Source organism: Mirounga leonina, unplaced genomic scaffold, assembly GCF_011800145.1.
Source record: "Mirounga leonina isolate KUSES-001 unplaced genomic scaffold, KU_Mleo_1.0 Mir_115, whole genome shotgun sequence".
In the NCBI taxonomy this organism is placed as follows: domain Eukaryota; kingdom Metazoa; phylum Chordata; class Mammalia; order Carnivora; family Phocidae; genus Mirounga; species Mirounga leonina.
Window position 1 is genome coordinate 12,947,758 of NW_023270268.1, and position 72,089 is coordinate 13,019,846.

The 72,089-nt window shown below is 39.5% G+C and overlaps 1 long non-coding RNA gene across 1 annotated transcript; it reads left to right on the forward strand.

Annotated features, from left to right (window-relative positions):
- Window positions 1–22,132: 22,132 nt before the first annotated feature.
- On the forward strand, window positions 22,133–46,315 carry LOC118002669. Its single transcript, XR_004677084.1, has 3 exons — window positions 22,133–23,188; window positions 38,786–38,865; window positions 45,377–46,315. It is a non-coding gene; the product is annotated as an uncharacterized LOC118002669 (long non-coding RNA).
- The last annotated feature ends 25,774 nt before the right edge of the window (window positions 46,316–72,089 follow it).

The window sequence follows — 72,089 nt, forward strand, 5'->3', positions numbered from 1 at the left end:
TACCAGGTGTTAAGCATTTTATTCGGTTCTCTTATTCAATCATCACAAGTCTAGAAGGAAAACACTTTTATAACCCCCAGTTTACGAGGGAAAACTGAATTTAGTGAAGTTAATCTGATCACAATCTTTCCGCTAGTATGTAGGGATTCAAAATTTGAACAAAATAGCACTGCTCAGTCTAGACCAGCACTGTCCAGTAAAAATAGAATGGGAACCACACATGTGATTTTATATCTTCTAGGAGCCACATTTAAAAAGTAAAAAGAAATAAGTGAAATTAATTTAATTTTAATAGTATATCTTATTTAATCCAGTATGACCAAAATGCTATAATTTTAATATGAAACCTTTATAAAATATTAATGAGATATTTTGTATTCATTTTTTTCATATTAAATCCTTGAAATCCACTGTGTTTTTACATTTACTATACAGTACATCTCAATTCAGAGTAGCCATATTTCAAGGATAATGGAGAATGTAAGTCCTGCTTCTCAAAGAGTGTTCCATGGACCCACAGCATACTATTACTCACAAGCTTGTTAGAAATGCGGGCTCTCAGACTAATGCCATTTCTACCAAATCAGAATCTTCCTTCTCATGAGATGTGCAGGAAAATCATGTGCATGTGAAAATTTGATAAGAACAGCTCAAGAGCCCGTGCTTTTCACTATTTTACTGCTACTGGTCCAAGATGCTCATTTGTTGCCTCACTGCACAAATAGGTATTGAATATCTCCGACGTGGCTATTCTGCAAGGTAACATGGATGGTGGTGTTACATTGTGATAAGTGCATTGGCTTAGGGATAAGGTAGATCACTAGCTGTAATATCTTATGATTGTGCACAACTTTTTAACCACAATAAGCCTTAATGTCCACATCTGTAACATGGAGATGACATTGACATTGGTTGCCTATTAAGTATCACTCTTCTCTTCTTTGGTTACAGGCCTGGACATTGTCTCCAGGAATAAATGTGTTCCTCAGTCTCCTTGTAACTAAGTTCTCACCAATAAGATTTTAGCCTAAGTGTTCCTTCTAACTTCTGAAAAGATTCTTTAAAGTTTCTGACACAATTGAGAATTAGATCCCCTTTCCCTTCTTTTCTCTTTCCTTCTGGAAAATGAACATAATACCTGGAACTCTAGCAGCCATACTGAACCATGGGCTGATCTTGAGAATGGAAGGCACACACGAGGATGGTAAAGCAGAAAGATAAAATGCTCCCAGATTCCTGGCATCCATGCATACACACCTAATTGCCTTCTTTGTATTTCTTTTCTGTGTTGACAGGTAAAATACGTTAATATATGTATACCACCCTAATAGGCAGTAAACATTTTCTTATAGATGTGAGAGACATGGTACTGGTCTTCAAGGAGCTCAAAATAGAGAGTGGACAATAAAGTAAATAAAAATTAACAATAAACATTTATTTGGCATGCCATGAACTATTTCTTGCCTCGGGCATGCACACATAAGTGCCTATCTAGTGGCCTACTAAAATCTGTAATAGTATAATATTGTCACTAACGCTAAGTATGTCTATGTCTAGATAAGACTCCTTCCTCGAATGAGCGATGAGATGTTGCCAGTAGCAGGGATGCTTCTTAGTTAAATCTGTCTCTATTAAATTGCTTTAATGTTCTTATGTGGTGTCCACAACCTTAACAACATTGCCAAGATAGTAAGATTTTGGAATCCCGTACTCTGGATTGCTTCTGGTCATTTAGGAGGAACTATATCTATTTTTTATGATCACTGGCCATAGAAGAAGGAAGCAGAGATTTTATTTAGGTACACTTATCATCCAGTTGTTCATTTTGAGGTGAAGGATATCGTGGGCGTGAATTCTTAGAGTACGTGCTGGGATATGACATAGAAAACAGGATCTGTCTACCTCATAAAGTCTCAGAAGTATTAGGAGAGAGAAATACATATAAGTATTTCAGGGGTAAAAAGTATGTGTGTGCAGTTTTAGAATATATATTCAAAATATGTGAAAGAAGATGCAGTGCCCCCCGAACACTTTCCTAATATAAAATACAAAATATCTTCTTGATGGAGAGTCAGAAAAGACACACTGATTTCGAAACAAGAATATAGTCCTTTTAGAAGGCCATACCATAGGATTTGAAGGGGGAGGTCTGAGATTTTTTAATTGAGGAAATAGGTTAAAACAGTTGAAGTATTGGGGCGCCTGGGTGGCTCAGTTGGTTAAGCGACTGCCTTCGGCTCAGGTCATGATCCTGGAGTCCCGGGATCGAGTCCCGCATCGGGCTCCCTGCTCGGCAGGGAGTCTGCTTCTCCCTCTCCCGCTCCCCGCTCTTGTGCTCTCTCTCTCTCTCTCACTCTCTCTCTCTCAAATAAATAAATAAATAAAATCTTTAAAAAAAAAAAAAACAGTTGAAGTATTGATCAAGATGTTTTGTAGCTTCAAAAATGATAAAAAATAAGTAGCGCCCAAGAATCAACCCCGTATTGATGCTGGCAGTTTGGGAGTAGAGTATAAACATGTGGAGTTACACACCTTCAGGGGGCGCCATGCACAGCATAGTCTGGGAGGAATGGTGCCTCCAGGAATGATACAGTACCAGTCAGCACCATGCAGGTGCCCAGGGACCTTAGATGTCTCTCTTCAATACGCAGACTGAGAACACAAAGAAGGAACAGTTTTCGTATGTGAGACTGAGTTTCTTTCAGCTGTAAAATGAGAATAAGAAAACTTACCTCTCAAGGCTCCTCCAGGTTGTTCTATAGAGATGAAGGCTTTTAAGAACAGCAACGTGCCCTCAACCTGGAGGTAACAGCATTCATAAGATGATGATGTGACTTGGTCATTGAAAAGGAGAGCACTAAAGAGACACTGGGGTTACTGAAGGGAGGGCAGGTCCCGCGTCGTGTGGGGTGAGTTGTGACCCAGAGTTAAGACAAGGAAATGTCTCCACCCACATCCCCAGATCCCTTTTACTCAGCATCCTTGCTCCCAATGGGGGTTCCTACAGCTCCCTTCTGAGGATGCCCCTTAGGCTAATGGTGTCATCTTTCCACTTTGCATGGAAATTTGGAGGTGCTTAGGAGAGGATAATCTCTAGGGAAGACCCCCCACCCTAGGATTGACTCTTGCAGTTGTATGAAAGCCTACCTCTCCTGCCTTGAGGCCAGCCAGTGGTGTTCTGTAACTTGGTCTCCAGAGTTCTTGCAGGCTTAGGTTGAGGCTGAGGCTCTTCCTATCCCTGTCCTGCTTCCTCCTGCCCTTACCTTTTTTCTCCTAGAAGCTCCCTTAATAAGCCACTACACATAGTGCATGTCTCAAAGGCTGCATCTAGAGAACTTGATTGAACACAAACATCCACCAAGGAGAGGCATGTTTAGAATGGGCCCTGGGGTGATATGATGATGACAGAATGTTCCCACTTGCTAAGAATCCAATGTTGGAGATCTCTGGATAAGTGGATGTCAATTTCAAAAGCGAGCCCATTCTGCCACAAAACCAGGATGGTCCCATAAAATTTGATTCATTTTTAGGTTACTGATTTAGGGATTCTATATAAAGTTACAGGCTAGAAAGAAAAGCTAATCGCTTACACAATCCAGATGTCACCTGGAGCCTGCTGCACAGGAAAATTAGGTTGAACTTGGTTTGAACCCCAAGTCCAAGTCCTGAGAAAGTGAAGCCCGGCCAGCCGTCTCTGCAGGAGTCAGGCCCCACTTCCACGTGCTTCTCGTCTTTTCCTTTCACCCACATCATTCCCTCTTCCTGCTGATAATTTCAGCACTCTCAGTGGCTTTTGAATTATTGGAGAAAATGGAGTCACAGACTTTGTAGAATACCTCGTAAATAAACACAACCATAGCAGAGATCTTGCAGACTAAAAAAAAAGAAAGAAAAAGAAAAAAGGGAAGAAAAAGGCTGCCTAGAATAGAATATGAGCAGAGAGCTAATAGCACCTCTTGGGTGAGAGCAGACGTGGTATCTGTTTGTTCTGCACACAGCTTTGTTTTATCTACGAATATTTGCAAGTTGAAAGTTACTAAGTAGAGGGACATATTTTAGGTAAAAATGAAGAATTCCAGACCAAGGGCATAAGTGCATTCTATATATCATATAGATGTATATAGATACAGATATGAAGGAAATATTCCAAAATATAAAGGTGGCTCTAACTTTTAAGGTGATGAATGATTTCAAATGCTTTCCTTTTTATTGAGGTAGAGCATATAGTAAACTGTGTCACTTAATTCATATATTTTTTTTAAGATTTTATTTATTTATTCAACAGAGAGAGTGAGAGAGTACATGCAGGGAGGAGTAGTAGAGGGAGAGAGAGAAGCAGGCCTCCCGCCAAGCAGGGAGCCCGACGCAGGGCTCGATCCCAAGACCCTGAGATCATGACCTGAGCCGAAGGCAGACACCCAACCATCTGAGCCACCCAGGCGCCCCACTTAATTCATATTTTAAACATGTATTCTCCATGTCACCATTATCCAGATCAAGATATAAAACATGTTGAGCAACCCAGAAGTTTCCATTGTGTCTCTTTTCGTCAATACCACCTCCTACATTCCTCTACACCCCTGAGAGGGCTACTCTCTGATTTTTATCATATTAGGCAATGTTTTACCTCGATATACTCGTGTTCACATTTTCAGGATTTTCTATAGTGAACATGGATTGCTTTAATAATTATTGCTTAAAGAAAAGTCGACAAAAAGATAGTTTATCTAACAGTCTAGGTGTCTCGTATTAATGAAGAAGGTGATTTCTAGAAATTCCAAAGTACAGGCCACTAGCAAGGAGAAGCATAGGACAGTAGGATATATTTGCCAGTGGGGTAAAGGGAGCAGAAGGGGATTCATAGCAAGAGGGGTCCAGTTGTCGAAGGAGGCATGAATTTAGCTCCTGTGCTTTTGCTGTGAGGAGGACTGTGATCCATGGTCTCATCACTCATCACTCTTACAGAACTTTCACTTTCTAAGCAGTAAAATGGGATTACAGGTTTTAAGAATCTGACTCTCACTGATGTAATTCAGACCCATGTATTTCCAGACCATCGTTATTCAATTGAAGAGTTTGATGTTCCTGAGGAGAGGCAAATTATTGCCCCTGAAGAGCTTTGCTGGCAGAAAGGAGCACATCACTGCTAGGGTGGTTCACTAATTATTTTCAAGTCTGTGCTAGAGTCTAAAGCAGCCAGACTGAGAGAATCTTCATTACATCTGTAAAGCCCTTCAATTTGGAAGGGGATCTGGTGATGAGGAAGTAACTATCTTGCCACAATTGAAAATATTCTTCAAAGCACCTTCTCTTGAAGGTTTCAAAGTTGTGAAGAATTTCTTAGACTCTGCGGTAAGATTTTTTAAAAATTGCCTTTTGCTGTCCTACCACCATTTTCGAACTTCTGACAGTTCTTAAATAGGAGTTTTTGTGCTGGTTCCTGGGGGCATTTTATATTAAGATCATTCATTTGTCCCTGCATTTTAGGGACAGAAGAGGAGAAGTATGGTTTCTGGGATAGCAAGAAAACAAATTATTTAGTAAGTCCCATATTAGCACCTTGGCCTTGGAAATTACATATCGTAGCTTGAAATTTAGTGTCACCTTTTTAATATGATGTGAAACAATATTTGAAAGTGAGAATAAACAAGAAATTTGGAGTCAAGCAAGGCCCCATTCAAATCACATGGAAAATTATCTCAGACAAATTGCATTTAGTCAGCACCTAAGCCTAACAGATTTATTTTTTTCATCTGTAAATCAGAAATAATTCAATTTTCTCACAGAATTATTGTGGGGATTAAATTAAAAAAAAAAACAGAAAAAATCTAAAGCATCAAATAGACATTCTAGAAATGTCGATTTCATTTCTCTCTACCTTTAATGAAATAACCTAAGGAAGCGATATCCAAGGAAGTAGAAGAGTAATAAATTGAGGAACAGATATTTTTTATTTAGGCACAATGGGTTATCAAAAATCATGGATCTTCCACATACTTGCTGTGCAACCTTGGACAGGTTACTTACCATCTCTGATCTATGGTATCCTCATTTAGAAAAAAAGATAGGGATTAATTACTAATTTTGTAGGTTAAGAGAATTAAGTAGTAAGAACGCCTATAAAGTTCTTAGCCAATGCCTCACACTTAGGAAAAAAATCAATAAAAAGCAGTTTTTGTTATTTAGACTAGACTTTAGCTGCTATGACATTATTCACACAAGTGGGGAGGGGATACTAATATTTTCATATTACATTAAATGAAACTTCTTATACAGAAATATGATGATTTCTCTAAATCTGAGAACATTTCTTAAGGATGGTGCTAGAACCTGAGACACAGTATTCAAAACCCTTGCTCAGTGTTTACCTCATTGACTCCTTGGAATTACATTTCCTTCTTTTTTGTTTGTGTTTGTGGGTTTTTTTGTTTGTTTTTTTGAGAGAGAGAGAGAGCAGGAACAGTGGGGGGAGAGAGATGGGGGGGGATCTGAGCATGGAGCCCGATGTGGGGCTTGATGCCAAGACCCTGAGATCATGACCTGAGCCAAAATCAAGAGTCAGATGCTTAACTGACTGAGCCACCCAGGCGCCCCTGGACTTATAGTTCCTTCCTAATTTGGCCTTGTCTTACTAAGAATCTCTTATTTGACTCAGCATAATACCCTCCAGTTCCATCCACGTCGTTGCAAATGGCAAGATTTCATTCTTTTTGATGGCTGCATAATATTCCATTGTATATTTATACCACATCTTCTTTATCCATTCGTCTGTCGATGGACATCTTGGCTCTTTCCACAGTTTGGCTATTGTGGACATTGCTGCTATAAACATCGGGGTGCACGTACCCCTTTGGATCCCTACATTTGTACCTTTGGGGTAAATACCCAGTAGTGCAATTGCTGGATTGTATGGTAGCTCTATTTTCAACTCTTTGAAGAACCTCCATACTGTTTTCCAGAGTGGCTGCACCAGCTTGCATTCTTGAATTCTTAATCTCAGGAAACAAACTGAGGGTTGCTGGAGTGGTGGGGGGTGAGAGGGATGGGTTGGCTGAGTGATAGACACTGGGGAGGGTATGTGCTATGGTGAATGCTGTGAATTGTGCAAGACTGTTGAATCACAGATCTGTACCTATGCAACAAATGATACATTATATGTTAAAAAAAAGAAGAAGAGGAAGAAGATAGCAGGAGAGAAAGAATGAAGGGGGGGAAATCGGAAGGGGAGAAGAACCATGAGAGACTATGGACTCTGAAAAACAAATTGAGGGTTCTAGAGGGGAGGGAGGTGGGAGGATGGGTTAGCCTGGTGATGGGTATTAAAGAGGGCACGTTATGCCGGGAGCACTGGGTGTTATACGCAAACAATGAATCATGGAACACTACATCAAAAACTAATGATGTAATGTATGGTGATTAACATAACATAATAATAATAATAATAAACAATCTCTTATTTGAGTAAGGACACAGAATTCTTAATGTTATCTGGAAATAGGTATTTCTGTATAGAACGAAACTCTTTAGAATCATTCCTAAATGTGTAAGTCTGTAATGGGTTCAGTCTCAAGGAGGGGAAACCTTTGTATTGTTAAACCATAAAGGGAAATTAAAGGTCCAGTGAGGAAGACAATGGAGATAGCATCCAGTTTCAAAGGCAAACATTGTGTCCTCTACTCTTGAAACGCCTTTATTAAAAGAAGGGTTCATTCATACATCCATTATCACTCATTAGAATCAATTTCTCTTTTGGTGAACTATGTAAGACAGTATTTTCTACAATTCACAAAAACATCTTATTCTCTCTTTAGGCACAGATCAGTTCATGATCTGAAAGAATGAATATTTCAATAATATATCTAGCCTTATAACTGTGTTTTGTTTTGTTTTAAGTAGACTATTTTTAGAGCAGTTTTAGGTTCATAGCAACATTGAGCAGAAAGTATAGCCTGCCCCATTATCAACATTGTGCTCTACAATGCTACATCTGTACAATCTATGAACCTACACTGACACATCATTATCACCCGAAGTCCATAGTTAAATTAGTGTTCACTCTTGGTGTTGTATAAACTGGGTTTTGACAAATGCATAATGATATATATCCACTATTGTGGTATCACATTTCACTGCTCTAAAAATCCCCTGTGTTCTCCCAAGTTATCCCTCCCTGCCTTCTAACTCTTGGCAATAACTGTATTTTCACAGTCAACAGTGTACCTTTTCCAGAATATCATATGGTTGGAATTATATAGTAAGTAGCCTCTTTGGTTTGGCTTTTTTCACTTAGTAATATGTATTCAAGTTTCTACCATGTCTTTTCCTGTCTTGACAGCTCATTTCTTTTTAGTGCTGAAAAATATTTCATTGTCTGGACATTCCACAGTTTATTTATCAGCTCACCTCCTGAAGGACATCTTTGTTGCTTCCAAATTTTGGCAACTATGAATAAAGCTTTTATAAACATCCAGGTGCAGGTTTTTGCATGGACATAAATTCTCAGGTCATTTGGGTAAATACCAAGGAGTGAAATTGCTGGATTGTGTAAGAATATCTTTAGTTTTGTAAGAAACTACCAAACTGTCTTCAAAGTGACTATACCATTTGGTATTCTCACCAGCAAGGAATGAGAATTCCAGTTGCTCCATATCCTCACGAGCATTTGGTGTTGTCAATACTTGTCTAGAATATGTCTTCATGTCAGTTGTTCATATCAGTTTTCCTTTTTTTTAATTTATTTTTTTTAAAGATTTTCTTATTTATTTGACAGAGAGAGAGAGCAAGCAAGAGAGCACAAACAGGGGGAAGGGCAGAGAGAGAGGGAGAGGGAGAAAGAGATTCCCTGCTCAGCTGGGAGCCCAACATGGAGCTCGATCCCAGGGCCCTGGGATCATGACCTGAGCTGAAGGCAGATGCTTAACCGATGGAGCCACCCAGGCACCCCTCAGTTTTCTTTTTAATTTACTTATTTAGTTTTCCACTCATTTCAGGAATATATTCTATTATTACACTGATGATATTTTCCCTTTCATTTTTGGGGGTTTTCTTTTTTAAGGGCTCCAATTATATTTTTGGTGGACACCTTTATCCACTATGATATCTATTTTCTTTTCTGTAATTATTATTAATATATCAGTCTTTTTTTCTCTGCATTCTATATTTTATCTTTAGTTTTTTCTCTTTGTCAGCAGTTTGTCATCCATGCTTATTTGTTTGTCTAAAAATATGTATCTAATTTATTTGTAATTGTGAAATTTTTGTCCTCAATTTTTTTCTTCAATACTGAAATCTCCATCTTAATCTCATCTTGTTCATTTTTTCTTTCTCTGTATTTTCCTCTTATCTTAGAACCCTTATTTCTTAACTTCAGGGTCTTATTTAGTTTATTTATAGCCCAAAGCATCTTCTAGGAACTTTTTCTTTTTTATGAAGGCTTATATTTTCTTCCAGAATAGTATTCATCTATCTTTGCCATATTGTAGGTCTATTCCTCATTATTTTATTGCACATGCTTGGAGAGATGCATTATACCTCCCTCTCTTTTTTTTCTCTCTTATACTGGATAGTAGTGTCTGGGTTTAAAGCAGAGTGGGTGAATTCTCAGTGACTCCCTTTCCAATCCAGTTGAAAACTGTTTTTATTTTTTATAATTTAAAATTTAAATGTATTGTTTACGTAGCGTGAGGGGTAGAATAGTGTGGGAAGCAGTGGGGTGCTGGAGCCTGCTCATAGCAACCATGAGAATATGTTATTAAGTTTTCAGTATTTTTATGAGACAGTTGTTAAGAAAATATGGCCATTACTAAAAATTAAATTATGTTAGTTTACATATAAATATATTACATTAAAAACACAGGTACACATCCTCAAAACTCATCTTTCCTCGTGACTGTATTTTACTATTACCCATGCTATTGAGGTTATTTTGCATTCAATGATCTCACATTTATTGCTTGAAATTGGCCATGATCAGAGTTTTTACATCATGGAAATTGGCAAATGTTACACATCAGGCCCCGACTTATTGTTTTTTTGTTTTTGTTTTTTTGACAATCTAGACCCAGTGAGGTGATGGAGAGAATATTAATAATGCAGGTAAAATTTAAATGTGTTGTGCCTTTTGCCATTACATTATGATTAGCACAGATAATAGAGAAAATATATTTCAGTATTTGGAAACTACTATCTCATTCAGAGAGAAGTTGTTCACTTTATTTACAAATGACAAATATTTTGTGGTTTCACTTTATTCCTATTTAATAAAATAAAGAAAAATATCAATGAACATTCCTGTGGGAAATATATTCATTTATTAATTGCAAGCTTAGTCTGGTCATGGGTACAAGAGTTCAGCAAAATTCAACAAAAATATACTATGAGAATCAATTGACTCTGGTGTATATGGCATAATTTATTATTACTTGTAAATAATAATTGTAAATATATTATTTTTATTTTTTTAAAGATTTATTTCTTTATTTTAGAGGGAGAGAGAGCATGCACAAGTGGAGGGGAGGGCAGAGGGAGAGAGAGAGAGAATCTCAAGCAGACTCCTCACTGAGCATGGAGTCTGATGTAGGGCTCCATCTCATGACCCTGAGATCATGACCTGAGCTGAAATCAAGAGGATGCTTACCTGGGGCGCCTGGGTGGCTCAGTTGGTTAAGCGATTGCCTTCTGCTCAGGTCATGATCCTGGAGTCCCGGGATCGAGTCCCGCATCGGGCTCCCTGCTCAGCAGGGGTCTGCTTCTCTCTCTGCCCTCTTCCCTCTCGTGCTCTTTGTCTCTCATTCTCTCTCAAATAAATAAATAAATAAAATCTTAAAAAAAAAAAAAAGAGGATGCTTACCTGACTGAGCCACCCAGACACCCCAGCCATTTATCATTTTTAATATGTTATATATCCTTCATATCAATACAAATTTTATAAACATTTATGTGTTATATATTATAGAAATATATATATATTATATATATATATGTATATATGAGGTTAGATGCACTGTTATTAGTGAACTTAAGTGTTGATCTTGCTTCTCATAGCCAAGTTTATTCGGACTGTATCCTGGGGTAATATTCAAAATATTTAGCAACCTGAAAGACAAGCACTCACTAATCAAAACAGAACCACTGGATATTAGTCATAGCATCCTGCTCCCATAGAAGGGTACTTTTAGGACTGAAATTTTTTTTTTCCAATTTACCCTGAGGCACTGGAGCTTTCCATTCAGTTAGTGAGTCAGCCAGGTTATTCTTTTATCCCATTTCCAGTACTTTGTCCTCAGTAATCATTACCACTTTCTCTCCTTGCCCTGCTCTTGCCATGAAACAGGAAGAACTTTATGAGTATCTCCTCCCCCTGCTTGCTGCCCGCTCTGAAGATTTTACTGCAGTCCTCTCCTCCTCCCCCTTCTCTTCTTCCTTCTTCCTCTTCCTCTCCTTCTCTTTCTCCTTCTTGTCATCTCTGTCTAAATCTCTAATTGCCAGAGACAACTAGATTGGGAAGTTCATAATCCTTTTGCTTTTCTATTTTCCTCTCTTTCCTCTAAACTTAAAACCTCCAAAGCTTGTCTGTGCCTCTGCTTGGACTCAGAGGTGGTCAGGGTGGAGTTTTTGTGGAAATTGTTACTTCTCCTTCTGGAACTGACGATAGTAACTGTCCTTCCACTTCTTTCCAAGTTGGATATGTGTTTTAAGAGTTTCATGTGTTTGTGTGAGTGTGGATGTGTGTTAGGGGAAAAGGGAGGGACATGTTTGCCTTCCTTTCTTCTTACATTGCCCCTTGCATGGTTTCTGTGGAAGGCAGGCTTTGGAATTGCTTGGATGCTTGCCAGGTCCAGTATATTAGTTTTCTATTACCAAATAAGAAAGTACTACAAACATTCATGGACAGTGTCCATGGGCCAGGAACCAGGGCTTACAGTGTCCATGGGCCAGGAACCAGGGCTTTGTTGGATCCACCACTCACCACTGGTGAGCTCGGAGAATGTTCATTTTATTAATAAATTGGCAGACTTAATTTCTTTGTGGTTGTATGACTGACCTCCCCCTTTTTTACTAGCTCCCAGCCAGGGGCCACTCTTAGGGACCCAGAAGCCATTCTCAGGCCCTTACCCCCAAGCTCTGTAGACAGTTTGCAATATGGCTGCTCCTTTTCATCAAGCCAGCAGGAGCTCTTGTTTCTGATACTTCACCTTCTTCCACTTGATTAAATCAGGTCAGTCCAGGGGCATCTGGGTGGCTCAGTCATTAAGCGTCTGCCTTCAGCTCAAGTCATGATCCCAGGTCCTGGGATCGTACCCCACATCGGGCTCCCTGCTCCGTGGGAAGCCTGCTTCTCCCTCTCCCACTGCTTGTGTTCCTTCTCTTGCTGTGTGTCTCTCTGTCAAATAAATAAATAAAATCTTTAATCAATCAATCAATCAATCAATCAGGTCAGTCCAGGATAATCTGTCTTTTGATTAACTCTAAGTCAACTGGTTAGTAACCTAATCACAAGTGTAATATTCCATGATATTTATAGGTTCTTCCCATACTTACTTAAGGGGGCGGGGGTCATTAGATAAGGCATGTGTGTACATCAGGGGCTGGGAACTTGGGGGGCCCTTTTATAATCCTGTCTATCATACTCAGCCTTGCCAATTGTTAATACGTTCAATCTTTCTTACTGGCAACCAACTTATTCTATATTCTTATGATTGCCACTAGTCTATTTTAGCTGGATTTTTTTGTTTGTTTGTTTGCTTGCTTGTTTTTCCTCTTGGGCTATAAGAAAAGGAAGATTCTGAGGTTTGGCTTTACTGTGCTATTTTAATCTTAAGTAAATAACTGCTTCTACTTATTATTTGCTATATTTTAATGTTCTCAGTACTTTTTGCATATAATGGAGTAATATTTGTGCAATACCTCTTGATGGATTTTTGATACTCCCTTTTATTTCCTTCTTCTGCACCCCTTTGCAAATTTACACCTCAGTCATGAATACTCTCATGCCAAGAGAAGAAAAGGGGGTTAACCTTAGAATAAAGAATTCCAAGGAAGACATGATGTAAGGAGAGCCCTCAGGAAAAGCAAATAGCACCTGTTCAGATGGGAGGAGAAAAGAGATTTGGAAAGATCCTTATGAAGTAAAGATAAAGCCTGAGTCTGTGATAGAGTGCTCCCTCTCGTGGGCTCTAGATACATTGAGAAGTAAACCAAGGACAAGATGGGCAGTGGCTGAGAGGATGGCCATGGTGAGAAGTGAGGTGACTGCTGAATCCCTGACAGTCTGTACCATAAGAAAGAGCTGAACTGGCACCAAGGCAGCGATGTGGGGAAACCATGTCTTTACTGTGCCCAGAGGCCAGCCCATGAGTTACAGCATCTGGGAACACTTCTGAAGTGGATGCAGGGAAGGCAGGGCCCAATGCCTAGAGAACAGGGACAAGGAGCTACACTTCACTTGTGGGTCAATAGAAGCCATGGGGAAACATAGCACGGGGAGAGAAGACTCCCTGAGGCTATGTGAACTTTCTCCTTGTCTAGATGCCATCTTTGGAAGAAGGTGGGAGAGGAAGCGCTCTTTCAGAAAGACATGCAAACCTTATTTTACCCCCAAATGAGACTGCTTATAAGAGGAGAAACTTGTAATTGGAAAGTTTGCCATTATTTCTGCCATCAGTGGAAATAAGAATGGCAAAAAAAAAAAGTTGTATTTGTTATAGAAATAGAGAATCTAAATTCCATGTACCTTCCAGGTTGTATTGCACTGAACTGTGGCCCTCCTCTTCATACATTATCTCATTTAACCATCCAGAAACTATTACTATTCTCATTTCAGAGAAGACAATACTGAAATTAAAGGAATCTCGATAATTTGGGCAATATCAAAAAGCTATTAAGTCAGAGATGTGAGGTTCTGTGTGACTCCAAAGCTGCCTATCTTAATCATCTTGATTTATAATATAGGGTACATATTATTTCAGTGACAATTTGAGTGACATCAATATGGGCTTCAGTTCTGGAGTTGGTATATGAATTTGTCATTTGCACTCCCAGATATTCACAAAATATATTAATTTTTAAAGCTTAAAGGAGCATATTCAACTGCCAGTTGGTTTTCTTTATATCTATGTCCATATCAGGACTTAGTTATTGGTCCTGCCTGCAGACAAACAAGTCAGGCTACAGTAAAGATGCTTTCTTCAGAATCCTTCCCCCTTTTTTTTTTAATTATATTACATTAGTCACCATACAATACATCATTTGCTTTTGATGTGGTGATCCACGATTCATTGTTTTCATATAACACCCAGTGCTCCATGCAGTACATGCCCTCCTTAATACCCATCACCAGGCTAACCCATCCCCCCCCACCCCCTCCCCTCTAAAACCCTCAGTTTGTTTCTCAGAGTCCATGGTCTCTCATGGTTCATCTCTCCCTCCGATTCCCCTCCTTCATTTTTCCCTTCCTTCTCCTAATGTCCTCCATGCTATTCTTTATGTTCCACAAATAAGTGAAACCATATGATAATTGACTTTCTCTGCTTAACTTATTTCACTTTGCATAATCTCCTCCTGTCCCATCCATGTTGATGTAAAAGTTGGGTATTCATCCTTTCTGATGGCTGAGTAATATTCCATTATATATATGGACCACATCTTCTTTATCCATTTATCTGTTGAAGGGCATCTCGGCTCTTTCCACAGTTTGGCTATTGCAGACATTGCTGCTGTGAACATTGGGGTGCATATGGCCCTTCTTTTCACTACATCTGTGTCTTTGGGGTAAATACCCAGTAGTGCAATTGCTGGGTCATAGGGTAGCTCTATTTTTAATTTTTTGAGGCACCTCCACACTGTTTTCCAAAGTGGCTGTACCAACTTGCACCCCAACCAACAGTGTAAGAGGGTTCCCCTTTCTCCACAACCGCTCCAACATTTGTTGTTTCTTGCCTTGTCAAGTTTTGCCATTCTAACTGGTGTAAGGTGGTATCTCAATCAATCCTTCTAACTCTTCAAAATGATACTACACACCTCTTTTTGTATTTCTACAGTGTTTAGTTCCAGATAGTACCTTTTACCTATCACTGTGCAAGAACTCAAGCCCAAGGAGGCAGAATTATGGTCAAATCTGGTCTACTTCCATCTGCCAACCTTTGGCACAGACAACATCTGTCTTAAGATCCAGTGTAGCCTTAGACTGCAAATGTCTGATTGCCCAAACTCTAGACTTTAGAACCTGAAGGACTGGAACTGTCTTGGCCTTGCTTAACTGTTTCATCCTGTCCTTAATGACCTCATTTCTCGGTGTTTTTCATGCTCCATTCCATGTCATTCTTTTTGTTCTTTCTCTGAATGTCAGTCATTTTACCCATAGTCAATGGGTGTGGATTTACTAGACCAAATCAAGGTAGGTATTTGCTAACTGCTGCCTTTTAAATTTGGCGGAAGTGAGTGGAAAAAGATTCTGATTTCTGAACTGCACCCAAATACAAAATAGAAATCCAAAATGTTCTGGGAAAATATACCTTCTCATGGCTTAAAATTTATCCATCTCTCAATGGAAACTATTTAGGGATGCATCAGTATTTAGCTCTGACCTAGATATTTAGCCAAAATGTGCTCATTAGCTTCAGCCTCAGCATTGGCCTTTGAAAAATTCAGGCTGAAGATTCATGTGCAATTTCATACCTTTTCTGGTATCCCTAAACATGTGGTAGACCCATGTGATGACAAGGTTCCCATCATCCCTAAACAGCATAACTAGAACAGGAAAATGAGCAAGGAATTGCATTCCAATTCACTATTCATATATGAATATTCATTTTCAAATATAAGTACATATTTCAGATGTACCTTGAAGTGAAAAATCTTCTCATGTGCTTTACATATGATAAAGCATAGCAGTCATTTACATATATTTATTATTTCAGGCATAAAATGCTATAATAATTAATAATGATTTTGGAAATTTTAACATCACATGCCAAATATTATTAAGAACTTATAAATGATTAAATGAATGGAAAATGATTGACAAAAATACTACCACTACAAGGGACTATGTTAGCTAAATAACTTAGAAAGAATGTTATATTTTTTGAATTAAAATATATTTTTAAAGTTAAGTAATAATGTGAGGGAGAAAAATAAGGTCTAAATTACATCATGCTTCTAATCTTTATAGGATTATCTGGCATATTAGTATTCACAACATTAAACTAGATAACTTTTAATAATTGTATTTTTTTAAAAAAGAATTGTATTTAATTTTCACGTATTTAATTATACTTAGGCCCTAAGACTGTCAAGAAGTCCTATTGAGGAATTGTTCCCATTTTATGAGAATGAGTCAAAAGAAGAATGTCAAAAAAAAAAAGAAGAATGTCAACCTACCCAACTTTTTATAGAATGGAAAATCAGAAAAATGTCATGCAATTGTCATTGCCAACGGAACAAACACGAAGGCTCTGAATGATTCTGAATCACAAGTATTCAACTTTTCGCACTCAGCTGTGTGTTTGGAAAGTAATTATAGCAATGTGTAATAGAACAGATTTACTGGCTGTGAGCAGAAAGATAGTAGCTGTTTTCCTCATTCTCTTTAAGCCATAGAAAAGCTCCATGACACACTAGAAATGTTGAAACTTCTTGTCTGCCCTTCTACAAAATGTTCAAACAAGATGGTATAGCAACTAAGGCATTTAAAACAAAAAACTGCTTGCAATAAAGGAAGTCTTCATACTGAACTTTGCAAATAAGAAAAGCAAATTAACAACAGATGAGTGCTTGAGAGAACAGGTTATTTATTGAAATCTCCTAAAGAATAAAACCAATTCATGTTTCTAGAGAGTGAAAGCATTTCTTACGTGTATCATACAAGAATAAAGAGTAATCATTTTTTTTATTCTATTCTAGGAAAGGTGCATGGATTGAGAGCAACTTCATAGAGAACCAGAGGAGTTAGTCCCAAGCAATGTGCCAAGATTTATGCCAGAACCTCCATGAAATTTAAGCAATTTCCAGCAAGGCTTCATTTCTCCCATTTCATAAAACTGTTCCTGGTAATCATGTATGTGCTGACCTGTTTAATTAGTTATTCAGCACAGGAACAAACTTATTTCTGACTGAGTGATAGGATTCACCAATTATGTTAACTTATGAGGAAAGGACATTGGGAAGTTTTAGAATACACACTGGTGTTACTTGCATAAACAAGTTATTACCATAAAAAAATGTTTCCATACATGTTCAGAAATGCCTTGTGTCGGGCGCCTGGATGGCTCAGTTGGTTAAGCGACTGCCTTGGGCTCAGGTCATGATCCTGGAGTCCCGGGATTGAGTCCCGCATTGGGCTCCCTGCTCGGCAGGGAGTCTGCTTCTCCCTCTGGCCCTCCTCCCTCTCATGCTCTCTGTCTCTCATTCTCTCTCTCAAAATAAATAAATAAATAAAATCTTAAAAAAAAAAAAAAAGAAATGCCTTGTGTCTTTTTCTTTACCAGTACCTGCTTCAGAGAAACTTCACAAGACAACAGAGACTCCAAGAAAAGTCAGTTACCTGAAGCTTTCATTTTGAGTCTAAGGAAAAGGAATTCTTCATCTTGAAAAGCCTGAGTTTTAGCAAACTTCTGTTGTTTAGAATTGAGCCCTTCCCTTCCAAAATGAGCAGGAACAAAACAAGCAAGGAGAGGGGTGTCCGCAGGGGTATATGGTGAAACATGTCAGATTTTGAATTATTAGACGTTTGGGTTTGTAATCTTAACTCTGCTACTTCATGGCTGTGTGACCTTAAAATTTTCTGAGTCTCAGTTTCCTCTTCTATAAAATGGGAATAGTAATAGGCTCTACTGTATAAGATCATTATTAGGATTAAATAAACTAATCTTTATAAAATGCTTGCCAGTTAGCTATTACTGCATGACAAACATCCCAACACTCATAGATTAAAAGAAAAACTATTTCTTATTTCTCCTGAGACTGTGGGCGAGCTCGACGATGCTGCTTGTACCAAGCTTGGTTGATGTCACTTGGTTCACCCACATATCTGTAGTCAGCTTGCAGTTGGCTGGTCTAGATGGCCTCATTCACAAGCCGGGAGATTTACCTGATGTTGGCTGGCTATTAAAGTGATTCAGGTAACTGGGCCACCTACCTCTCCTCTTCCAGGTGCTTGGCTCAGGCTTGTTCTCATAGCAGAGACAGAGGTTTCAGAGATAAAGGGAATATATTCAGGGCTTCTTGAGACCGAAGCCTAGAAGTAGCACATTACTTACACCATATTCTATCCATCAAAGCAAATCGTATGACCAAATCCAATATCAATGGAGGAAGGACATTATACCTCCAAGAGAGAAACTGCAAAGTCATGTGGCAAAGGTCATGGAAACCATGGAAACCTGGAGGTGTGAATAATTGTGATTATTTATGCAACATGGCACAGTGGTTGGCACACCATAAACATTCAGTAAGAGAGGACTCGGATTTTTATTGTGGAGTAGATTGGAGAGGGTAGGGAGAGAGGGAGGTAGGGTGGGGGGGGATGCTGGCTTAAGAATAGGGTGCAGTTGAGAAACCACAGTGGTGCTCTGGTCTTTGGAAGCAATCCTGATCTCTGAGGGTGTGCTGGACACGAGCTTCCTCCATATCTCTAACTGATCAAGGTAATCAAATAGGATGTCTGTATCATTCTTTCCAACTACGGGGCACTGTTCAAATATTAAGAAATCCCCAAATTCTGTCTCTGTAGCTGAGCAGAAAATGAATAATCCTGTATTCCCCAAGGAGCCTTCTTTGTCACAATGGCAAAGTGATTCATCCACCCAAGGTCACTGGTAAATTGAAATCTGAGCCAGGACTTTGAAGGAGTTACTGTCTTGCAGCTAAGTGTTTTGACAAGGTGGGATGAGCCAGGTTAATAGAAAAAGCCACTTATAAAGGGGATATTCTTTATTCACACACTTTGCTGGAAACCTTAACATGAAGATTGATAGCAAGTTGGAAAAATTGCAGGGGAAAAGAGAAAAGCACTGCTGAATATAAGAAGTATAATTTGGTTTTAAAACACCTCATGAACAATCAGTGGGACCTACTGAATGGGCCAGAGGGCGCTGTAGTGGAACAGAGCAAATAGAAGAGTTATTTTAGGAAAAGGGAAACAGGGACCCAAATTTGGTCTAGGAAAATTCATTATAAATATGTCACTCATTGCAAATGAAGAGAAACATTGCAATCCTCTACCAGCCAAGCCCAAAGCAGGCATAGATCTAACCCCTGTTCACACGCACTTAAGGAGCATGCTCAGATTTTTTTTTTTAATGCCAAACTGACCCCTCCTCCTCTCTTTGGCATATCACATGAAGACTTGCTTTATGGATCCTTATTTTCTTGGCCACAATTATATTATATTTAAGGAGGCATAGAAGAGTCCAAGTTTTGAATATTGTCTACAACTGTCCCTCCCACAGCCTCCTCACCTCCATCTGAAAGAGGCCTCAGAAAACTAGATGTCCTGGCAAGACCTCTACCCCCCACCCCACTTCTCTACCACTCATGGCCTCAGGATGTGTATCAGACTGCAGACTGCCAGAAATAATACAGATCTGCTTCTTATATTAGTTTCTGTCAAGCAGCCGATTTCCAGGATCCCCAGGGCATGTGCCATGCTCAGGCATAAATGCTAAAGGGCTGTGTGGGGTGGGGGAGCATCTCAGCTCCCAGCCTCCAGCATTGTTTACCTCTTGCCAGGTCTTACTTTCTAAGTAGCACTTATCACCAACCATCACACATGTTTTACTGTTTTATTTACTAAGTCATCTGTTTAATGTGCTTATTTTCTCTCCCTGGTATAATATAAGAAGATTGCTATGTCCATTTTGTTTTATCCTGTATTCCTAGTAGCTAAGATAGTGTATGGCTCACAGGAGGCATTGACAAATATTTCTTAAACTAGTAAATGTCAGCACATGCCTGTGTAAATTTGGAGTTTGGGTAAAAAAGGTCTAGGAGGCACAGTATTATATTAATATGGACATATTATATAACTCTGAGTGCTGGTAGAAAGATAACAGGTACTGGAGTCAGATAGAAGTGGGTTTCAATCCTGCTAATGAAATGTGAGTGAAAACGATTTGTGTTACTTCTGGACGAAGCATATTATAGATAGTAGGCGATGCTGTAATACCCTTTTGCCAGTGCATGGTGGTCAAAATGGACCCTCTGCCACCTTGGTTCCTTGATTTACTACAGAAGGCAGTGACCCCTGCTGACCTGCAGTAAACATGTAACACAAACAGGAAATAAATAAATGTCATGTTAAGCCATTGAGGTGTGGGCACTGTTTGTTACTGAAGCATAATCTGGCCTACTCTGACTCATACACTGTGTGGCTTAGGAGGTTTCTATGAAGATATTGATGCTATACAATAGAAATAATAAGGCTTCCCACACAAACTATAATTAAATCAAATAACATGTATAAAGCACTTAGCATGACCCTTTGATTCATAGTAGGTCTTCAGTAAAATTTAAAAAGACAATAACTACATACAATAGAGATCAAATATCTGCAACCTGTTACCAGGTTTTTCACCCTTCTGAAATCATGTGTGCATTCAATATCCAAGGAAAATAGTTCCAGTCTTTATACTGTGGAACTTCATACAGTGAATGCAGAATGCAATGCCTTCCCCAGTATTCTTCCAAGGAAATGGCAATGGGAAAGACTGGAGGATGGTTGCATTCTTTTGGTTGCTGTTGTCAATGCTGTCTTCAAAGTAATTTCCACTTTCCCATTTGCTCACACCCTCTTTGATTTACCAGCTGTTCCATCTCAATGAGTTAAGTTCCATTCACTCCAACACATGGATGATGCCTTCTCTTCTTTACTGACTCAGCTCCTAAAGTCAGTGCCTTCAAATGGTTAAAGTACCTGTTATTCAGAGAAGTAAGATACATCTTGCGATGTCTATTGCAAATCCTGCAATAATATTAAGCACATGACAAGGATTCAGTAACTACTTGTTGCTTACTTACTTGTGTGCTACATTTGTTTTTTCACTTAAGTCAGGGGTTAGCAATTTTTTTTTAAATCAAGGGCCAGATGTTAAATATTTTTGGCTTTGTGGCCCATACAGTCCCTGTCACAACCACTCAATTGCTGTTGTGGTGTGAAAGTAGCCATAGACATTAAGTAAACAAATGAACACGGCTGTGTGTCAATAAAACTTCATTTTTTTTAAATATTTTTTTCAGATTTTATTTGAGAGAGCAAGAGAGCACAAGCAGGGGGAGGGGCAGAGGGAGAGGGAGAAGCAGACTCCCCATTGAGCAGGAAGCCCCACCCTGGGATCATGACCCAAGCCAAAGGCAACCGCCCAACCAACCGAGCCACCCAGGCACCCAATAAAACTTTACTGAAAATAAGGGCAACTACTGGATTTGATTCTCAGATTGTAGTTGGATGACTCCTGATTTAAGTCATTCCAATTGCCTCTTACCAGAGAACATGTACATTTAAAACATTTCCAGAGATATTTTCTTCAACTCCCCACCATTTTTATTTAACAACTTTAGTAGCCATCTGCTGTACCCTAAGCTCTGTGTAATTTTCTGATCTATGAGTCAAGTAACCAACAGTCCTGCCCTCTGGGGTCTCTTCATCCCTCAGGAGGACCGAGATGGAAATACAGATAACAATTCAACTTGGTATGGGGCACCTGGGTGGCTCAGTCGGTTAAGTGTCTGCCTTCAGCTCTGGTCATGATCCCAGGGTCCTGAGACCGAGTCCTGCATTGCACTCCCTGCTCCATGGGGAGTCTGCTTCTCCCTCTGCCTCCCTCTCTCTCTGTCTCTCACGAATAAATAAATAAAAATCTTAAAAAAAATTCAACTTGGTACAAGAATCTCTATAATAAAATCTTTTTTTCTCAAAATGCAGGAACCTGGGTATTGTCCTAGAGAGTTTATTCCACTCTTCAAACCTCCCGGAAAAAATGACACGCATCAGGCTGCTGATCTCACAGTATACTCTCCGAGGCAGGAATTTGAGGAAGCCATCATTTCCATCTTAAGTAGAAAATGAAACCCTTTTTTTTTTTTCCTTTTAATTACTGGTTGTTTCTGACCTTAGAAAAACGGGAAGTGAAAGGAATCAAGAAACACTTTCCAAACAGAATTCCCTTCAATGCTCAGGGCTTAGGTTTTAGTGACAACACCCATGGATGACAGTGTCTTTCCCAAATCACGCGGGTGACTATGAGACAGAGGGGTGGCCGCCCCAGGTGAGCCGCGCTGCCATCACGTTGTTACCAGATTCGAGACTTTCTCCTCAGACATTTAAGAACACAGAATACTTTTTAAAGTACTTGCTCCTTTATTTGCCATTTGTAGAAAGCCCAGTGAGCACTTGAGCAGGGTGAAGAAAGTGCAGACTGTTCTTCACTCGTAGGAATACTCTGATAACCCCAGCAAAGTGTGGAGTAAGCCGAGAAGGAAGCAAGCATTGGAGTCCCGCCAGCCCCTGGCCCAGCTTCTTGATGGCTGTACCAGATGTCTGAATCAACCTCGGCAGAAGGACCAGGTGTTCTTTTAAATTTGAAATTGCAAGCAGAAACATAAGACCTTTTTTTGTCTTCTTTGAAGAAGCATTTAGAGGATAAAAAAATGGCAGCCATCAACCTGACTTGGAGTGAGACTTCTCAGCCAAATCTCGGTGAGAAAACCATTCCCCTTTCCCACTCTGAGTGAGTGGGGGGTCCCCATGGTTGCAGACTTCTACCCTCTCTTCCTGACCACAGAGAAATGTTCAGCCGGTCAAAGAGGACAAATGCTCCAAGGAGACCACTCTGCCTCCCCACCTGGAGGACGGGCACACCTCCCAGGGGACCTGTTTCCTCTGGACTGTCTCAAGGGGCATGACAGCATCTTAAAAAATGTCTGGACTTGAAAGGCAAAAAGTCAACCTTCAGATTTGTGTTCAGGAAGAAAGAAGACAGGCTGGTCAAAATTATATCCACTAGACATGCAGTCAGTGAGCCGGCGTGCTTTTTATAAGCCAACAAACATAAAAAACAAGACGTGATGCGGTCCATTGGCTGGATTAGAAACAAGGACACTGCAAAAGGATTTACCAAAGGTGGCTTTGAATGGGTCTACTCTCCTTCCAATAGACTGTTCTGTCTGTTGAATACATTCTTCAGAGGATCAGGTATTCTAAGTTGTTTTTTGGGGGGTTTTTTTGTTTTTTTTTACTATTTTAATGGGCCTTAGCCAGACATATTCTTGTGGCCCCAGTGAATGTTCTATAGCTAAAATACTTCAGGGATTGGCAAAAAGCCTGCAATATACACCTCCTGGAAGTGTTACTTCATCATGCACTTGCCTGGAGTAGCAATTCTGCTTCTGTAAAGAATTTCTGTAACCTTATTACATTCACCTCCAAGAAGAGATGAACAGTAGGGAGGCGTGCAGAAAGGCTACTTGGTGACTCAGACCGCAGACCTCGGAATGAAGTCACTCAAGAAGTTTGCATTAGTCTTGATCCTAGATTTCTCATTGTCCAAATCAGCACCGTGACCTTAACTACCCCCATCCCTACGCACACGCTTGTTCTCAAACATCTCGCACAAAGGCTTCTGTCCATGTCCTAGGTGCTGCCTCGAGACCCACCTGCCATTTCTTATGTGTCCTGTGCTATTGGTCTAGGTTTTGGAATCATTCTTGCTTTCAGCCCATTTAAATTTAGACGTGACATTTTAAAATCCCCTTTGCTTTTGCTGTCCATCAACAGGGTTGTAGAAATTAGTTCCTGTGGCACTGATGGAGACAGCCCAGCGAGTACTAAGATTTCTATTGCTTTGGAAACGAGGTGGGGGCTATTTTCTACCATGATAGTTCTTGATAGACTTCCCTTACCGAAAAAAGACTAGGTTGCTGGTTTGGGTGATTACAAAAGGACAGAGCTGAACATGGGGTCCTGAGGCCTAAGAGGAGAGGGTAGAATCTTACCTGGGAGGTTGAGGCTGGCATGGCTGAGAGAACCATTTCAGGTCAGACTCTTGAGAAAAACCAAAGAGGGTAGAACCTTGGGGAGATGAAACAGAAATATTCAGAGGAGGGGACACAGTCTAGGAGTATCTACAGCTTTATTGGCAGGGAAACCACAGGGCAGTGGTGCATAGGATTCCTTTGGGTTAAGAGTTGGAAAGTATAGTTTGTGGCCTATGGAGACAAAGAGCCAACCGAGACAGCTCACAATTAGAGCCTGTTTCTATTCTCAGCTACAAAATTAGCTAATTTGTCATTTATTTGCTTTTCTCCCAACCATGCGATGGCCAATTATCACCCATTTTGCATGACTGGGTAGTAATTTGAACATAAATTTAGGGAGGCCTAAGGAAAGGAGTTAAGAGTATTCCAATTACTGGAGCCAACTTGGCACTCCCGAATATCTCCCTCTCCACTCATGGGTTAGTCTCTGTCCCAAGATGACTTTGAAAAGTTTACTTTACCTCTCTCAGCCTCAATTTTATCATCTGTAATATGAAGATCGTCATATCTATCTTGCAAGGGTGTTTAAGGTTGCATGAAAGAATGAGCATAAAGCCCTGAGCCACAGTGATGGATACAAGGTAAATAGTGCTCAATATTCCAGCTCCGGGGACTTTCTCCAGGTTCTGCCTCTTATCCTTACATCCTGCACTGACAGCTCTGCTCAAATGTCTAGGTTCTTTCTGTTGATTTGAACTTCGTTTCTGTGACAACCTAGACCTCGTACATACTCTGTCCCTTCATCTGTCCTAGGTCTTGCTTACCCTCAGCTTCCTGTTGTACTCATTCAGTTCTATATTTAGAATTCCTTGGACACAATTTCACCTGTTTATGGTTTCATCTCCCAGATTCCAGACAGCTGTGGCATCTTGGAGATGCACAATGGCCAGGTTAGTTATGGTCTGGATATGGCAGCATGACAGCCTTGGCTATGGATGACATTAACTGGCAAAAAAAACCACTCACTGCACAGGGTTGTGAGTAAGATGATGGTTTGAAAGCTGGATGGTCAATTCCAAAAGTATAGAGTTCCTAGCAGAACTTCTTAGGAGGATCATGGAGTATGTGTACTATATACCAAGTTTTCTAATGTTGTTTGGGATTTCTTTTTTTTTTTTTTAAGATTTATTTATTTATTTGAGAGAGAGAGAGGGGGTAGGGGCAGAGGGAGAGGGAGAAAGAACCCCAAGCAGATTGCCCACTGAGTGAGGAGCCCAGTGTGGGACTTGATCTCATGACCCTGAGATCATGACCTGAGCTGAAACTAGGAGTCAGACATTTAATTAACTGAGCTACCCAGGTGCTCCAGGCTTTCCTTTCTTTCTTTCTTTTTTAAAAGATTTTATTTATTTATGAGAGAGAGAGAGAGAAATATTGAGAGAATGAGAGGGAGGAAGGGCAGAGGCAGAGCAGACTCCCTTCGGAGCAGGGAGCCCGATGTGGGACAGGATCCCAGGACCCTGGGATCATGACCTGAGCCAAAGGCGGCCACTTAACCAACTGAGTCATCCAAGCACCACTGTTTGGGATTTCTTAATTTTTTAATATACTAGGGACCTCAGAAAAGGGAAAGGCTGAAGTTTCTCCTGGACATGAGAAGCACCGGGTTTATAAATCAGGTATCAGATCTGTCCTCTTGCATTAAACATTTAGGCTAGCTCATAGGCCATATGCATATCAGCATGGTGGTGGCAACAGCATCTCATTTTGGTTAATAGTAATCAGTAATCTTGTCAAATTCAGGGTGGGATTCTTATTTTTAGGATAGCATATTGTGGTAGGATAAAAAATGTGTCCCTGAGGAATCAGGTTCTAATCTTTTTTTTTTTTTAAGATTTTATTTATTTATTTGTCAGAGAGAGAGAACGCACAAGCAGGGGGAGTGGCAGACAGAGGGAGAACTCCCTGCTGAGCAGGCAGCCTGACGTGGGGCTTGATCCCAGGACACGGGGATCATGACCTGAGCTGAAGGCAGAGGTTTAACTGACTGAGCCACCCAGGCATCCCAGTTCTAATCTTTGATATCTGTAAATGTTACTTTATATTGAAAAAGGGTCTTTGCAGCTGGGATTAAGTTAATGATCTTGAGATGGGGAGAGTATCCCGGATTATCTTGGTGGACTCTAAATGTAATCACAAATATCCATATGATTGAGAGAGAGGGAGGGAAGATTTTTACTATAGACAGAAGAGGAGTAGGTGATGTGACCTTGAAAGCAGGAAGGTGGCCACAAGCCAAGGAATGCTGGCGGCCACCAGAAGCTGGAAGAGGCAAGAAACGAATCCCCCTCTAGAACTTTAGGAGGGAGTGCAGCTCTGTGGACACCTTGAATTCAGCCCAGGGACAGTGACTGGACTTCTGAAACTATGAGAGAATAAATTTCTGTTGTTTTAAGCCACTAGGTTTGTGGTTACTTTTTACAGCAATGATAGAAACCTAATACCCATGCTATTTCTCTAATTATGACACATTTAAGGTCTTGGGTTCAACCTCTTATATATTAAAATGTCTCTCCCTATCTAAAAAACAACTCTGGGCAAAGTGTGCCCATGCATCAGAAGAAAATACATATTGACTTCTGCATAAGAGGAGATACTTCATGTTTCAAAAAAAAATCTGATTATAAATAACATATATGGGAGGTTATATAGACAATATAAAATAAAGATGAAAATAAAAAGGAGGCATGGTCCCATCATCCAGAAATAATCTCCATTTCTTGGAATGTGACACATATCCTTTCAAACTTCTTTCTCCAGCTACACATACACCCACATACATGTTTGCACCCCTACTCACATTTATATAATCATGCTACATTATGAAAATTGGATCAATACTATATATTTTATACTTGTTTTTTCTACTGAATATTTTATGGGATTCATTTCCAGTTAGTAAATATACATATATCATCATCATTTTTAATGGTTGTATAGTATTCTACATTGCTGTACCCTATTTTTTTTTTCAGCAAATGATCAATTTCTTGGACATTTAGTTTCCAGTTTTTATTTTGATGAGAATCCTCTGCATATATTTCTCTGAACTGGTCTGAACATTTTTTTATGGTACAAATTGCTAGAAGCAACACTGCTGAGTCAAATAAATATATATATATATTTATACATAAATATATATAAAATATACTTTTAAACATATTATTTAAATATCTATATATTCATATATTATTATATATTATAATATATACTTAATATATTATAATATATAATATTATAATCTATATATTATAATATAATTATAATACATATTAAATATATTTATATTATATTTATATAATAAATATTATATAAAATATTTAAATTTAAATATTTTAAATATATATACACATATATGTTTGTAATACTGATGCATAGTGTCACATTAGTATTTCCAGGTTTGTACCACTCTATTCCCCAAACAACAGTACAGCCTTGCCAATAGTGATTTAAAAAATTAAGGTTTGGGGCACCTGCATGGCTCAGTTGGTTAAGCATCTGCCTTCAGCTCAGGTCATCATCCCAGAGTCCTGGGATGGAGCCCTGCATCGGGCTCTCTGCTCAGTGGGGAGTCTGCTTCTCCCTCTGCCCTTCACTCCACTCATGCTCTCTCTCTCACTCTCTCTCTCTAATAAATAAATAAAATCTTTTAAAAAAATTTAAAAAAATTAAGGTTCTGTGGTTGCAAGCAACAGAAAAGAATGCTAACTAATGGAGAAAAAGGATGTAGTAAAAGGGGGCTAAGGTGGCTCACAGATACAAAGAAAAGACTGAATGGTCAAGAAGGGGGCTATTCTTCTCTCTAGAGTTCTTCCAGAAGGGGATGCTGATCCATCCCCTTTTTATTTCTTTGTGATTCAAATTCCCAGAAGGTAAAACTGGATTTCCAGAGCTTGGCCCCATGCTCACTCCCTGGACCAGTCACTGCAGGGCAATGTGATATTACATTTTGATGGGCCATTTCCCACCATAGGCTAGAACAATGAAGAAATAGCAGACCTCCACAGTGTGCACATCAAAGAGAGGCCATCTGTGGGATGAATTCTACTTTGTGTCCAGTCTTCCAGTGGTCCATTCCAAGACCAAATTAACTGGAGCTAAATCTGCAGAAAGAGAGCTATGAGACATTCACTTCTTAGAGTGTGAATCACCTGAGAAGATAAAGAATGACATCAAGATTCCTGAGAATATCAGCCAATAATGTGGAAGCTGAAGGGTAAAGGAAGGCGACCAAATTTCCCTGAGTCACACCTGTTAGGGGTTCCGCAAATCACATTCTGTATTCTGTGTAGTCTCCTGCATGTGATCATGCTAATGGTATACTCTGAATAAACCTTGTGGACTAGAGAAAAAGTACCTCTTACAGAATGAAAGGCATATTTCTTTCTAGATGATCTTCATGCTACACTTCGTAGGGGATAAAAATTTGACACAAACATTACTAAACCTCAACTCCATTATGAATACTGAACTCACCTCAAATTTTACTCACTCCACCCTTCCCAAACCTATTCTTTTATCTCTGTGGAATCTAGTGCCATTTACCAGGAAACCTAAGTTCTGTGTTTTGTTTTGTTTTGTTTTGTTTTTGACTTTTTCTTCACCTCCACATCCCATTCATTTCTAGATTCTACTGAACAGTAATGGATAACACATTCATGGCATTTACCATATGCCAACTAGGGTTCTACGCTTGTTACAAACATTAACTTATTTACTTCTCATTACATTTCTAGAAACTACTATGATTATCTTCGTTTTGCCGACAAGAGAACTAAAACACAGCATCCCAAGTCACAAAGCTAGAAAGTGCTAGATCTGGGATGCCGCCTTCAGGCAGTCTGGCTCCAGAATCCACGCTCTTAACTCTTAGAGTTTATGTTCTAACTATTTTTTGAATCTCTCATCTTTTCTCCCTTTTTCTTAGCTCAAGTCCTTATCAAAACTCACTTGAATTCGGTCTTAATTGTGATGGCCATTATATGAATCTATATATGTGATAAAATTTCATAAAACTATAGATATGCAAAAGTTGATAAAATTTGAGTAAGGTCTGTAGTCTAGTTAATAGTATTGTGCAATGTCATAAGTAAGTTGTTACTGTTAGGAGAAGCTGGGTTAAGGATACATGGGATCTCTCTAGTATTTTTGCCGCTTATTGTGAATATATAATTATTTCGAAGTAAAAAAAAAAAAAAGTCTTTTTTAATTAAAGTAAAAAAAAAAAAAGGAAGTCTTTCTGTTTTTCATCGCCATGTCCTATTCTCCAATTCTTTTCTCACTATGGCAAGAGGGATCTTTCTGATTTCCTCCCGTCATTTCCCCGGTTCTTCCACAACCCCTATTGCCCTGAAGGATGAAATCTGCCTTCCTTAACATGTTTAAAGACCTGGCCCCAGGCTAGGTTTAGAATTCCACCTCCTGGCCAAGCCCTGCATTTAATATTGCATTTCCATACTGTACTCTCAGTAGAAATAATTTTTCTTTCCAGATTGTATCCTGGAATCACTGCTCTGGGATTTTGGTCCTTTGCTTTTCCTCATTCCCGGAGACCTTTTCCAAGACCCCCCTCTGCTGATGCCGCTTCATCCTGCAAGCTGAGTAAGGCTCAGAATTGCCTTCTCTGGGACTCTTTTCCACACCACCTTTCTTCCTCACCTGAGCTGAGTTAGATCCCTCTGAGGTCCCCATAGCACCTGATAAGTGCCTCCATCTTGGCATTTCCTAAGCTGGGTCACATCCACTTATTAGTCATCTGCCTCCTGGCACATTCCCTGAGGACTAAAACAAATCTTCCTTACCCAGCGCCTGGCGGCTCAGTCGGTTAAGCATCTGACTTGGTTTCAGCTCAGGTCATGATCTCAGGATCATGAGATCGAGCCCCGTGTCCTGCTTCGTGCTCAGTGGGAGGTCTGCTTGAGATTCCCCCCCCCGTCCCTCCCCTTCTGCCCCTCCCCCTGCCCCTCCCCCTCTGCTTCTCCCCATTTGTGCTCACACGTGCTCTCTCTCTCTCTCTCTAAGATAGATAAAATCTTTTTAAAAAATCTACCTTACATTCAGTGCCACATAGTGGGCCCTGAATAAGTGTGCTTCTTGAGTGAAAGAAAAATAAATGGATCCCTGGGTTGCCCACTTTCTATCTTGTCAAAGGTCTTCATTCACTTGACACTAAGTCAAATTCCTTTTATTTTTTTAAATCATAAAACAATTAATGCGCTTTTATGCTGCCATTCCCAGGGACACATTTTAATTTTTCTTTTTAAACATTTTAAGTGACATTTGGGAGAGTTCATAAATATATAGAAATAATTTCAAAGGCTATCAGTTTATGGGAATATAAAAAGTGCATGGTATTGCTTCGATTTTGAATATTTCTATAGGGAGATACATTGGGTTCCCATTTATTCTATCATCCCAAGCCTGATCACTTTATGCCATCCTCCACCTATCAAGGCTGCTTTTTATGCCAAATAAAGCATACATATAGTTTCAATTTCTTTAACTCCCAATGTAAACTTAATGCTTTAAATATTTGGAGTTTTCAGTTTATTTTGTCATGTTTACATTCTACAGAAACTTAAGGCAGCTCCAACCTTCAGTATGTTTTCTTTTAATCTTTCATATATCCTATGGCACAGACACTGTCCAGGAAAAAAGATCTCACCAATTTGAAGTTTGTCTTCTTTTTGATATACAAGGTACGACTTTTTGGTTGGATGTGACCAGAAGTCACTTACAATTATTTGTTGATGGTCTGAGATACTTGAGTATACAGAGGGAGTAATAGTTAATGGTGAGTAAGTTCAGCCAGATCCATTTCGTTCTCAGCAAGTGTCTCCAACTAGTTTGACCATGTGGCCTCTTCCAGAATGTCCCAAGCAGAGTTAGATCACCACCTTCCTTTCCTTTGAAGCCCAGCTACAGTCCAGGGAAATTTAGGACACATGTTCCAGACGTCTCACACTGAAATACTTTTGGTTATTGTGGTTAAATATACTCTCTCCAAAACTAGGATCATTCATGAGGGCATTCTGAGGTGATTTTGTGGCATTTGTTCAAAATAGAAAAGAATGATTTCCTTAAAGAGTAAGGAAAAGAACTCGAGGCAAAGAGTATTAAGTTGAGACTTAGAACCTACATAGCCATCATGAGTTGGTGCTCTGCAATCTGGAAATGCCTTCTGGTGTTGTCAAGATGTTTGAAAGAGAAGTCTATGCTTTCTATGCTGATGTGCTCTTTAAAATGCAGTTCTAATGCTAGGTCTCCTGAAAAGTCTCTGTGTAGATTTAGTCATGTACTCCTCTGAACTCCTATAGCATTGGTCACAAGAACAAACCCTATTACATGCAGGTGCTCTTCTAAGCACTACATATATATTACTTCATTTCATCACTAAAGCAACCTTTTGAGGTAGATACGATATTATCATCAACTGCATTTTTCAGATGAGGACACTGAGGCCCAGAGAGGGTAGATAACTTGTCCAAGGTCACACAGCTAGGAGGTGACAGAGTAGCACTAAACTCAGGCAGTGTCGCTCCAGAACACCAGTTCTTAATCCCCATGTTATGTCACTTTCCATTCCATTCATGCCTCTGCCAGAGTGCTGACCCTGCTAGAATACAGTTCATGGTTGTGTCTCCTTTGCTGACTGCAAAGCCTTTACCTTATTTCATTCCTATACAAATGCCAAGAAAGTACTGCCCATTGCTGACAACACAAATAGTTGTTGAATTAGTAAATGTCCCTTCTGCTGATTCAATCCTTTGGATTATCAATAAGACTTAAATATAGGTATGAGAATAGAAATAAGGAAAAGCAAAGTTGGATACAGCCTTATTGTGTGCAGTAGGGAACAGCATGTTCCAAGATCCTGTGGCACAAAGGAACATGGGGAGCAAGAAGAAAGGAGCAAAAGGAGGATTCATGTAACCCTGGAATCTCACTGGCTCTGTCCTCTGTCCCCAGTGTTCATGAGTAATCTGGAATTGGCTACAATTGACAGATTTCTGTTTCAACGTGTTCTTTGGAATAAATTTTGTTGCATTCCCATCAGGATAATAAAATCATGTTCCAAATGATTCCCAGTTTCTGTTCCCAAAAAGACGCCATTCTATATAATCAGGCAATGGACATTTGACCTTTCAAACTCCTTGTTGTTTTTTTTTTTCCCCAAAACATTCTAAATTGAAAACTCTGAAAATTAAGGAATCTTGGAAATTTAGTGCTTACCCTAGTGCTTGAGTCCAAGCTCTGATAGCTGCCATCACCAAGCTACCAAAAAGAAATAGCTGCTGAGGGATAAAGAATGATGACAGTCATTTCTTTCAGAAATTTAAAAAGCTGAACTTCCCTTCCAGGAATAGGGAGAGCTACATTATGCTCTACATTACCACAGCACTGAGAGAATGCCCATGGAATTTCTTAGGAGGAGGAACAGATCTTGTTCTTTCCTTAACTTTTAAAAATAGGTCAGGACTTCAGAACTGAAGTACATGTTTATTTTGTTGTCCCAATTTATCCTCTTCTATTTTATAGCCTTCCTGTTTGTGTGTGTCTCTCACAGGGAACCACATGGAAAACAAATGTCTAGTGAGCACTTTTTCCTCAGAAATAAAAATGTAAAGGCAATAGGCATTCCTTAGTAAGCCTACTGTCAGGGGAAATGGGGTAGAGAGGCAACTTTCAAACATGTTTTTCCAGAAACCTAGATAAACTGTGAAAATAATTGGAGTTGTCTCTTGAGGGAAGCCATAAAATGCCATGATGTTGAAGTGAATGAAGGATTAAGAGACTCTGCAGAGGGCACACCCATTTCCCCAGCACTTTATTGTGCAATGCCATGTTTTCCATGTAGATGGCTTTGTTCTGCAGGGAGAGGGGTGAATGGATGGCAGTGCTGTGGGTGCTAGATGCCTGGCGGGTTTCCTAGAGACCATTGAGATAATTAAAAGGCCCAGTACCTAGAAACAAACAAACAAACAAAAACACAAAAAACTTTGATCGCAAGTATGATATGGATGAGGTTGCCACTGTATGACTTGCAAATTGGGTTGTTTTTCTTTGGTCTCTTCTTTGGTACTGAGAAGTAATGATATTTAATATTGGCTGGAATTGTGTTCGAAGCAAACTTTATTTGAAAGCCTTCACATTTTATTTTATTTTGTGTTTTATCTTATTTTATTTTGCTGGTGGTGACTTGGAAGACTAGTGTTGGATTTTGTGTGTGTGTGTGTGTGTGTGTTGAATTTTTGAAATGATGAAGATCTTTACCAGGATTTACTAAGCTGAGATGAATATGTCTTAAAGGTGACTGAGCTTTGGTGCAGGATGTCATCTAATGGGCTCATACTGTGTACTTTACCTGGGGGTCTCATTAATTACGCCCATTCTGCAAAATCACACCACGTAGTCCCCACCTGACATGGTCACGGGTCATCATTATTTCAAATCTTTATCTGGCATTGTCTTTTAAACCTTTTTAAATTTTGTAATAATTTCAGACTAACAACAACATTTCAATAACAGTGCAAGAATTACTGTTTACTTTCTACTCAGGCTCCTGCAAATGTTAACCTTTATTACATTTTTCTCTTTCTCTCTTTGAGTGAGACACTCTACGTGGATATCTCATACCATCTTAATATTAGCTTTTTAAGTTGCTGCTAAAGATCTGAGTTGCCTCTGAATTTTTGTAGTCTAAAAGGTCATGCCAAGAATGAGGTAATTTATCCATTTTCAGAGCACTAAATAGAATGCAGTCATCACTTGCTTATCCAGCAAATGTAAATAAAACACTAAGGTAAACTAAAGAATGTCAGGAGGTGGTCTGATGAGAAACAAAGGTAGGAAAAAAAATGAACCTAATTCCTGCTTCTTTGTATCTGAGTTTCAGAGACATCTTATTTCAGAGGAGAAGGCGCAGCTGAGCTGAGCATATCTGTGTTATGCAGATCCATAGGTGCCCCTTAGCCCAAGGAAGTGAGAAGCAGTAAAGGCAGGCAATTAAAGAGGCAGAATATAAATTTGGTGAGTGTAGGTGAAATCAATACTGATGCAGAAGAATAAATAGAGTTTTGATTAATGTAATTATTTTTTGAAATCTATGTGCAAAATAACTGCTTGCGAAGCTAGGACTGAAATATAAAGTACCAGCCCCACACCCCCTCACCTCTGCATTCTGCTTGCTCTGCTATCTTCACAGAAGCAGTGTGTGTGTGTGTGTGTGTGTATGTGAGAAACAAACTTCTTCAAGTCATGGGAAAAAATGAGGATATGATGAAATACATTTTTATATTTATTTATTTATTTTTATGATATACATTTTTAAATAAAAGCAGTCATCATACTGGCTCAGTTGTGTAAGTCAGGCAGACATCTCATATATAGACTATGGTCATAGTCTATATCCTTTCCTAGAATGAGCATATTTTGTATTTTTATGATCCATTGGTATTCAGGTCGCTTCATGAATAAGGACAATTTGTTATATCTTTTGGTATTGTCAGAGATCAGCCAAGAGCTCCAATTCATTCAATTGTCATTATTATTTGTTCATAGTTAAATATTCAAGAAAATGTTTTCATTTAATTAATTTGACATGTTGATATATTGCCAGCAATTGTTATAGTTTCATGGAACAAGACAATCTGTGTGGTTTTACTCAGATCAAGATAAGCATCCTTCCTTTAAACAAGGCTCCTGATGAAATCCTACCCTAAAAACAAAAAACAAAACACAAAAACAAAACCCTAAATAATAGAGCAGCAACATGATTTATGGAGCACCTACTATATACCAAAGAATGTTCTAGGCACCATACAGACCTCACTTTATTTAGTCCTTAAACAAATTACTAATGAAGACACTATCCTTTCAATATTGTAGTTGAAGTGATCCAGGCTCAGAGAGGAGAGCAGAAGGTCACTGAACTCGTGGGTGATAAACTCGGGATTTATCCTGTAGTTCTCTCTCATGTCAAAGCCCGAGTCTTTGTTCATTCTGTTAAAGTGCTTCTCATGCTAATTAAAAGAAAATAAATGTGTCAAGAAAGTATCAAGATACAACAAGGATCTTTCCCATCAAACTCTGTCCTTTTATTTCATATCTCGCTAAAACTGGAAGCAGGGCGGCAGCTTATGGTTGTATGTTTTGGGCACTGCACAAAGGTGCCTGCCCAAGGGGGAGAGTGGGAGCTGACCTGCAGTTCTTGCTTGGCCCCTGTCTGGATCCTGCCTTGTCCACTCACACGGAGCACTTCTTCTGATATGCAGCAGTCAACTAGAACAAACACTGCCCCTCACACAGATCACCCATCTCTTCTGCTTAATTTTTAGACCTCTATTAGAATATTTCTTGGCAACTCATTCTTACGTTTTTAACTGACCATAGAAGTTTCAGGCTAGCTTAACTCAGAATGAACCCAGTGATATAACATTATTCTTTGTCTCCAGCTAATCAGAAGTCTGCTGTAATTTGCTGTTTGCTCAATCCATGCTTTTCTTTTCCTCATCTCGAAAGGAAGCCCAGTTGTGCAGTTTGGGGTCTCATAAGTGAATCTCCATAGTCATATGTATCACTACAAATAATTTTTCTAGTCCAAGACATTATTTACTTTTTACTCTGCATTTCAAAGGACCTGACCACTGTGTTATTTGAAATATATATGGAATGACTCTTTCACTATATGCAAATAGAATAATGACTGCTCACACTCACCTTTTCTCGCCTGGATGTGAATACAACATCAACAACAAAGATTTTAGAACTTATTCTAAAAGATCATGTATCCCCACAGGTTTCAGTAAGATTTAACCAAATGTGAAAACTTGGAACAATTTAAAGTGGTTCCTCCACAGTCACTAAAATGAGTGACTTTTTCCTTCAGTTATAGAGCATTTAAATAAATACATGATAAGGGAATTAAAGTTCACACTCGAGGATGACGAACAAGAGAAGAAAGTAGGAGGCCTTTCAGGAGCACATAACGTTGAGGCCCAGAGCTAGCATGGAAACACAAAATTAGAATTCGCTTTGTTGTCTCCTTCCCCTCTCCCCACCTGAGTCTCTCATTTGCTCATTTGGTAAATATTTACCAACTATCTGCTATGTTCAATGAATGAACTGAATTTTCTTCAAGCAATGGACAAGAAAGACAGTACCAAACCTTATAAAGTATAGAGACTATTGGGAGGAGACATCAAATAATTTTAAAAAATAATTAATTGCCTGGGCCCTGCCAATAAGGAAAGTATGGGATATATGTTAGATAGGAAATTGTAGCTTGAGGTCAGTCTTCCACACAGCAGAGGTCTCCTCTCCTCTCTTATCTACTCACAGGGCTCTGGGGATACCACCAGTTATGTTTCAGAAGCAGTAGGAAAATGTCATTTGTGAATATGGAATACTGTATATGAAAATTATAAAGTCGAAATATGTTTGTAGTCATCAGAATATACACACACATGCATACACACTCTTAACTTCTGTAAACTATTTAAAGACAGACAAGGACATTGGCTAAAAATGTTAAGTGGAAGTAGGACTGAGAGTGTCCCTAGAGGCAACATTGCTGACAGTAAGGAGCCCAGCACTCAGAGCTGCCTGGGGAGACCCCACAGACAGGCGGGACTGATCATTTGCCCGGATGGAGCCCTTTCATGGACCACTTCCCCGCTGTGTGTTCCTGAGCACCTTGTTCATCTCACTCACAGAATAGCCCAAGAAAGCTGTTGGATTTGTTGGCTTATCTGTGGCAGGATCCAACCTTCGAGCTTTTGCCTTTTCAGTTCCTATTCCCTTGACTTTGTTCTCTGGGAAACTAGAACTGGGAAAAGGACACAAAAAGCATTTAAGGAATCCACATTCCCCTGCTCTTCTGCTCTTTCTTCTCGGTTCCCGCTAGTCTTAAGACAAAACTGTCCATTACTAAGGAAACAATGGTTAAGTTTAGAAATTTAAACCTAAAGCATTGGCTCTTTGAAAATTCTCATATGGTCTGGGAGGTCCGGAGGAAATACTATTTAAGCACGAACTTATGAGCTGGTGAGAGTTAGGTAAGGGAGAGCAAGGGGAGAACACTGAAGGGAGGAGGAATAGATACAGGAACACATTTTATGAAGTAGTGGGAAGCATTGTGCATTCATCAGAGCAACTGAAGGAGGGCGTGGCTGGAGTGTGGCTGGGGCGTGGCTGGGGCGTGGCTGGGGCGTGGCTGGGGCGTGGCTGGGGCGTGGCTGGGCGTGGCTGGGCGTGGCGAGAGTGGACAGGCATGATGAGGCCCTGGAGTTAGGGGGAGGCTAAAATCCTTCCGGGCAACCTTTAGCAATTTAGGCTGTATTCTAGAATAACGGAATGCTCTCCAAAGGCTTTACTTAAAAGTAATCAGAAGAAAAGGGACTCAGGCCAACTGGAGCATGATCAGCAACGCAAGTTAGCAGATTCATGCCTTCCATTACCATACAAAATAAATGTTGACATCCAAATTAATGTTCGAGCACCTTCAGCACTTGAACTTTCTCCACACACAATACAGATGAGCCTTAGGTATCCTCAGATGGCCTTTGTCTCTTCGGTATTCACCCACGGGTCAGGGTATTTGTGGAAGAAAGTTTTCAACCCCATGACAAAAGGACAAGAAATAGCAACTCGTGTTTCAAAGCCATGAATAATTGGGCAAGACACCCAGTAATTTCAGCCAAAATAATGCTGTGCTTATTTTTCGTGGGACAAAATATAAAATTCAATTAGAATTTCAAAATCAGCGCCTATTTAGGGGAAAGTCTTTAACATCATTACAAATCTATTTTAGAAAGGTAAATGTAAATTGTCATTTAGATTTAAGTGCTTTTCCATCAAAGTATATAATGAGCTTGGCTAAGGTGATTTCAGAACATCAGTGTGAACGTAATTAATACATGGAAATGTATGAAAAATGATCATGAGAACAGAATTAAATATTGGGAATTCATAATGCAGAGCACGTTGCAAGGGCTTAACATCCATAATATTCCTCATTTTCAAGGCAACACTATTATCAAATATGAAAACGATTTAACATAACCTTGCAACTTTAGGCCAGAAAAATTGATAAAATGTCACTCATTTGCACATTTTAGATAAAAGTGAGTATTAACACTCTGACTGCCTATTCTCAGAAATGCTTTTTCACCCAGGACCTAGAACATCTGGAGCACAAGCAGTGCTCAAGTTGAGTATGGACTCCTAATGTGGTAAGTCTGTAAATCTTTTCAATGACCTAAGTTAAAAAGTACTTCTTTAAAAAGTGCTATTAACACAGGGCTATGCCTAGCCCTTTGCCAGGTGTTCTGAGAACACAAAAGATGCAGAAAATACCATGCTTGCTTTCTAGGAGCTTACAATCTATTTTAACACAGTGTCTGGGGGAAATGGCCATAGTGCGGGGTTGGAGGGAGGGTAGTTCTAAAATCATAAACCCTGATAAGGAAAATTTTACTTTACAGATCAAGGTTATGTTGAGATGAGGACCTGCATTTACTTAGCACTTTATCATTCTTTCATCTAGCAATTAGTCATGTAGCACTGACAGTTCTTGGATTTGTTTCTTCGTATCTCACTTACCACTATAACTAATGTTCAATGTCATACATTCAGGAAGAAGCGGGATGGAGTTAAAACTTACTTCTACCCACCTCCAAAGTCTGAGGTGTTTCCTTACCTAGAGAGTGGTCATTTGTTGTTTTATCTGGCCCAAACAATTCCTTTCCTTTTTTAGGTAGCTGCTTCTCCTCCAAGGTCGTGATTCTGCAAGGAGTTTCCAATTCCCAAGCTGCAGACCCCTGACCACGTGTGTAGGTACGTGACCTAGTCATTGTAACCATCTCCACTCCTATTGTTTCAGACATGGATGTGGAACTGAACCAAAACAATAAGGGTTCTTTCCTAAATAGTTTGTGTTCAAGAAGGCAGAGGAGACTTCTATTTCCCTTGACATGTGGTTGTAAGATACAACACTGAATCTGCTTGTAGCAAGGGATTCAGACCTGGGAAAAGATTATGCAAGAGAAGAAATTAACATTCCCTGAGAAATAGACAAGAGGTGGAAGTGAGAGCAGGTGGAAGGTGGGAGTGCGCGTGGAAGGATGGCCGGAGGAAGGCATAGGGCAACCCAACAGTGTGTATATCCAATAGAGCCAGTTCTTCCTACTCCTTCCCATGACTTGCTTATGAAATGAACACATTCCCTATATTTGCTTAAAATGATTTAAATTATACATCCTGGTTCATATATCATTGGCATTCAGCTTGTAAAATGGGCAGCATTTGGACCCCCACACTGGGTTGGAATCCTGGGCTAAGTGTTTACTAGCTGACTAAACTTAACATCTTGGGGTCTCAGTTTTCTCATCTGCAAAAGGGGTTAAATGTTTCCATCCTATGTTATTGAAAAGATTGCACAATGTAATGTACATGGTATATTTGATAAAGTGCTCACCGATTAAACAAATAGTTTAATGCAATGATCCTTTTTTTCTCTATAACCCTCAGTATCTTTTTTTCTGTGTCCCTCATAGCTTTCCATCATCCTTTCCAACTGGCATTCTTGAGAAACATCTGTTTAGCTAGAAGGTAAAGAGTGACTTTAAAAGTTTCTGTGCCAAGGGTGACCATGCAGCTTTCCTTAATTCAGACCACAAGCAGCAGAAGTCAGCTACGCACATGAGACCACACCGCATATTTCCCCCTTGCCATCTTTCCTACTTGCCCCGTTCTCTCATTACCCATGACGATTTTACACAAACTCAACCAGGAAAGCCAATTGAGTATAAAACACATTTCTGACAATGTGACTCAACTACCATAGAACTATAAAGTTGGAGAAAATCTTAGAGAAACGACAGCGAACCAATATTCAGTCATTTTACAATAGAAGAAGGAACGGGAGAAAACACTGAGCTGAACCTTTATATATGCTTCCTCATTCAACTCCTCATCATGAGAAGTAAATATTATTACCTGATTTGGTAGGTGTGGACACTGAGGGTCAGAGAAGGGAAGTCATCTGCCTGAGAACACAGCGGTGGCGTGTCTTACTCCAGAGACCCGCCCTTCACCTAGGCTGTGTTTTTTTCCAGTAACAAAAGAGCTGATGAGTAGGAGTAAACAAACCTTAGTGATAAGTCTTAGGAAAAGTTTTTGCTCACAAAGGGGCTTCTTGGAGAGTAGGACTTTTCAGGATAAAAATAAAATCTGAAATTTCATTTGGGAGAACTTTCTTAGCTAAAGAGTTGAATTCTATTTTGCTCTTATCACCCTTCCCCTCTGTTTTAAGGCCATTCATAAAAAAAATTAATTCCATGTAAGTTTAAGGAATATCACTCTGATTTGTAGCATTTTGAAATGCTACAAAATGTGGCTGAATCTTTCAAAAGGGCCAAATGAAATGCTGCCACAGGGAAAAGGTGAGGTCTTCTAGAAAGGGGAAAGATCTGTTTTTATTTCACTGTCTCTGAGCCATGCACTCACTTTCCACATGTGGGTTGTTCTTTTTATTTTTATTTTTTTAGGACCTGATGTTCTATTGTTATGCCAACTTCTTTGAAAAAAATTCCTGCACACAAGAACCTGGAGTGGAGGAGGGTTGAGGGGACTCTTCAAAGCAAAGAACTAGAACTTGGTCTTCTAGCTTTTTTATTCCCTCTTCCTTCCCTCTGTCTTCTTTCACCAACCCCTCCCCCTTATACACACACTCATACTTTTCTATAAATGATAGCTAACAACAAATTTGATTATGCAAATTCTCCAAAGTATCTCAATATCTTCCTTAGAATCTGTGTCAACTCCTTCCTCTGGGGACAGGCAATTTTCCATAGATAGACCTATAACTGGAATGTTATGCCCATATCCCAAGCCAAGATTTCATCCTCCTTTGCAAATTGAAATGCCCTGTCCGTGTATTTAATCTTGTTAACAACAATCATCATCACCATTATTTAGATGCTTTAAGAATGTAGAATTTCCTTCATATATTTTTGAGACAGATTTTTTTTTTTTTAATTAACATAGTGTTTTAAAAACTTAGGCTCTGGAGTCTGATTTTCCTGGATTTGAATTCTAGCTTTCCCACTTCTAGCTGTGAGTCCTTGGGCTAATTGTTTAATTGCCTTAATCATCAATTTCCTCATCTGTAAATCAGGAAAGAGTAATACAGTTCTCATAGAACTATGGGAAAGTTAAATGAGTCTATGGATGGAAAATAACCTAGCAAAATGAATGGAACATAGTATGTGCTGCATAGAGTTAGCTATTCTCCATCACTATCTTCTTCATCATTTTAATGTAGGATATGGATAAAAGAATTATATAAAATAAAAGAATAATATGCACAAATCATTGTAAGGAGACTTCCCAATACTGACTTTTAAGTAATTTAAAGCAGTCATAGGGATCTGTGTCATGATATAAAGCTGCAAATATGGCAGCAAACTGGTACCCAGTACTTCTGATTCAACTGATGTTGCAATGGAAATGTTTTGACAGAGACATTGGTTACCTGGGGTACGCCATCACTTTCATAAATAGAGCATGTCAAACAATGGCTGAGCCAAAGCACATGTTGGATGTTTGAACAGGACACATCCACACTGTAAGTTCAACTTTCAGTCACCACTTCTTTGGCTGTTGCTGATAGAGGGATTGAAACTTCCTTTCTAGAGCACAGTGGGTTGTGAGCAGGACTGAGAAGCCATGATCTTGACACAACTGTTGAATGAACAGTGTCCTCAGCATCTGCTACATTCCAGCCCTGCGCCTGGTTCTGAAGGGCAGTGGTACACAGGGTCGTGTCCCGGCTCTCAAGAACATTATGACCATGACTGGGTGGGAGGAGAGAGGCCTTTAAAAAGGGGTATCAGTCAGGTTCTGCTGTAGTAACGATGAGTAGCAAACAATCCAAAATCAAAGATTTAGGCTAAAAAGTATGTACAAGGGAGATAAAGAGCATGTAACCCAGAGTTTCTCAGAATTTTTTTCATTAATGCCCACTTAAGGAGTCTTTTTAGTTATTTTTTTCTAATGCATTCCCAAAATGAAAATCTCATACCACAGATAAATTGTATGTCTGTTTATGTACTATATGTATATCTGGGCTTTATATATAAAGATAGTAGGAGTCCTTTGCCTACCGAGAACAAATTTTCACCCCGTCGTGGGCAACATCTCCCCATTAAAAAATGTAGGATTTAAGCTACCTTAGAAGGTTTACAAGAAGTTTCAAGAGACTATAATACTTGGGTTGCATCTTGGAGGTAGCAGGAGGTTCTCAAACAAAGAAGAGGGAAGAACATTCCAGCCAGTGGGAATAGAAATGGTACCATGGCTCAAAGAACTTTCCGTATTTTGGAAACTGCTAGAGTGGTTGGAATGTTGGGCTGAAGTCAGGGTGTGGTGTGACAGAAACCTTGGGGGGGTAGGCACGTAATGATTCAGAGCTATGGTGAGGATCTCACCATAAAATCAACATTTCATTTTTTTCTTGACCTTTCTCGCCTGCTTACACTCTAGTCACGGAAACAACTTTGTTCCCAAGGACAACTGTCCCCCACTTTAGCCTTTAAAATGCTCCCACAATTGAAGGGGAGGGCTCCTAGCAGCAACGAGGCTAGCAACTGGGGCTTGAAACCTGCTATTCTCCTCAATGGGTCAGCTGGGAAATCAAGGGAAATGAATCATTGCAAACAGCTGTGTGGGTTGACCATGCTTTGGCAGAGGGCCATTGTTTGCCAGTAAAAGTAGGGGCAGAAATCAACCTGTACTGAATGTTACTCACACATTTGGCTCAACTATGGTGAATTTCATAAAAGCTGATTTAAAGATTGTTCCTGAATTTCACTATTAATGAGGAAGCCGTATCCTTATACCACAGAGTTATATTCGGATTGCTTATTAATTTGCAGAATTTATGTCAACTTTTCTATCTTCTTCTTGTATCTTTGCGGCTTTAGCAATTAAGAAAATCATTCCAGGAAGCAAAGAATGCATTCTCTTTTGGCAAAGTTTTGTATGTTCGTATTTTCTAAACCAAAGATTTGGTCACAGTGATGTGACAAACATGAACCTCCCTAGGGGGTCGGGGGTGAGGAATAAGACAGTAAATTTGAAAAGTGGACTGTTCCAAAAAAAATCTGGACATAAATTCACTACATTTTAGGCTAATCTGGGACTTAGTAAAAATGATCATGTTACAAAACATTGAAACAATTCCCTGACCTATACCTAATTACTTTACTTCAATTTCCACTGAGACATTTTAACCTCTGTGAACAGCAAAAATCCCTCCACTGAGTATTTGTAAAATTGAATTCCAAAGCCCATCTTTAGGTTTGGTTCCTATAATCTAACAGGGATTAGATTTGTGGCATGCTCTGATTTGTCTATATTTCTGTAACATATGGAGAAACAGGAAGCCCAGGACTGCTAAGTGCAGGAAATCATGCAGATACAATGTAATTGTGTTCAGATGTGATATTATTCCTTCTTCTGGGTCTTATTAGAGGCACTCTAATTAAAGGATGACAGATGTTGTTGCTGAATTCTTTTATTGCTTATAGTTAAGGCTTCGTTTTTGGAGCATGCTTACCATCTGAGTGGAAATAATCCATTAATACCAGGTTAAACAGAGACAAATAATAAAAATAAAATTAAACAGGAAGAACTGGGCCTCACTATGATTTAGAGATAAAACTAAGTCCAACTTGTGACATAGGAGTTTCCCTGTGTCAGAGGCCCCAGTCTGAATGGGTGCTCCAGCTTTCCCAACAGGCACCCCCTCCCAGAGCCACCATCATGAGCATTTTTTAGATCTTAGCACTGTAGCCAACTTCCCCTTCACTATCAATGTTCTTCTGACAGTGGGAACCTTCTTCTAGTTCAAGTTCAAGTGGATAACTTTGAGTCTTCCTCAGCAGTTGAATGCACTAAGGATGTCAAATGCACTAGAAAAAGAATCACAGAATCCTAGAAACTGGAGAGGGCTGGAGGGAAAGGCTGGCCCATATCCTTGTTCTTTCCCTAAGGAAAGAGGGGGCCACAGAGTGACTACATTTTTAAATCAAGACTAACTTCAATTCTATTGAATTCTGAAAATTAAACGATCTGTTCTGTATGGATTTCTTTTTCCCCTTGGCTTGTTTTTGTCAAGAACTGAGGTGGTTTTATGAAGAAACTAGTGAAGCTTAAATTTTAAGACTTTTCCAAAACGATGGGAAAGGTTTCAGAAAGGCCAGGTCTTTAGTCATGTTTTTGTAACATGACTCTAAAAATGCTTGTTTTAACTAAAACTAGACCACTGTCTCTTTCCACTCTGACAACATCTCCATCATACTGTCCCTTATAGCATGTGGCAGCAGTTTGGGGTTCCAACTAAAAGGATGTTTAGTAACTCATACTTACATAATTTGCTGACATGGTTGTGTATTTATTGGTAGTTGTACCATTGTAGGAATGGCTTCTGGAAATACTCCCAGTTCAACTGTGCCAACTTACCCAGAGCTGTGCCACACAGGTGCCCAGGTTCTGGAGGTTGTATTTTGAAGTGAGGGTATCTCGTGGCACCTGGCACAAGAAATATGTAGATTGTGGAGCAGAAACAAGGCTTAAAATGTCCAGTGCTAGAAATGAGTCTATATAAAGAAAAATCTTGGGGCACCTGGGTGGCTCAGTCAGTTAGGTGTCTGCCTTCGACTCAGGTCATGATCCCGGGGTTCTGAGTTCAAGCCCCACATTGGGCTTCCTGCTCAGCAGGGAGCCTGCTTCTCCTTCTCCCTCTACCTGCCACTTCACCGGCTTGTGCTCTCTTTCTCTCTCTCTGTCAAATAAATAAATAAAATCTTAAAAAAAAAAAAGAAAAGAAAAGAAAAATCTTCCAAATCTTACAGCTCATACAAGGAAGAGACTTCAGACATATTTTCTCAAATTTGATGTCCCAAATTTGATGACTTTGCCAATAAAAAGTTGTATAAAGTTGAGAAAAACGTTTCCAAATATCAAAAGTAAAAAATAAATCTTGATCAACCAGGCTAGATGAAAGACTACATTATTTTTATATTCTATCTATAAAAAGATACATAATAAAATTGCTGTCATAAAAAGAAATGATCAAAGATTTTACTGTCAAAAATGTAAGGAAAAAGTATTACACAGTGTCAAGCAGTTAATTAGTAAAGATATTTAATTTTTCTAGATTTTGTCATTATTATAGCTGCCCATTTGATTAGATTGTAGGTTGTTGTAATTTATTTTCTTATTCTAAATATTTACTTTTGTTCCTAATTTGTGTTTGTGATTTTGTGTTCTTTTACTTTAAAAGGGCCTCCAAACTGCATAAGCTTCAGCATGTGTGGAGGTTTGGAGCCTAAAAGAAGTTGGGTATGATTAACAGCATCCAAATGGCCCCTGAAAGGTCCTAGTCGCCTGGTACTGATGTTCCTATGGAATTTCTTTCTCTTGATGTGGCTTGGACTTGGAGACCAACTTCTAACAAATAAGCTTGAACTAAAGTGATGGGATGTCACTTTGGAATTTACATTATAAAAAGAAAACAAGACTATATTTTTCTATCGGGTGTCTCTCTGAAGGAAGCTGCTGACATGTGATCAGCCCTATGGAGAGATGCAAAATAGCCAAGACCCGATGTCTCTGGCTCATAGACAGATTGCACCTGAGGCCTGCCAACAGCAACCATGTAAGTATGCTTGGCATGGAATTCTTCCCCCTCTGTGAGCCTCGAGATGCAGCCTGACAAACACCTTCATCATCCAACCTTGTGCAAGACCTGAGCCACAGGCATCCAGCTAAACCACACCCAGATTCCTGAGCCACGGAAATTGTGAGATTATAAATGCTGTTTGGAGTAGCTAGGTTGTTGAGCAATTTGTTATGTACTAATAGATGATTAATATATTGGGGAAAGATAAAGATAATTTAATCAACTTGTTAAATCCTTCTTCTCAAATAGCATGGAAGGAATATTGTCTTGTTTAATGAAATACCATTTCCTGATACTGCTGAAAATCCATTTCCTTGTTTCTCTTTATGTTCTGATACAGGGCTCTGGGATACTCATGAATAAGCATAATACTCACAAAGTTTGCCCTTAGTAGTTGCTGAACAACTCATAATATTAAAGAATTTGCATTGTTCTTAAATTTGTATGTATGTGGCTTTAGGTGAAACATATATGAAATGTGATAAGCTTGTTTTCACTGTAAACTAGACAGATATTAAATGTTAGAATTAGGGAATTTTACTTTTAAAAAAACATTTTAAAAGATTTTCTTCTGTATTCAATAACATTTTTAAAATTCAGCTTTAAATAAATTTCAGTGTAAAATCAATATTCATGATTTCTAATTGTATTTTGCTTGTTAAATTAGTATATAATTTTTAATATTTTAGAATAAAATATCTTTTTAAAAGCATGTGCATAATAATTTTATTTTTAAAGGTTTTACATTTATTTTACTTTACTTTTTTGATGAAATAATATTTAAATTTGTTTATTTGGAATACAATTACATTTAATTTTGATCCTGTAGATGCTTAAAACAAAATTGTGTTTGGACGCCTGGATGGCTCAGTCAGTTTAGCCTCTGACTCGTGATTTTGGCTCAGGTTATGATCTCATGGGTGGTCAGATGGAGCCCTATATCTGGCTCTGGTCTCAGCAGGGAGTCTACTTGAGATTCTCTTTCTCCCTCTCCCTCTACCCCTCACCCCTGCTTGAGTGAGTGCTCTCTTTTTCCCCTCTCCCTCTCTCTCAAATAAATCTCTAAAAAATTATGTCAAAATTTGATTATTTACATAGAGATTTTGCCAAAATGAAGAAAAATATAATAAATTTAATGAAATAAACATATCAAATGTTATGAATTACATATATCTTTATTTCTATCATTCACTTAAACATGGCTGGCTGGTCAATACAAAACACAAAAACACACATTGATAATTAAATCCAGTAATGTTTGATATTATCTGTCATATAAAAACCATAACTTTATATATAATCTTCAAGTTTGTCATTATGAAGATATGTTTCAGAGTAAGAGAATGGAATATATTTCAATTAATAGTTTGTTCTTTTGATTTATAATTTTAGAATATTTAGCTGTATATCATGTGGATATCACTGGTAATCTTGCTCCAGGTCCTGCAAATATTAGGGATAGGTGTGCCCTTTTTGACAACTCTATTTAAAATTTCAACATCATCCATACCCTCCATATACACTTCTTCACCTTCCTAGGTTTACTTTTCTTTAAAACACTTATCAGTATTTCACATGCTATACATTTTGCTATACATTTTACTTTTTATTTATTGTTGCCTTTTTTTTCTTTACCAGAATGCAAGTAAGCTTGATAAGAGAAAGGATTTTTGTTGTGCTGCTTTCACCGCTATATTTTCGGCACATATAACAATGTCTGGAACATACGTGGTACTCAATAAATTCACATATTCATTCATTCTTCAATCACAAAAATATTTATTGAATATGCCTTATGCTTCAGACACTGTTGAATTCTATTAATTAGTACTTGAAAAGTGAAGATAAAAAAGGACATGAGAAGTTGTACTGGCTTTTAATTAGAGAAATAAATGAATGAGGTTATCTCATCCCAGGGCCAGAGTTTTCTTGAAGGGCGTAGAGTATAAGCCACCAACCACTCCCATTTCCCACTAGGGGATCCCGTTCAACCACTGGTTTCAATTTAAAATCACGTTATTTCTTTGTCACCTGTTTTAGAATACAAGAAGTGACTCATAAATTCTTTAATCCCTCTTGGCAGCAAGGTTGTTTCTGGGCCCACATAGTTAATTGTTGCCTCAAGAATCATCCCAGAGTAAAGATGGATGTGAACCAGCCTTAAATGGTAAGTCTCATTGTTTTAGGCTACAAAGGCTTTTATGTGGCTAAATTCTTTTTCCCCTACGAAGGGAATTCACACACATACTGCAGACATCAAAGGCTATCTGTAATTAAGCAAGATCTTATTGTAAGGCTATACTCATGTACTTTTGTCAAACAAAATAAAAACTGAACTTGGTTCTGAAGCTAAGTACAGTTTTGTCATTATCTCCTGTCTTTATAGCAATATAAGTAGTGTTGCTTTTAAAAACAACAGACTCAGAATCCAGAGTTTTATTTTCTGCTCTGCCACTATTAGCTATGTAACCTTGAGAAAGTTACTAGAGGTTATGTATGCTCCATAAATGGTGGAAAAATTTCAAGAGCTTTTAAAATCGAAATATATATTTACAAATTAATCTAGTTATACTTTTTATTGAATATGTCGTATATTTAACAGATTTACAATTCAATATATTTATAATTTATATTCAGTATATTTATTTTACACATCCATTTCCTATTTTATGCAGAGCAAGGAAAGAGTGAAGATATAAGGAAAGCAAACTCTGCTTAAAAAATGAGAATCACTTGTTTAATCCATATTGATTGCTAGTAAATCAAGTAGATGAGAGGAAAAAGCCAATCTAATTCTGTATTTGATTGTCTATTCAGTTTAGTCAAATATCATTTGACCCCCACGTATGGACACAGAGAAGACCATCTGCCACGAGGTCTGTTGAATTCCCTGATTGCCATAGTGCTGGGCAACAGCCTCTGCCTAAGGACAGAAATATGTGCAAAGAAGGGATTTGAGAGTCTGATAGTTAATCGAAGGCCCAGATAGATGTGCAAAGGTTTTCAACTTAGACTGCTTATAACAGCAAGAAATGGGAAATAAATTAACCACCTATTAAAAAGAATCGGTTAAGGGGCGCCTGGGTGGCTCAGTTGGTTAAGCGACTGCCTTCGGCTCAGGTCATGATCCTGGAGTCCCAGGATCGAGTCCCGCATCGGGCTCCCTGCTCAGCGGGGAGTCTGCTTCTCCCTCTGACCCTCCCCCCTCTCATGTGCTCTCTCTCTCTCATTCTCTCTCTCAAATAAATAAATAAAATCTAAAAAAATAAAAAAATAAAAAAGAATCGGTTAAATACAATGTAATAATGAGATATATCCATATGGGGTGATCATTAAGGATGATGTGATAGAAATAAATGTATTTACATGGAAAGATGCTTAGGACATATTAGATGAGAAATTAACATGAACGGGGGTATAGCTGAAGTGATTCTGTCTTCATAGTAAGAACATTATATGTGAATACATGCAAATATATTTCCCTTCTCTCTTCTCTCTCATTCTCTTTCTCTACTTCCTTCTCTTTGCATGTATGCACACGCACACACACATCTACAGAGATACACAGAAATCTTTACCGCATTTATCGTTGGGTGGTGGAATTATGAATGATTCTATTTTTTATTCCTTATGCCTACACTCATAAAATTTTTAAATGAACATTATTATTTGTACACTAATATTTAAATGATAAACACATAATAAAAGCAGTCAATTGCCCTGCCTTCAAGCCTTGAAATTTGAGAAATCTTTAGAGTTTTCCAGATCAACACTTACACTCCCAACAGGGAAGAGCTGATTCATCCTCTGTTGCCAATAAGGCATGACCACTTAGGGATTCTTCTGGCAATCCCGTTACTGGAGAAGTTCAATACTAGCTATACAATAATTATTCCTTAGTTTGACATCTTGTTGAATAATTCAAAACACTCTTCCGTGCCTCATTCCTTGATTCAACCATCTAGTAAATATTTATTAGACACCAAGCATGTATTTTATCACCATTTTATTTATTATTTTTATTAATTATATAGTAATATTAACAATCCATTATTTGATGATTATCATTTGATCATTATGTATTGAACACCAAGCACTTATTAAACTCAAGCCTGGTTCTATGTTAAGCAATAGGGCTATAAGAGGTGAGGAAAAAAAACTAGGTACAGTCTTTTCTTCCATGGGAAGCTAAGAAGGTCATTCCCCATTTTGAAAAAGATTAAGCTGCAGCACAGAAAGTTTAGGTGGGTGACCTGCTAAGTTGCTTAGCATTGACAAGATCACAGATCTAAATCTTATGCCAGGGCATTTTCCTGTATGCCACACTTAAATAAAACAAACATAACCAAGATAAAACCCAAATAGTCAATTTTCTCCTACTGTAAATTGGAACAAAATTAGGAAAATAAGAAAAATAATTGTCATCCAGAAGTTTGCTGCCTTGTAGCATTATCAACAGTAGCCAAAATATGGAGAGAGCCCAAATGTTCATCAACTGATGAAGGGATAGAGATGTTCACCACCTTATGCTAATTACTGTTAACAAGGTGGCATGCCAGAAACTTTCTATACCTCTATATGCTCAGTGTGCTTTTATAAAAAACAGATAACTTATTAATTAATGTAAGGCATACAACAAAATACATACGTATTCACCTTGTTTCCATTAATGTGAGACTGTCTTTATTATAGATAATCCACTTAATTTTTAAAACTCATTGGATTATTCATAGTTCAAAAATCAGTGACACTCTCATACATAAGGGGGTTTCATATATAAACTATGAAATGTATCATTTCACTACACAAATTTTTACAATTAAGATGAAAGATAAATATTGCCCATAAGCAAATATATTATTTTCATCATAACTGGACTTCTATTTGGCATCTAGGTTTCTCTCTACACTCTTCATATTGACAAGGTTATGAGATCTTCATTATTTATAAGAATCAACTTATTTTGTAATAAAGAAGCCATAATAGTTTAAAGAATTAAAACAGACCACCACCTTCTCTCTTCTTCCTCGTCCCATCCAGTGTTTCCTCAGTGCTATTGACAAATGAGTTTGCCTCACATCAGATAATAAAAGCCGAAGGCAGATGCATGATAATTCGAGAAAAGTGACAAAAATATAGCCCTTACTACATAGGAGTATATAAGATATATTTATTTTTAAATGCCATCCGTATATAGTGTGTGTTTCTATGAGAGCTTTCTTAAAGAAAAGAGGTTCACCATGATGTTCTAAGACATATGGTAAGCAGCGCACACACGCACATACATGGAGGCCAATTTCAGTTGAAGGTCACTTAGACCTTTAATAATAGGTACAACTGGCTTAAACCATCTCCAGTTCCCTGGGTTAAGGAAGTACAGAGTCCTCACTGCATCTCTGCTGTGGGCTCTGAGAGTGGAGTTTATAATCTCAGCCCCACGACAGCCTTCCATGTCCTTGGACCTAATATACTCCCTCAGTCCCGCTTCCACATTTACTTGACTTCAATCCCAGTTCATTTTTTTTAATCTCTAAAAAGAATTCAAACACATCAAACTATTCATGAGCATAACAGACTTTCCTGGGGAAGGACAGCATAGTTCAGAACACCAAAGTAGGGCTTTGCTTTTCAGCAACAAAAACAGCTTTTCAAAGAATAAGTAAGCATCATTCCTCCATAGTGGCATTTCACTGGCCACACCAAGTCCCAGCCTCTCTCCATCTGTTCAGCTCCTGTCTTTCCATCTCAGATTTCCTCCTCAGTCCCTCCCTCTGCACTGCTCTGGCGTTTACATTCTATCTGCTATCACACGGAGCATTGCCTTCCCCATCATACTCCTGTGGTCTTGGTATCTGGCCATACCCACATCACACCCGGTGTCCTGTTTCAATCAGCCTTATCGAAGTATTTCCCTGATGAAGAGACTTCTCTCCCCAAAGACTTTTGTTGTACAAAAATTTAAAAAAAAAAAAAAAAGAAGAAAAGAAAAGCATTTCTCTCTCTGCATAGATTTTGTCCCATTTTTATTCTAAGATGCACAATTCTTATATTTTAGCATTTCTGAAATCCAGATGAGTGTGTATATATAGTAAGAGTGAACTATTTTGACAATCAAAAGAATGTGAGTCTGGGGCTAGAAGGTAGTGATAATGATTCAAATAACATTTTTCAAAAAGAAAAGTAAGTTTGCTTTTGTCCTCCTGCCTCAAATGGCCAATGAGCTTGTAGCAGAGATAGGCTGGTTTCTCTGTCCCAAGAGGATACTTACTTTTTACTTCAGAGAGTTATTAATAGGAGTCTTGTCAACTGCTGGGTCTTCCATTCCGAAAGGTCTGATGTGGCCACTTCATCTGTACATACATGGCCAAACACTGTGTCTTGATGAAAATATGGGACCACTTGGACTCTGGTTCAGAGTTCCAGGTGGCTAATAATACAGGTCTGACTCACCTTAACATGGCCATTTCATAGGAGAAAAGGGAATGAACTTCAAGACAGTGATGCTTCTATAAAACAATCAGAAATTAATGGTGCAGAAACTCATTTTTAAAATGTCAGAATAGATTGTGCAATCCTGTTGGAGGTCATGGAGAGGACGTGACTGCTGGTTGACCCGCAGGCTGGATCCAGGCAATGGGAGACACCTTACTCCCTCCTCTGTCCTTGGAATGTACATTGCACCCACTGTTTCCATGGTGGGAGCTGTTTCAAGGACACGGCTGTGAAAGAACAATGCAGTGTTGAGACTACCTGCAAGGTACCCATGACAGAGCACACATAACGTGGTTAAAACCTCTACATAAACTTTTAAGATCCTGGTAGTGGGTAGGGACATTTACTCGTCTTGCGATCGCTCAAGACAAGTCTCATACCTAAGTTCCCTGACTTGTTCGACCTGTCACCTACCTATCTGGAGTGGCCGGCCTCTTTCTTCTATCTCTCCCTGCCCTCTGTGAATGAGGGCCAATTTGTGAACCAACAAATCCAAATGTGCCCAGAGCTGCTGCAAAGAGATTTTGAATCTTTATTGCCAGGAAGTGGCTACCAGGTAATTTGTGATACTGACTATAGCACAGAAAACTACTAACAATATGATCAGTGGAGTAAAGAGATGGAAAGCCAAGAGGTGAATGCTGTAAGAAATATTTACAAATGGTGAGAAAGCAATTTGCTGTATTCTCTGAGCTAAGGTGGACCTATTGTGGCAAACACGATCCGTGCTCTAGCTACAATCCCTCGGACCGGCCAGCTGTTCATGCCAAAGTTCATCAGTGTCTTCAGCTTTGTGCATGAGGGCTTATTTTTTCCAAACCACAGAAGACTGCTCTGTTCAGAGCATAAGTAGCAAGTCAGAAATGTCAGAAAATTCACATTTCCTAGAACCAGCTCTCAACCCCTAACTGTCTGGAGTGAACGTAATTCCAAAATATGTGTTCTCTACAGACCAGTGTTTCCTCATGGCATTAAAGCTCCAGTTGCCCAAGTGATGGGTGTCTCCATAACCACCCCTTCCCTCTCTCACTTCCCCAAGCACCAGCTAGTGCTCCCTGCAACTCCCAGATAATTACTTACACTGAATTCTTGCCTCACATCTGCTTCTGGGGACCCAAACTCTGGCACCCAAAATCAGACTGGGGAATTTTTTGGTCTCTGTACATATCGTTAAGATTCTTTGTTGATGATCTTGGCTACTACAAGTGATTTGTCATTAGTTTTTGCAATTCCCATGTGCAATACCAGACAGCCATGTTATGAAGAAATGAAGTGCGAATTAGCTGCTGATGTCATTCTTTGTCACATTATTTGTACTTGGCATTCGGGTTGGTCTATGAACATTGTTGAGAGACTTCAGTGTTTAAACATATTCATTTTTGGTTATTTATTTCAGTGTCTGTGGATTCATAACTTTGGCAAGTGATTTCTGTTTATTTTTAATGGCAGATGTCCATCTTAAAGTTAAAATTTTAAAATGTTGACACATCCACATTGTGTAGAAAATGATCATTAACTCTTAACCAAGGCATGATCTCATATTATTACTTCTCCCTTTTATTGAAAAAAATACCTATGTTTTTATTATTTCCTCCAAGAACAAATCATACATTTGGTTGAGATAAAAAAAATAATATATAGTAATAAAATAATAGTGAAATTTTTTTTAACTAAGAAGCTGTTAAATTTATGGTACTCTTATAATCAATGATGTCTTAAAATTCAGGAAATGCTTGCATATGTTGTATTAGCAATATATGCTCATTATAAAATTTCCTAAAATAAAACCCCAAAAGTATAAAGAAAAAAAGCCATAATCTCAACACTCAAATATAAAAAGTATTATTATTTTATTTATTTATTTTTAAAGATTTTATTTATTTATTTGAGAGAAAGAGAGTGGCAGAGGCAGAGGGAGAAGTAGGCTCGCCACTGAGAGCAGAGCCTGACATGGTGCCCGATCCCAGGACCCTGGGATCATGACCTGAGCTGAAGGAAGACGCTTAACTGGCTGAGCCACCCAGGTGTCCCAACAGTACTATCATTTTAAAATGTATTTCCAAACATCTCCTTCTCTGTGTTTATACTCATATATATGTATATACTCATATATAAATAAGATCATATAATACATATTAGTTTATTAAATACTATTGTTACATAATAATGTTTCATGAATGTTTTTACACTTATTCAAAATGCCAATATCCTCCTTGACAAGAACAGATGCTATGCAGAGGTTGTCTAGATGACCAGTGTATGGTAGTGATTGAGAAGTACTCTCAAACCAGAAGTATCTGGTTTGAAGTAGCAATCTTTGCCAACAGCATTTGAAATGTCCATCACTGTATCAAGTATTTTTAGTTGCTATGTTTTTGGAGAAGACTATCCAAGGATGTATATGCAAATAATACCCAAATTAACTCTCTAATGCATCAATCCTGATGAAGGGAGCAGGATTGTAGAGAGGTAAAACAAACCTGTCCTGAACTTTGGGGCAAGCAAGACAGGCTTAGGCAAGTCCCCCAAAGTAGAGGACTTAGCACAGATAGGAAGCATGAGAAAAAACAAAGGTGGGACCATTCTTCCTCTAACTTACTGTGTAAGTTTGGGCAAATTTCTCAAGTTCTCTGTGCATTACAGTTTTATCCACTGCACCTAGAGGAAACTGACTCTTCTTTCACCATTTTGCTAGTCAAGATTTTATAAATTGATCAGTCTTTGAGTTCTGGCACACTGTAAGTAAACATGTGTGTTACTGTCTGACCAGCTTTCCTTCCACTGTTAACACAACCTATCTCTTCCTTTTGGGGAACCACACCTTCCCCATTGTCCACCAGGAAGCTTGTGTGATGCTGACCCCACCTCTGACTCCAGGACTAGGGTATCAACCAGGCTTTGCCAGTCAGGATACCAAATCCCTTGAATCACAATGATTGTTTCAGAGGATAACATATGATTCCAGTCAGCCAATGAGCACCCTCCTTGGGAAAGTCTCCACTTGGGTTGCAAATCTGGTAGAAGATAAGTCTGAAGCTGCCTATTGGCTATCTTCTTTATTTTGGGGGGGTAGCTCATGGAGAATAAAACAAGCAATAGGGAAACTACACAGGAAAGTAGGTCCTTCCTGTATTTATTTGTGAAAGTTTTTCAACAGAGGAGGTCTAGGGGCTCCAAGAGCAACAGTGACTCATGAACCACACTGTGGCAGTTATACAAGGTGGTAAATAGACTTCAGGGAGGCAGGACTCTGGGCAGGAAGTTTCCAGCTTCAGTGATGATTCCCATATTTCAAGCCTGTCGTGGAAGCAGAGATCCACCACTGTGGCTTGGATAATGAGGATGTCAGTACATTTGGGAACTGGCTATTAGAAGTCCTGCTCTTGCTGTCCACACACCACAGAAACCTCCCGGATTCTGTTGAAAGCTTGAGAGAAGGGAGAGGCTCTAAAATGCCCACCTTTATATTTCTTATCCATTTCAGTAAAGGCTTGATGTTAGCCTTCAACTAAACTTTAAAAACTAGAAAAAGTACAGAAATGTGATATGTCTTGCACACTTGATTATTTAACTAGAACTCTGCCAACTGCAGAGCATGCTCCTTTTTCTCCTTCCCCTACATTGCTTTGTTGACTCTGTACTGCCTGACACACTGTCCTGCATAAAATAGGTCTCAGGGCAGGGTGTGCTTGTGTGTGTGTGTGTGTGTTTAAAGGAAATGAGAAGAGTTTGCTATTGTTAGGAGCAAACTGCTAAGGGGGTAGAGCAATGGGTGTGATGAAACCAGGGTTTCTGCTTCGTAGGGGGAGAGAAGATGCTTGGCCTCTTTCTTAAAACATTTGTAGTATGCAGACAAGGATGTTGGAAGAAGACATTGCATGACAAGGGTCACAACACTGCAAGGTCACAATACTCTGGGCAAGGGAAGTGGCCCTATAAGCCAGTGTGAACAGAGCTTGAAAGGAGTGGTGGGAAATGGGTTGATTTTAAGCGGTCTTGAAAGTGGTGCTAAGATGATGAACTTTATTCAGTAAGTAACAGGAGTCCATGGATGTTTCTTTTTTTTTTTTCACATGAATAATCTTTGTTTTACAGTAACTCTGATCATGCAATATAGGATATTGGTTCTTAAAGAGTGATCCCAGGCCAGTAGTATTGGCATCACCTGGGAACTTGTCTGAAATGCAAATTCCTGGGCCACACCCAGACCTACCATCTAGGTGTTTAATAGTCCTTCAGGTGATGATGATGCACACCCAAGAAGTAGTGTGTGAAGGGGAAAATGCCTTTCCTATGAGTCACTCGATGAAACTTCAATTTATTGCCTTTTAGATGTTTTAAGCCAAAGGTAAGTCAGCCCACAGTGTATTAACAGGCTGCCCACCCCATAAGTAGAGAAAGTAGAATTTATTCCTTCATGTTAAGGAACATATTAAAGTGTTGCATTTTTCTCCTTCTTTGCTGAATTCCACATGAACTATACAAAACACACCCCAACCTCAACTATTTTCTAGAGAAATAAAATAAGAGAAAGCAGCCTAGGGCTACAATGTAGCCACAGGCTCCTCTCATCCCCAGATTCTCTTGATTTCTAACTGGCTAACAGGGTTTCACTGTATTAGCCCCTGCTCTAGAGGCAGGTGGATACCTTTGAGATAATGTTCATTCATGTGAATGTCACACTCAGAGAGACACCAGCTTTGGATTTCTTCAGAGCTGGTTTCAAAGCTATTTCTCAAAACCTTCTCAAAATGTTCTTGATTTAATGCCCAGGAAATACTGGCAAGGATAAGGGGGCACATTCAGGAATGTTGGGACTGCCAGCAGGCAGGCAGGCTTAGCAGAAGACCTTTCTCTGAGTCCTGCCAAGGCTTAAACATGCTCTCTGGTGCACAATGCTGGGCTTTAGATCCAGGAGCCGAAGTCCTCCTAAACTGGGGGCTCATCCTGTGCTGTGGGGGTAGGACCAAGGAAGAGAGAGCCTCTATTCCCTTGGTAAGAGTCAACCAACACTGCAGTCTCTAACCGCTGGTTTTCCAACTCACTGGCTCATGCATGTTTTGTTTCATAGATGTCTTGTGAATGCAATCAGAAACTCCTGGAGTTTGGAGGGAATCCTTAGGCCATGAAGGACTCTCCTTACCTTCTTCTTTGATGGTCCCTTGAACACTTCAAAGATGGGCCTCACATTATTTTGAAGACTGTGAAGTATCAGAGTGTGAACATGTCCACGGTGGTAGACCACTAAAGCAGGACTGCAAAGGAGCTACCAAAGAATCAGTCTTGAGGCACAAGGGATCATCCAACTCACCCTATAAAGAGATTAGAGGTAGCCAGAATGATGAGAAGCATTTCTTTAAAGAAGATTGGTGTTGCTATGCTGGGAGTTCCACCTCCCTCTGTAAAATGACATAAAATATTAGCGTCATTGTGGGTAAGGATTTTTTGCAGAGTCAATTATATTATGCGTTTAGACCAAGGTTTCTGAACCTCAGCACTAGTGACATTTTGGGCTGGCTAGTTCTTTGTAGTTTGGGCTATGTGTGCATTATTAGATGTCTGGCAGCTCTCTGGCCTCTCCTATAGATGTAGTAGCACCTTACCCTCAATTGTGATGATCAAAACTGTCTCTGGACGTTGCCAATGTCCCCTGGAGGATAAAATTGTCCTTGGTTGAGAACCATTGAACTAAACTCTATTGTCCCTGAAAATTATTGTGTTCATGTATGTGGTGTGTGTGTGTGTGTGTGTGTGTGTTTGGTAAAACAGCTACTTGCTTACTGATCAGGAAAATGAGGAGACATATCTTGACTTCACATGATTCACGGCTGAAAGACTTTGAAAAGCTAGTTGTTGGGTTGGAGTGTCAAAGATCACTTTGCTTTCTCTTCAGCAATGCCCCCTTTGCCTCAAGCCCCATTCCTATGTGTTATTCTAGACTTCACTCAGACATTCAGAACCACACCGTGGGAGGCACGGGGAGCTCTGTGATCTATAGATGATACTGCTTGGAGTTGGGGAGGGAAGAAAACAGACTGTAGGGCCAGACTTCCTGGTGGCAGGCAATGGTTTTCTGTAAAATGAGGGCTGACTTTCACATTATAGAAATGTTTAAGAGGAGACATTCTAGGAGGACAAAGTTGAAGGTTGGGTCTCCATTCAAGGGCCAGGTATGGTAACTGGGGGCCTGGTGAAGAATTTAATTTTACTTTTTGCTGAATTATTGCTCCTTGAGTTATGGGAACTGTCAAATCCAATGTAAACAGTAAATGTTCTCGATGCTTCAGTTCTTGTAGGTTACCCTGTTCTCTTAGATCTATTACCCTTCTACGGCCTGTATGGTGGTGCTGTGGGGAATTAAGGAATGAAGCAGGAAGGGGTGTGCTGGTGAATAGGCCATCATCTCTCAACTTCATACCCTCCTTCCCTCCATGGCCCTGCAGCTGAGACCTTATTTCCACTTTGCCAGCTGGTTCCTTGTTAGCCTCTGACAATAGCGGTCCTAGAGGGATTCGGGGAGAGTGCAAGGCTGGAGAAGGGAGGAAGGGCTTGCTTCCTTCCCTTTGCTGCCTCCTCTCTGTGTCATCTGGGCAATGGTTCACCATCAGCAATGGTTGGCTTAAGAAGTAGCAGTTGGTTTCCCTCTGCAATTTTTCCCTTTTTCCCTAAACCAGCGCTATGGTGGAAACACTCCGCCCTGACCAAAGATATCAGTACCAGCTGGTTGGTGTTGTCACCTTGGAGAACTGTGTTCTGATTCTGTAGGAGACCTCTTCTCAGCTCTGAAGGCCTTGGTGCTGGCTGCAGTGCCCACTCTTCAGAGCTCTGAACCCCAAACTTCCAATAGCCCAATCCCCTTGCTTTATCCCCCCAATCCTGGGGTGGGTGGTGGCAGCTGCCTCCTATGGTCACTATAACTGCATGGGCTGGTTTCCTTTTTTGACTTTTTAGTCCTCTGTACATATTTAACCAACTCCTTATATTACATTCTCTTTATTAAAGTGACTGGTATGGTTTCTGTTTTGTTGACTGGACCTCAACAGAGAGATAAGGGAACAGGGGTTGGTTTACTTCATCTCTTTGATGAGACCAGCGTAGTGGCGGCAGTTCTGCCTCGAGCCATTCTGTAATTCAGAGTGTTTCCAGCAAGACCAGCAGCAGAGCCAGCAAAGGGTTTCAGAGACAGTGCAGGAAGGAGCACGCAATGTCCAAAAGCAACTGCCAAGTGGACAGACCAGGAGCACCCATGAGAAAATCCCCCTTCCATCCCAAATCTACAAGAAATTATGGGCTAGCCTCACAAAATAGGATCTAACCAGGTAGAGAAGAAAATATCAGAGTACATCACATATAATAAGGAGAGATAGTATCTCATGAAACTTTGGTTCAGTTTTGTATATATGCATGCATGTGCATACTGGTATGTAATATAATAAAACACCTTTTCTACTGTGGGTCCGGAAAAAAAATTAAAGAGCAGAAGGGAGGCTGACATTTAGGATTCATGTAAAATCATGAGACTTCTGTGCTTTTTTAATTCCAAGACGAATGACCTGGGCAAATGGCTGTACCATCATTCAGTCTTAAGGGCTCTTTATACACCAGAAAAACTCTCAGTAGATAATCCCAGGGAGGCCTGAGGACACATGGCCAGTCTGTGGTCTCTGGACCCTGCCTCCATTTCCTGAGGGTGCTGTACCAATCCTGGCTCCTCCTGAGCTCTTCCCATTCTTGCTCTACATTGGAACCATCATGTACTCACCCCACCCTTGTTCACTAAAATGAGTACAGAGTCAGAACCGACTGCGGTAACTGAAATAAAGTTATATCAGGTTTTCAATTGAGAGACATGTCCTTTGATTGCTTTAGGCCCTGTGTTAAATATTATTAGGTTTCACCCTATCCAGTGTTTTCTGGACTTTTGGGATTAGTGTTCTCTTTCTAAAACACGCTCTAGTTCTACTCACCACACACACACACACACACACACACACACACACACACACACCCCTTTATTACAATCCCTGGGACAGGTATCTGAGGTTACGACACAGGTGACCCCTCAGACACCAGCACCAGCCGGACAGCTCCCCCTCACCTCAGGAGTCTGGGTTTTGTCTAAAATGTCTGTTCACAAACTGGCCATGTTTGGGCAAGAAACTGGGAGGGAGGTCTCAGAATAAAAGGGCCTAGATCTAAACATTGAGAATGGGCTATTCCTCTAGAGTTTACTTTAAAGGAATACCATTACAAAAAGACTAGTGCAAACTTACGTACTTCTCAGGATCCCAGCTTCTGCTGTTGTGTGATTTTTTTACCAACAAGCTCCTCCTCAGGCCACCTGCCCTACCTTAGCAGCATCTGGCTCCGTGATTATACTGTGCATTCCTTAGGGAGCTTCTGTTCCTCCTTGGCATTCCATCAGGCACACTTCATTGTCGGACTGAGTTGCACTATGTTGCTGAGCTTTTAGAAGCTCTTTCATGCTGGGGATAAGAAAAGAAATAGTTACCTTAAGTATAATTAACGAAGGGCCCAGGAGATTCCACTCACAAAAGAATGCAGCAGGGCGGGTGGAGATATCATTTGGCTGCAAATTCACTTTGTTCTCCCAGCGTCTCTAACTCCTCAGCAACTTTTAAAATTCCAATTCCGTGTTGAAACTTGGATGAGATACATAGAGATAACCTGATCTAACATTACAGGCAAGGAAAATAAGAACCAAGGCATTTAAATGACTTATCAGAGCTCATTTTAACTGGTTATCAGCAAAGCTATTTGACATAGCATTGATTTCCAATAGATCATTTGTCTTAGGAACATCAAATATAATCCATTGTTAGGCGGCACACCATATGGCAGGAGGACTGCAATTTCACAAGCACTGACTTGGCATTGAACATTTACTTTAAAACTTTGCATCAACTGGAAAGCTCCTAATGGAATATCTGGCTCAAGCTTCAAACGGCTTACCCCCACAATGCACCACATTAATGAAAAGGGGCATTGTTACCCACACAGGTAGAGAGAGACACACGGCACCATTTCCTTGCTAAGGTGGTGGGCAAAGGGGCAATTGTGGATACAGTTGCATTTGCATTAAAAATGATATTTTCAAGAAGCGAAGATGAAATTATAGAGCTTAGGCCCATATGATATCTTAAAAATTGGCATGATCTCTGCTGCCCTGTTGGCATTTAACATACATGATTTCAAATGCCACGTGTGTTAATATTTGGTTCGGTTGGAGAAAGGAGATGCCATACTTGTAAGTCACTAGCACAGTGCTTCTCAAACTTCAATGTCAACTGGAGATCTTTTTAAAAATGCAGGTTTGGATTCAGTAGGTCTGGGTAGGGCCTGAGATTCTGAGTGACGAGTGCCCAGCTGATGGGGACACTGTTGCTCCATGGCCCCACACTTTGAGTAACACAGATCTAGAAGGATTGTAGAGGAAGACGGAAAGATTGCAAACCCTAGAGACAAAACGGTAGGCACCTTGTTTCCACCACTCATTAGACAAATAATTTTACAATATCCTTGGTCCATCTGAGCAGCAGTTGTCTGAATAAAACGGGATAATAATAATGATGATACTGTTCCAGGCAACTGAGAAAATAGTGGGCAAGTGGTTTTGAAAAGCCAGGCTGTATAAACAGGGGCTGCCTGTGGATACCATCCTACTATGTACTCTAATCCAAAGTCTGAAGGGAAAATATGGTAACTAGGTCGAGAAAACTTCCTCAGAAAAACTCAGGGAGTGGATCTCTCTCCATCTGCACTTTATAATCAAATTTCCAATAGCTTGGTGGAGAGACCAGTGTCCTGCAGGAAGTGGCTAATGTGCCGACAAGTACAAGAACACCTTTAGCTATAATGCATCGTGTTCGGTCTTGTTGAGATTTAATTCAACTGGTGACATTCATAGGCTGCGCTATAAAAACAGCCCAGCAATAATGGCTATGCATGCTGCTTCCTTTATTATGGACCTAAGACTCTGATGGGCTTTCCAGATGACAGTGGGCCTTGAAAAGCTGCCACCGCGGGCTGTGCAAACACACAGTGTGCCCAGGCGAACCTCTGTTTGGTTCGTGGGAATCTCACAGCTGAGCAAACGCAAGGGCTCAGTAAGGTCTTCCTTCCCTTCCATGGTAAACCAAGCAGGAAAGTGAATTCCTCTGGGCTAACCCACAAGATGCCTCTCTTAGGTAAATAGCAGATTTGTGAAAAGCTGTCTGTCCGCTCCTGACCTGTTTACATCCCAGATAGCTTTCCGGGTGCATTTTCAGCTGCCAATGAATGCTAAAGCAAAGGATAGATTTATCTGTTAGACAGTGGTCCCATTTCTACCCCCTCTCCTTCCCCACTCACCTCCTACCCCTGACTACACACTGGGATATTATCTGAATGGAGACAATAAGATCACTTCCATTTACAATCTGTCCTATTTAAATGGAGTGGGAATTTTTTCATAGTAATAGCTCTCAACAACCCGTATTACTAATGGAAATGAGGCTACACTTTATTCTGAGTGCGTAGGTAACAATTTTTTTCTCACTAGAAAATATCTCAGTGATGCGAGCTCACACTCAGTGTTTACTTTATAGAACTACATTAAGACTAAAAGTGAGAATAAAAATCTCCCTTAAATTAATAAAGAGAGACTACCTCTAGCAAGTGCTCTACAAATATTTTCTCTTAGACCTTATCAGGGAAATGGGTATCCATAGAGTTTTTCAAATCCTATCTCCACCTCTTTCTAGTTGTATGATCTTGAGCAATTAACTTATTATTATACTTCAGCCCCTTCATCTGTGAAATGGGGGTGACAATAGCTCACAGAGTCATAAGATATTGCACATGTACGGTGGCTAGCACAGGACTTGGTAGGTTAGTAAATGTGCAAAAGTGCTAGTAATTCTTACCATAATTGTCTCTATGCTAACCTGCTGACATCACAGTATTACCTATAGCCTAGCAGTACACATTTTCTGGGTCCCGGAGTCTGTAGAAGTGATTTTCAGCATCTTACAGATGTCTGGATTAAGTCTACATTGATGCTCATAATCTTGTCAACTACCATTAATTGGGCAACACAGAACCCATGTATGAATTATAGGTATGAATTCCAGGGCAACCCTAAAGTGTATTACCTTCATATGCAGATGAGGAAACCAAGGTTTAGAGAAATACTTGGTAAGTTATAGAATTGGGATTTGAACCATGAATGTCTAACCTCTGTGCCCCATGATCTGACATGCCAAGTCTAACTAGCATGTGTGCTAAAGCACAGGTGTCTCACACATGCTTAGACTCACTCATACCCAACAACTGTACATTGCTGGAGTATTTGGGGACTTTTTTGGAGAGACACATTTTTTCTTTGAAAACAGTAGAATTTGTGGAAAAAAATTAAAATAAACAGTAGAATTTGGGATGGTTACAACACTTGCATATATGCAAATAATTCCTTCTTTCTAAAAGGGAGGCTTCTTCTTTTTTCTTTTTTTTAAAGATTTTATTTATTTATTTGAGAGAGCGAGAATGAGAGAGAGTACATGAGAGGGGGGAGGATCAGAAGCAGGCTCCTCGCTGAGCAGGGAGCCCGATGTGGGACTCGATCCCGGGACTCCAGGATCATGACCTGAGCCGAAGGCAGTTGCTTAACCAACTGAGCCACCCAGGTGCCCAAAAAGGGAGGCTTCTAATAATCTCTCAGATATGCCTTGATTTGTAAGGAGAAAGATCCTCAAAAATTTGTCTGTGAGTCTTACCTTCATGGATCAGGGCAAGTACTTATGTGCCCATTGTGTCATCTCAGAAGGGCTCCCATGGCCCCTGGATCAGATGGCCTCAAGCTGCTCATCAATGTCCAAGTCCCTTCAAGGCAGCGCAAAAACATTCTGTCATTGGAGATTACGTTAAACACAAATGCCCCTGGGAAAACAGCAAAATGACATGTCAGAGAGGCAGCATTTGTGAAATGAAATGAATCACGGCTTTTGAGCTCAATAGGCCTGAGTATGCAATCCGGATAAGTATGGGCAAGTTTCTTTCAACTTTTCTAAGACTTTAAAATAAGTCTGATAATAATGGACCATTGCAAAGATTGAGTGAAATAACATTTCTAAAGCACTTAACTCAGCACTTGGAGTATACACGTAGCTATTGTTATTGCTAGGTACTTTCCAGAGAGTAATTTGGAGTGAAACATAAGGACTCCGGATACCTGTGAGATGTATGGCATGCTCCAGGGTGGACGAGCTGGGAAGTGGACAGAAGGATAACCATAGGGAGATGTAGGCTTCTGAAAATAGTTCACCTTCCTCCTAGGACTGCTCAGGTTAGCCCAGCTCTGTATGATCCTCAACTTTGATTGTGGATATTTTCAGAGTGTGCAGACCTGATTCCCCTCCAGCATCATCTCTAAATTACCAAGGAATATCAACCTGTTTAATGAATGGGAGTTTGTCTTGCTCAGTCTCTGAATTGACATTTTTCAGAAGTATTAGATATAAAAAAAACTTATTTTAAACATGGATGATCTTAAAAGAAAATAGCCCTAGGAAAGATGATAGGAATGAACAAGAATTCCTTATAACTTGAGAAAGTGACTGTGCTCTTCTTGCCAGCAGCCTGTGGAACCCATCAAGTGCTTAGTAAAGGCCCACTAGGTGAGTGATTAAACTGGCATGTGACTCAAGGTTTTACTCAACATTCAGTGATGTGGCATGTTAAATTTTGGATTGTCCTCAGGCTTACTGTAAAATCCTTTCCCAGATGTATGCACAGGCAAATACCTCTCACCTCAACTTTCTTTAGTAGAATTTTTTTTTCAAAATATGGTTAAAAAGCAAGTACTCCCTGAAGAACAACACTCTAGATCTTCTTGGTTATCGACTTGGTTGTTTTTCTGGGAGTATCTGCTAATATCCTGTTGGGACTCAGAAGAAGGTCACTTCTGATTGGAAGGTAGGAGGAGACAAAGTTAGAGAACACGTCGCCCTAATTCCAAGTGTTTGCAGTGGTGGATACTGGGAGGGGCAAAGAAGGCTCAGCAGGCACTGTGTTAAGGAAGACACTAAGTTTGTTTCTCAAACTTTAACTCCATAAGAATCGCTTAGAAGGCTTATTAAAATGCAAGTTCCTAGGAGCTATACTCAGAACTTCTGATTCAGTAGGTCAGGGATGGGAGCCAAGAATATGTACTATTAAAATGCTCCTCAGTGATACTGATGCTATTTTTCTGAGGACCACACTTCAAGTGGCACTGACAAAGATATTGGGCAGGTGTGTGGGGGACTGCTCATGGTGGGGAAAAGGAGGGATACCAAACACTAAGGAGTATGTCTAGAGCCAGCCTTTAGGAGAGCATGGGGACAGATTTATATATCCTCCACACTTAGGGATGGGAACCAAGCTCTCCAGATTTTGCAGATGCCTATCCTCCACCAGAAATGACCTGAGGTCCTCAATCACATGATGAAGCCCAGTCATCATTTAAAGATCTGTTCCCCCATCACCACTATGAAATGTTTCCTGACCCACCAAGGCTTATCATGGCCAATCTTCAGCATGCTCTCCCAGCACTCTAATTGGACCTCTATTAACACTGCTCTGTAATCTCTTATTTGCATTGATCTGACCTCAAAACCACGTGCCCAGCAAATTGGAGTATATCATATTATATATATATATATATATATATATATATATATATATATGTATGTATTTGTTTTAAGATTTTATTTATTTATTTGAGAGGGAGAGAGAGAGTGCATGAGCTGGGGTGGGGGGAGGCAGAGGGAGAGGGACAAATAGACTCCCCACTGAGTGTGGAGCCCAACTTGGGGTTCCATCTGAGAGCCTGAGACCATGACCTAAGCTGAAGTCAGATGCTTAACTGACTGAGCCACCTGGGCGCCCCCATATCATATTATATTTATCTTAGTACCCATTGCACCTAGAGTCATGTCTTTTGTATAGTTAACATGCAGTAAATTTTTGTGGAATTAGTGGAAACAGAGTAGTGACTACCTTGGGCTCATTTCAAAGAACTAATCAGCTATCTTCTCTGCTTTACTGTAAAACTCCTCAAGCAGCCACCTATACGTGTGCCTCTACCTTCCTGCTATTCTCTATTAAACTAACTTCAGTTAAGCCTTCATCCACATCTCTCCATCAAATTAGTGCTTAAAAGGTCACCAGTGACGTCCACATTGCTTAATCCCTGGCTCTCTGGGAATTCTCAACTTCCTCAACCAACCAACAGCATTGAAACTTTGATTTCATTGGCTTCCAACTGTATTTGTCCTTGAATCATCTCTTTCCTCTCTGACCTTCTTAGTATTTTTTTGCTGATTGTTCCTTATCTCCTTGACCCCTTAATGTTGGACTGTGCCAGGGCTCGGTCTTTAGACTTCTTTTTTTTTTTTTTTCTTTTCTGTCTACATTCATTCTCTTGGTAGTTGCATCCAGTCCAATTGCTTGAATGCAATCTCTATGGTGATGACCCCCAGTGTACCTCCAGCTTCAACTTCTCCACTGAATTCCAAATATATTTCTCCACCCAAATGACTAATAGACATTTCACATTTAACTAATTCAAATTCCAACCCTCCTGATCTCCACAAGCCCTATACCTGCTCCTCCCATAGACTGTTTATATCAATAAAGGTCAGACTATTCTCCTAGCTGGTCTACTTGAAACTTCAGAGTAGTCTTTGCCTTTTTATTACATGGAACCTGCAGTAAATACCTCCTTTACTTTTGAAATACAATCAAAATACACCCAATTCTTACTAACTTCACTGTGTCTACACACCAGTCTATCACCTCTCACTTGAAGTATTACAACAGCCTTGTGATAGAGCTCTTGTCTGGCCCATCTATGGTATATACTCAACAAAGCAGCACAAGTTTTAAACACCTGACTTGTCATCACTCCTTTACTCAAAACACTCCAATAGCTTCACATCTCAGGGTAAAAGTCATAGTTCTTATAATGGCTTACATCTCTGACCAGTACTCCTACCACTTTCAGCCTTGCTCGCCCTGCTCTGGCCACCCTAGCCTTCTTACTGTTCTTCACACAAGTGAATGCTTGCCGTAAGGCTTGCACTTTCTGTCTCTTCTGTCTGGAATCCTCTTTTCCTGGATGTTCTCACTTCCTCTAGGTTTCTGCTCAAATATCACCTTATCAGAGAGGTCCTAACAAGTCTAATACTCACCCACATGAACACTCTATCCCTGTACACTGCTTTATTCTTCTGCATAGTACCTGATGTATTCTATATTTTTTTAAAGATTTATTTATTTATTCTAGAGAGAGGGAGAGGGAGGGGCAGATGGAGAGAATCTCCAAGGAGACTCCCCACTTAACACAGAGCCTGACTTGGGGCTCTATCCCATGACCCATGAGATCATGAACTGAGTTGAAACCAAGAGTCAGACCCTTAATTGACTGAGCACTCAGGCACCCCTGATGTATTCTATATTTATTTTTGTTTGTTTTCTATCTGTCTCCACTAGAACAAAACTTTCCAAAGGCAGAAACTTTATCCATTTTGCTCACTACTCTATCTCCGGTGCCTAAAATAGTGCCAGGGATGGAAGAGTAAAATGAGAGCATGTGGTTAGAGACCTATGGATCCTATTTCTTATTTTTGGCACTATGATTAGTTTAACATTCACTAGCACCTTGAGTCTAGGTGGTAACCATGACTAGATCTTACCATGGGGGGGGTATATTTTATTGTTAAGTTTTATTGAGACCATATTTTGAAAATGACAAAGCCAGGAACAAAGGAACCTACATCCCTGAATCACCATGTGGAAAGCAGCCTGCTGAACCTCACTAGATGTGATATGAGCAAAAGACACCACATGTTGTATTAAGCCACTAACAAGTGGGGAGCACTTGTTATAATGGTTGGCCTTTCTTAACCTTGAAAAATCCTATTAAAGCTAGAAGGTATTTAGATAAAAATTAATATAATAAGAAAATACTAGGCTCAGAAAGATTATGTATGTGATTTCTCTAAGAAAGAGTTGCCAGATATAATACAGGGTGCCCAGTTAAGTTTTAATTTCAGATAAACAGAGAATAATTTTTAGTATAATGTTGGGTGGGACATATGTACACTAAAAAAGCATTCAGTGTTTATCTTAAATTAAAATTTGGGCATCCTGTATTTTCATTTGCTTAATGTGGCAACCTTAGTCTAAGGGGACTTTGTAACAGAGACTTGAACCTAATTTTAATTACCAACCTAATTTCCTTTCTACCAGTCTACCCAGAAAATCACTGGTACAGATATATCAGGAGGCGAAAACTCTCAATTTTTTATTTCCTATCTTCCATTTACAAAAATACCTAACAACATTCAGAAACCTTGAGAAGCCATTCTTCTAGCTCACTCTCCCCAGAGAGAATTGTGGTTTGAATTTAGGATATGGCCTATGGCTATATCTAATTCTGTGTTCCATACAGCTCAGCTGTAGTGTTAATAGCCAACAACTTTTCATTACCAGCAGAAGTAATTATAACAAGATAATCCCAGTGATAATAGGATAGGGTCAGTTTAAAGGTTAGTTCTGAAATTTAAAAGTGCTATAAAAAGTTCATTTGTTCTTGATGCTCATTTCCCACCAGAAACCACAGACCTCAGTGGAGCTTTTGTAAATCATCTCCATGGCAACTAGTTACCATCTTCATCATGGAATGAAGACTGTGAAATCCCCAAGAACAGATGCAGTATTTAAGTATGCCTTGCTGTCAAACAAACAGACAAAATTGAAACAAATACTCACAAAATGTATAAATCTGAAACTGGATGACTTTCAAAATATTTTTTATTTTTAGGAGGCCATGATCATTAGGACTAATGAATTGCTTTATAAATCTCAAAGATCCCAAGTTTTCTTTTATAGTAACCTCACTCAATAATGATGATTTTATTTATGTATTTGTTTATTTAAAATATGTTATTTATTTGAGAGAGAGAGAGAGCACAAGCAGGGGAAGCCCAAGCAGGGGAAGCATCAGGCAGAGGGAGAGGGAGAAGCAGGCTCCCCGCTGAGCAGGGAGCCTGAAGTGGGGTTCAATCCCAGAATCTTGGGGTGCTTAACCAACTGAGCTACCCAGGTGCCCCAATAATGATGATTTTAATTCATTAAAAGCAAAAGAATGTAAAAATAAAATGTATAAATTAACTTATAGTCAGAGGAGTAGAACTTTGAAATGACCAAACAGTTGCTAGAACATATATTTTTTTATTGTAGAACTTTTCTTGTATGCATTTAAAATGTAAATGTTTCACTTGAATTTTCAAGGATTTTTAAAGTACTGGGTTGTGCTTTAAATTAGGCTTTGGCAAATTGTGGAAAGAGTCGAGATGCCCTTCAACAGATGAATGGATAAAGAAGATGTGGTCCATATGTACAATCGAATATTACTCAGCCATCAGAAAGGATGAATACCCAACTTTTACATCAACATGGATGGGACTGGAGGAGGTTATGCTAAGTGAAATAAGCCAAGCAGAGAAAGTCAATTATCATATGGTTTCACTTATTTGTGGAACATAAGGAATAGCATGGAGAACATTAGGAGAGGGAACGGAAAAATGAAGGGGGGAAATCAGAGGGGGAGATGAATCATGAGAGACTGTGGACTCTGAGAAACAAACTGAGGGTTTTAGAGGGGAGGAGGTGGGGGATGGGTTAGCCTGGTGATGGGTATTAAAGAGGGCACGTACTGCATGAAGCCCTGGGTTTTATATGAAAACAATGAATTGTGGATCACTACATCAAAAACTAATGATGTATTATATGGTGACTAACATAACATAATAAAATTAAATTAAATTAAGAAAAATCAGGCATTGGCAAACTAGTTCACTTGCTAAATGTTGTGTACTACCTTTTTTAAAAAAAAAGTTTTTCAAAATATAACCACAGCCATTTATTCATGCATCCTTTATAGTTGCTTTTGTTCAACAAAGGCAGAGCTGAACAGTTATGACAGAGACCACAGAGCCTGCAAAATATAAGATACTATCTGGCCCTTTACAGAAAAAGTTTGCCTTCTTTAGATCCCTCAGGATCTGTCGTGGGACACTCTGCTCTTTAAAGTAATTTCACTTCAACATTAAGACCTGTGTTTTTAAGGATATGTGAGAAGATGTGACAAAATGCTCCCAAAAGTTGTTCTGGACCTACTGAAGTTGCTCGATGACATCATCAAGTCCTGTTATGAACTCCTGAGCTCAAGTGGGGAAGGGATTTTTCTCATGAAGATTCTGAAAAGAGATGATTAACTCTGAAATTAAAGGTGTGGGAGTCACCAAAAGAGGCTGTAAAGAAACAAAGATGGTGAATGGGGGAACAGAACACACAAGACTGCTGTGAACCTCCAAGCAATGGTTCACCACTTGCATCGAATCTGCTAACATCCCATTAGACAAAGCAAGTTTCATGGTTGAGCCTAAAGTCAAACAGTAGGTAAGTAATGGGAGGAAGTGCAAAATCACACTGCAAAAGCACCATAGGGAGAATGGAAAAGAAATGAGGCCAGTAACCAAATCTTCCAATCCAACCCAACCTGTTGGCTAATGAGTTCCATACATAGATCTCTTGCTCAGCTTTCTCCTTTCAAACTTCTTACAGCTTCATACATCCACTTTTGTCCATCTACCTCTCCATCTCCCCAACTGAGGATCTGGTTTGTGGGAAATACTCCACCCGTTCACTGGGAAATGAGTATTTCCATAAAACTCTTCCTAACTGGATGTAGGTAACCACTCTCTGATCATGAAGCAAGAATTTATTGACTCAGAGCCAGCAAACTTGCCAAAGTTCAGTGTTAGATTTAAAACTGTCTTAACTTTATCATTTTTTAAGTCTGAATCTAAAAGCCTTAGAGATTTTGATTTTATTCCACCTTTGCCAAAGCTTTAGGAATTCAAAAAGTAAATCACATACCTCTCTCTTACTCATACACTCCTGCATTATGAAATTTTTTGGATTGGTACACCAGTGGAGGTTCCTGTAGAATACATTTCAGATTTGAAAATGGAGTCTCTTCACATGGGCTGTTCTACATATTTGTGAAAATGTCACGCTACATGTGGAGGTGGGCAGAGGAGGGGAAAAGAAGGGAAGAGAGTGGGGGGGGGGGAGAGGAAGACCTTCATTGAGCTTGGGTGAAAATGTTAATTTTTACATGCTTCCCAGGCAGTGACTGTCTCACAATCATAATTTACCATGGTACTCCTGCTGGCCTGGCCAAGTGCCAAATGACTACGAAATTATGTAGTTATCTTATCAATTTATCTCTGCTTTGTGCCGTCCCTTTCCATCAGCTGCCATGCTGCATTGATTCTCATTTGGAATCAAACCAAAGGCAATCATCTGTCTGTTGGGTTTGTCCAAGTTTTTGCCCTTTCTTGAGCTGAGAGCTCTGTGGCCTAAATTGTAAGTGTCCCGCCTGCCTGCCAGGAGGCATGACACAGCCCACCAGTCTCTGCATAGAACAAAGGGCAGGAAGCTGTTGGAGTGGCCCTGGCAAAATGAACCTGAACACTGAGAAGCCAGGCTAGATGATTTCTCTGCCTGCTGTCAAGGAAAATGAGCCTTTTGTTGTCATTTTAAATTACTCATGTAGTTCGAGTTCAATAAGCCTTTCGCTATCCCTGTATAACCACAGTATGCCACGATTTTATTGGCCCTGCAGCTGAAATTTAATCAATTTAAGTCTCTCAGTTCTTGAATGGCCCTCTGGCAAAAATACTGCTTGCTGTTCAAGGGAGTAGCAGGTAAG